Source organism: Hyperolius riggenbachi, chromosome 4 (assembly GCF_040937935.1).
Source record: "Hyperolius riggenbachi isolate aHypRig1 chromosome 4, aHypRig1.pri, whole genome shotgun sequence".
Taxonomy (NCBI): domain Eukaryota; kingdom Metazoa; phylum Chordata; class Amphibia; order Anura; family Hyperoliidae; genus Hyperolius; species Hyperolius riggenbachi.
In genome coordinates this window covers 197,963,611-198,035,699 of record NC_090649.1, presented here as the reverse complement: position 1 = coordinate 198,035,699, position 72,089 = coordinate 197,963,611, and the positions used below count along the sequence as shown (strand labels likewise).

The following is a 72,089-nucleotide window of genomic DNA, read 5'->3' as shown; positions in this document are numbered from 1 at the left end:
ATTCAATGCTGGAGGGGAACGCAGAGGGGAGAGCTCAAGGCAAGGGAGGGGGCCCCCCTCCCCACCGACATGCTACCAAGCTCTTCCCTCATGCTGCGACCCCTCCAGCCCCCCAAAACAGCCCTGAGGGGGCCAGGGGGGTGGAGGGGAAGGGGGGCTTGCTCAGAATTTCTGCAGGGGGCGATTCCTAGTTACGCCCCTGAATCTAGGGCTTCTGTGTTCAATTACAGGGACACTGTAGTGAGAGGGATGTGAATGCTGCCTTTTTCCTTTTAAAATATGCAAATTGCTTGGCTGTCCTGCTGATCCTATGTCTCTAATACTTTGTGCTACAGACCCAGAATGAGTATGAACATCAGGTTCTGTCAGTGACTCCACCAACTACATACTTTTTGAGATGTGTGATTCAAACACTAATGAAACCAAGGAGATTATCAGGGACTGCCAGGCAATTTGCATAGTTTAAAAGGAAATAAATATGTCAGCCTCCATATCCCTCTCTATACAGGGTATCTTTAAATACATTTTGCTGTGACCTGTATCCCACATGTGTTACAGCCTTTGTTTAACATTATCAAATATAAGTTGCAGATCTGTGTATGTATGGGTTCCTCATCGCTGATTCACAGAGTGGTAACCTAATTGAAACCAGGGCCTGTGGCATGTTATCCTAATTGGAAGCAGGGCCCAAGGGCAGTAAAAAAGACTACACGATGAACCTTCACACCACCCCCTTACCCCATATTTGGCTCACGTCTTTCAGTGAAAGTAATATGGAAAATTACATTATGGCAAATTTTGTTACTTGCCTAACTTTTTTTTTTAATCAGTGACCAGGGAGTCGTGACTCCTGCTCTGCCTTTGTGTAATGTTGAATAAATATTTGTTATGTGGGGTTTCTGATTGAATTTATGACCACAGAAGTGAAATTACATTTATAATGCACAGCATCAAAGTGTACCAATGATGAAACCAGGCTTAGAACAATTTATTTTTTTCCTAGCAGCAATTCCAGCTAAGTTCCCAAGTACGCAGGCATTAAAAACCTTCATTATTACATAGCTTTGAAAACATTTCTCGTATCATTAGGCAAGTATTCCCCACAGTCACCATGTGTGCAATAGTCATACACATGGGAGTCAATAGTACACTCCCTTCCTTCCATCAATTTGATAATTTATTAATACAAATATGTTAACTACCCACGCTGCCAGCATCTGTCCTCCTCCTACCGTCCCCTGCTTCCACTGCCCTTTTCTTCTCCATCTACCTCCCCTTTCCCCAACACTCTACACTCCCATTATAACCCCCACCCTGGAGCCCATCCTGGTTGATATTCTTCGCCCATCAGCTGTCTAGTGGAACTTAAACCTTCTACACATGTTAGATTGTTCTCAGCCAAGGTGGGATATCAGGGCCGACTATGACAAGAATCTAGCTTGTGCACAGCGGTCACCGAGCCTCAGTCAAGCCCTGCCCAAGGGCATTGTTTTCTCCCTTACCCTGTCCACTGTTGAGTGCTGCACCATGGGCCCTCCTACACCCTGCATAGCAATAGAATGCATCGTTAGCCTGCGGGCTAGCAATCCGTCGCCTGTACAGCCCCAGTCCCACATTGTCCCTAAGGGCAAAGGTATACATTTCCGCTATCTGAATCGGATATCCGAACGCATTATTCAGGCTATCCAGGCAGATTCGGACATCTGAATAGAAAAAATGGAAGTGGCCAATAAATAGCTTCCAAAATGTTTTTTTTTTAGGTAAATGATGCATGTAGCATCATGTTTTTTTAAAGGGAAACACTAATTTATTATGTGGGGAGGTAAAAATACAAAAAAATGGCTGTAAATTAACATCAGGACTAGGTTCCAGACAGCGGTCGTGCAGCCCACAGTGTCCAAAGTCCAACCGCACATCTGGGACATCACAGTTTTCAGCTCAGACACCACCAAAAAAATTACACAGCAATTGTGTTTAGATAGTTCACAATGGCACCTAGTGTTGGTACAACGGCACAGTTAAAACATTAGGAGAGGTTTCAGGAAGCGGTCGTAGTGCCACAGTTGGGGCCTCCCCACAACTCCGACAGCACAGACACCTCCAAAAAAATTACACAGCAATTGTGTTTACATAGTTCACCATGGCACCTAGTGTTGGTACCACGGCACAGTTAAAACATTAGGAGAGGTTCCAGGAAGCGGTCGTAGTGCCTAGTGTGTTGGTACTACAGCTGTAAAAAAAATTTGAACCAGGCTTATGACTCAAGACAGAGCCTGGAGGTTGCGGTGGTAAAGGGTGGTAAGGCAGGCATAGTGATTTCCATCCACTTCATTTCCCCCTCTTGCCAACAACAGGGGCCAGGTATTCACCAACCACCCAAGCCTGGTTTATTTTGAGAAACGTCAGTCTGTCCACAGACTGGGTGGACAGACGAGAGCGCTTCTCGGTGACCACGCCACCGGCCGCACTGAAGCACCTTTCAGACAGCACGCTGGAAGGGGGGCAAGCAAGGACTTCCAGGGCGTACTGCGCCAGCTCACTCCAAATATCCAGGTGCTTGACCCAGTAATCCAAAGAGTCCACAGGGGTGTTGCTCTCAAGCCTGCTGTAGGACCCCATGTAGTCTGCCACCATCCGGGTCAGGCGCTGGTTCAGGCTTGGATAGCTACATGCTGCTCCTTAGTCAGCAGCTCTACCAGTGTGGCGTTCAGCGCCTTTGTGAGAGACAGCAGGTTTGATGGGCACCTGCTGCTGATGGATGCAGGCACCTGCTGTTGTGCTGGCTGGACTGTGAAAGCAGGGGGGGGGGGAAGTCTGGGGGAAGGCTTCCTCCAAGTGCCAAACCAGGGACGACTGCAAGTCCCTCATTCGGCGCACAGGGTCACCTCCTGCGGGCAGGAACTAATGCAGCTTGCCCTTCAGCCGTGGGTCCAGCATCAGGGTGATCCATATGTCCTCACGAGCATGCATCGGCTTGACCCTTTGGTCACTGCGCAGGCACTGCAGCATGTGCACTGCCATGGGGTAGAGGGCTGCCATCTCTGCTGACACATACTCTTCATCACCCCCAGTGCTGTCCTCCTCCTCTGATTCCTAAGCCTCTCCCTGCTCTCCCCACCCCCGAACCACTGCAGCTGCACTCGACTGTGCCCCCTCATCTTCAAGGTCAGGGACCTCCAACTCCTCCAAGTCCTCCCAACTCCAAGTCCTCAACCTCCTCCTCCTGACTCACAGAGGTGGACTGTGAAAGTTGCTGCTGCTGCTCCTGCTGGATCAAGGCTGCCTCTCCCACTTCCAGCAGAGCATCGAGGGCCTTGTCCAGCATGCACACCATGGTCACCCACTCACACAGCGACACACGGTCCCGGCTGACCATGTTGGTGGCCTCCAAGAAGGGTGCCAGTAGTACCAAGCACACCAGCTGCATTTTTTCCCACTCTGCATTCTGGATGATGTCTGGGAGGTGGGTGGTGCCGGTACTGAACATGGTGGCAGCCACGGTGGCTCTGGCCAGGTATCGGTTGATAGCCTGCCTCTGTTCAACCAGATGCTCCAACATGGCCAGGGTGGAGTTCCATCGTGTTGCAACATCAATAATGAGCCGGTGCTGTGGGAGGTTCAGCTCCACCTGCACGGCTTCCAGGGCCCCTGAGACACCGCCCAAGCGGTGGAAATAACCCACCGTTTTCCGAGCCACTTTCAAAAGTGGCTCCATCTTCTGGTAGGTGCTCAGAAATTTCTGCACCACCAGGTTCAGGACGTGGGCCAGACAGGGGATGTGGGTGAGGTCTCCCCGGTGGATGCTAGCAACCAGGTTGGCCCCATTGTCGGACACCACCTCTCCGACTCTGAGGCCTCTGGGGGGTCAGCCAACTCCTTTCCTGGTCTCAGAGTTTGACCAGGACGTGGTCTGCTGTCAGTCTCTGCTTCCCCAGGCTGACCATCTCCAGCAGCGCTTGGCAGTGGCAGGCCTTCACTAGTGTTGGGCGAACAGTGTTCGCCACTGTTCGGGTTCTGCAGAACATCACCCTGTTCGGGTGATGTTCGAGTTCGGCCGAACACCTGATGGTGTTCAGCCTTTTTAGTTCGGGTTCGCCCGAACTATTCAATGCCCGCCGAACAGGGCCGAACAACAACAACAACAACAAATAACATTTGTAAAGCGCTTTTCTCCCGTGGGACTCAAAGCGCATAAGCATGGCTCAGACCATCGTGGTACAGAGGAAGAAATTTTATAAATCTGGAAATGCCAGGCTAAACAGGTGGCTTTTCAGTCTGGATTTGAATAGCTCCAGGGATGGTGCTGTCTTTACTGGGTGTGGTAGGGAGTTCCAGAGAGTAGGGGCAGCATGGCAGAAGGCTCTATCTCCAGATTTTTTGAGGTGCACTCTGGGAGTGACCAAGTTTATAGAACTTGCTGATCTGAGGTTGTGAGAGGTGTGGTGCAGCTTCAGCAAGTCCTTCATGTATCCAGGGCCTAGACTGTGCAGGGATTTGAATGTCAGCAGTCCAATCTTGAAGAGTATTCTCCATTCTACTGGTAGCCAGTGCAGTGAGCGAAGGATCGGTGTAATATGACAGTGGCGAGGCTGGTTTGTTAGCAATCTGGCAGCAGAATTCTGCACTAATTGCAGGCGGCGCAGGTCCTTTTTGGGGAGGCCAACATAAAGGGCATTGCAGTAGTCCAGACGTGATGTGATGAAGGCGTGGACTAGGGTTGGAAGATCCTCTGGGGGAATCAGATGTTTAATCTTTGCAATGTTCTTCAGATGAAAGAAGGAGGATTTAACTACAGATGAAATTTGGTTTCTGAAACTCAATTCCCCATCGATTAGTACGCCAAGGCTGCGCACAAAGTTGGAGCTGTTTATGTCTGAATTCCCAATCCTGATTGGTGTTGCTTTAGGATAGAGCTGTTTTGATGGCGGGCACTGGCTTTGGACAAACAGGACCTCAGTTTTGTCAGCATTCAGTTTCAACCAGTTATCATTCATCCATGCCTGTAGCTCAGCTAAGCAAGAGTTTATTTTTGGGGTAGGGTCTGTTCCACCAGGTTTGAAGGACAGGTATAGCTGTGTGTCATCGGCGTAGCAGTGGTACGTCAGGCCATGTCGTTGGATAAGTGTGCCGAGTGGCAACATGTAGATTGCAAACAGCAGAGGGGATAGGATTGATCCTTGTGGCACTCCGAATTGTAGAGGTGCAGGTTTGGACATTATGGGTCCTAGGGATACTCTCTGTGTTCTGTCAGTCAGGAATGATCTGAACCACTGGAGGACTGATCCACTGATGCCACAGTACTCCTGCAGTCTGTTAAGCAGGATTTCATGGTCAACTGTATCAAAAGCCGCTGAGAGATCCAACAGGATTAGGATGGAGCATTCCCCTCTGTCCCTTGCCATGAGCAGATCGTTGCAGACTTGGATGAGGGCTGTTTCACAGCTGTGGTGTTTCTTAAAGCCAGATTGTAGAGGGTCCAGGATGTTGTTTACTGACAGCCAGGTTTCAAGTTGCAGATAGACAGCCTTTTCAATAACTTTACCCAAGAAGGGGAGGTTGGAGACAGGTCTGTAGCTGCTCATAGCATCTGGATCCATGGAAGGTTTTTTAAGAAGGGGCTTGATGATTCCTTCTTTTAGAGAGGTAGGAAACCTCCCTGCTTGTAGAGAGCAATTTACTATTTTGTGAAATGCTGGACCAAGCAGGTCAGGGCATTTCAGCATATGTTTAGTTGGTCCAGGGTCCAGGTCGCAGGTTGTCTGGCGGAGGCGACGGAGGATGTCTGAGATCTCTTCCACACTAATACTTTTGAAGTCAGTCCAGGGTGTTAGGTTGTTTTTGCAGCTATTTCCAGGAGTTGCATGAGTCTTGGGTGCTGTGGATTGAATGAGAGACCGAATGGAGGATACTTTGTCAGCAAAGTAGCACGCAAATTTCTCACATAGCTCCTTTGAGGGAGTTATAGTAGGTTTTAGACAGGATGGGTTACATAGTCTATCAACTGTGCGGAATAGTTGGGCTGGTCTGTTGGCGGCCTTTGCGATCTCCTGTGATAGGTAGAAGGATTTTTTCTTGGTGATCGCATTTTGGTAGTTTTCCAGGTGAGAGACAAGGGTGTGTTTATCTTTTGAATTCTGGGATTTTCGCCACTTCCTTTCTAGTCTGCGCACTTCTTTCTTCATGTCCTTTAGTGAGCTGTCAAACCACCGTGCATGGTGAAGTGGTGTAGACTGTTTAATGCGAACTGGAGCAAGGGCGTCATAGGCAGATGACACTGCATGGTTGTACATCAGGACCATGGAGTCTGGGTCTGCGCAATGATTGGTTAATGCGTCAAAGTTGAGGGTATTCTGAACGTGCTGGGGTGAGACATCTTTCAGTGGACGGTATTTTATGAGTTCTTTCCCTCTGTGTTTTATCGCTGGTGCTGTCAGAGAGAAGTGGATGGTGTGGTGGTCTGACCATACCACTGGGTTTATATCTATGTGTGATATTAAAAGTCCGGAATGAAATATAAGATCCAGGGTGTGCCCTTTCGTGTGGGTGGGGAGGTTGACAGCCTGAGAGAGACCCAGTTCATTCATTATGAGAAGTAGTTCACTTCCTAGGTGGGAGTCGTGATCATCCACCCATGCATTGAAGTCTCCCAGGATGATCCATCTAGGGTGTTCCACTGTTAGGCAGGATAAGAGTTCAGATATTTCCTTAAGAAAGACTGGACCATTTTTTTTGGGGGGGCGGTATATGAGCAATATGTTGATGTTTACTTCTGCTGACAGTTGGGCTGCAATACATTCAAAGGTTTCAGTGGGGCCTATGGGCAGGGGCCTTATGTTCAAAGAGGATCTGAAGCATATGGCAACCCCCCCACCCTTGCGGACTTGTCTCTCACAGTGCAAAACTGAATAATTGGTCGGCACGGTTGCTTCAAGAGTTGGGCCTGCATGCATCCCAAGCCAGGTCTCTGTCAAAAAGGTCAAATCAGAGAGCTCTATTAGGTCATGTATAGTTGCAGTCTTATTATTTATCGATCTGGCATTGCAGAGTGTGGCTGTGATTGAGCTTTGCTGGGGATGTTTTTTAGGCTTCACTGTCAAAGTTGTTATCCTTTGCCTGGTGTTGCTTCCCTGGTGTTTATTTTTGGATCCACTACCTCTCCGCCCCCTTCTGCATTTCCTGAGTATCCCAAAGGATTTTAAGAGTAGAGCTAGTGAGGTGTTAATTTGTAATTGATTCTTTAGAGGGCAGGCAGAGAAAAGGTCCTTTGATGAGTATTTGTATGTTGACATTAGAGACAATAGACTTGTTCAGATAGCTTGTACTTCTGGAGTCCTGCTGAGATCAAAGGGGGTCTGTGCAAACTCCTTTCACAGAGTTGGATCGTAGATTTATTTTAAGTAAAGTTCCTTGTTTTAGAGTTAGATGATAAATGATAACATAAATGTGGAAAATAGTCACTTGGTGCATATGCCTTGGATAATGTATAAAGGATTACTCACAGGGTGGAGTGAGGGCAATCACAGGCAATCAAGTCTTCAGAGAGGTTGAAGGTCTTGTTTCAGGTCAGCTGTTAGAAGGCTTGGTGTGTTCAGCAGTGGTAAGCTTCATGGAGGATTTCAATCCAGTTTATATCTCTGCCATCCAAAGTAATCCGATTGTTCTGGTTGGTTGTAGTTGTAGCCTTAGTCGTGGTGGGTGGAATTCCTCTGTATTTTGAGTCCAGTTTCAGCACAAATAGGTTTAAAGGTGTAGAAATCTGAGACAAGGTCTGGAGCAGCTTAAGAGAGCTGCAGCCCGGCTGGGCGCGCTCAAGACTCCCCGAACATGTTCGGGCGAACAGGGCCCTGTTCGCCCGAACATGCCGCAATACGGCCCCCCTATGGGGTCGCAGGCATAAGGGGGGAGCATGCCCCAATCGCGGGGGGGGGGGTCGGAAATTCCCCCCACCCCCTCCGCTAGCGCTCCCCCCTCTGCCCGCTTCCCCATAACAAAAGTTTGTTGAAAGTTAATACTAGTACCGGTGGCTGGCTGCTGGCCTGGCAGTGGAGTGAGTGAGGAGGAGGAGTCCGCCTAGGAGAGTGATGCGTTGAGGCCGGGCAGCGGGCGGTTCAGCGGTAGTACCCCTGTGGTACTTCCGCCATTTCTCTGACCTCACGTCCTCTACGTTATGACGCATACGAGGGTACGCGTCACGCGTACCCTCGTATGCGTCATAACGTAGAGGACGTGAGGTCAGAGAAAGGGCGGAAGTACCACAAGGGTACTACCGCTGAACCGCCCGCTGCCCGGCCTCAACGCGTCACTCTCCTAGGCGGACTCCTCCTCCTCACTCACTCCACTGCCAGCAGCCAGCCACCGGTACTAGTATTAACTTTCAACAAACTTTTGTTATGGGGAAGCGGGCAGAGGGGGAGCGCTAGCGGAGGGGGGAATTTCCGACCCCCCCCGCAATCGGGGCATGCTCCCCCCTTATGCCTGCGACCCCATAGGGGGGCCGTATTGCGGCATGTTCAGGTCTTCATTGACTTTCATTGAGTTCGGGGTTCGGGCCGAACATGCCGAACATCTGGCCCATGTTCGGCCTGTTTGGCCCGAACCCGAACATCCAGGTGTTCGCCCAACACTAGCCTTCACACTGCTGGTAAGACGGGGGCGTTTGGCGGCGGCGGGTTTGCCGGAGGGTGGAACCGGATCTGAGGAACCTGCTGCACTTCCCCTGACCCTGCTGCGGGGTGGCACCACCCACTGGATTGCTGCTGTGCCCAATGCTGCTGTGTGCTGTCCCCTCCTCACCCCCTTCTACCAAACTGACCCAGTGCGTGGTGAATGAAAGGTACCAGCCTGTCCCGAACCGGCTTGACCATGAGTCCATGGTTGCATGGACCCGCTCACCCATCGCATGATCCAGCCCACCCTCCTCATTGGCCATCGCAAATTGGTGCAGTGCTGGGATGGCCGTGCATGAAAAGTAGTGCCAGCTGGGTATTGTCCAATCCGGCGCTGCGCTCTGCACGCATGTCGCTGCCCTCCTGCACAAAGGAGTATGGGAGGAGCTGGGAGGACATGGCCCGTGCAAGCAGGCCGTTCAGCTGGCGGATGCGACGGCTGCTCGGAGGCTGAGCCCTGACCACAAAGGACTCGCTCAAAAGGGTCTGGTGGCGTTTTTTGATTGCACGGGAAGAGGAGGAGGGAGCAGAGGAGACCACTGAGGAGGACTAGCTGCCTGAACAGGCCTCAGTGTCGGCAGGAGTGGCACTGGTAAAGGAGGTTCTGGTGGTGCTTTTGGTCGGAGGAACACTGCCAACGTCAGCTTCCTTCAGCCTCTTGAACTCTTCATGCTCATGATGATGTTTGTTGGCCAGGTGGTTGAAGAAGCTGGAGGTGCCTTAGTTGGAGGGGTTGCAACCTCTACTCAGCTTCACCTGGCACACGTTACAAATCAAACTTGCTTTCCACTGAGGGCAGATAAAAAAAACGCCATATTGGGGATAACATTTTTCCCTTACGCCCTGTTTGGGCTGCTGCTGCTTTTTTTCTCCCTGCGGTGGTTAGCCCTGCAGAGGTTGGGGCCTAGGGTTGAGTGGTGCTGCTGGTGGTAGCGGCATAAGATGAAGCAGCAGGCTGTGGGTCCCTCATTCCATGCCCACTGCTGCTCCTGCCAATGTCAGCGATGCTGATCCTCTGTGCCAGACCCACGGATGCATCCTCCTCCTCAGACTCAGAGCAAACATCCCCCTCCTGTGGTTGGTAGTCACGGCCCTTCATCTCGTCATCATAATTATCACCAGCATCATACTCCCCCTCCTCAAACAATTGCTGGGATGTTGACGACCCCCCAAACTCCTCTTCTGCTGACACCTCAGGCAAGGAATCCCCCCAACAATCACCATCACTATCTTTGACTCCTCTGCAAACCCCAGTGCACCCAGAATGTCCTTCTCAAAGTCAGTGGTAACAGCCCTGATTGCGCTCGCGGTGTCTGGACTACAGAGCGCGCTGACTGAGGGTAGGCTGCCTGCTGGGGTCGACATGATGACCGACGAGTCCCCATGCACTGCTGGGCGGCTGCTGCTGCTCCTGCGAACATGAGTGGTGGTGGAAGTGGAGGTGTCTGTTGTAGAGCTGGTGGTGGCCTGCTCATCCACCATCAGCTGCATCACAGGCTCGGCGTCTTTCTCCTCCAATTTGCTGACCCTGCTGAAAAATGGTGGCTACATGCTGCTGCGCATCTGCAGCGTGACTCCCCTATCAGCTGGGCGCCAAGTGCATCCAAGGACAGTGGCTAGCGGCGGAATGGACACTGGTGCGGCAGAACTGCTGGCGGTGACGGTGCCAGCAATGTTCTCTTCTTGCCCTTGATGCCCTTCCCCCGGGTGCTAGTGCCAGCAGACATACTGCAAGTTTGTGCGATGATGATGTCACCAGATGGATGTGGGGTAATTGCACTTTATTGAAATCGGTGTTGGACTTTGATGAATCAAAGTGACAGACAACTGAGTAGAAGAAAAAAAAAAGTAGTAGAAGACAGACAACTGAGTAGAAGAAGAAGACAGTGTGCGCACTAATGGACGGTCTATCTGTCACACACACTGACAATCAGCAGCGCAGGAGAAATGCAGTGATCTGTAGTAGTAAGCTAACACAGGCAGTACTAGTCTCTAACAACTAAGCACTGCAGTACTAAAAAACTACACAATTACACAGTAATCCCTATGCCCTAAACTATACTGTAGCTAAGGCAATATAGCACAAGCCTGGCCTGTGTGCACAAACAGCACACACACAGACACAGACAGGACCTAGAGAGCTGCTGCAGCACCAGAGACTGTCACACAAACTAACTAAAATCACAATACAACAAGCTAGCTAAACAAAAATAAAAGAGCGGTATAGTACATGTGTTTATGTGCAAAAACGCTGGGTTTAACACAGTAGAAAGCACTTGCTTTAGCCAAACAGCACTGGAATGTCTCTCAGTGAGCAGTCACAAAGCAAGAAAGAGTTCCCTCAAAATGGCCGCTGCTTTATATACAGGGGGGGGGGGGAGGGAGGGGTGGCCAGAGTTCCCCTATTGCTAGGGCTTCTGCTGGGAGCCCTCTAATTGGCTCAATGACGTCATGGACGTCATCTCCATAGTTACAGTACCCGGATTCGGATATCCGGGTTTGCGACCAATTATCCGCATAGTGCAATGCGGATTTCGGCCCAGGTATCTGGAATCCAAATCCAGTCGGATAGCGTTAAAAAGTTTGGATATCCGGTTTACCCGGATATCCAGAATCCGGATGAGCACCACTGCTATCAAACTCGAGCTTGCCATGTATGATAGTAATCAATCAGTTAAGGATCGATTGGATATGCATATAGGATCATAATCAACCTGTGTATGGCTAGCTTAAAGAGGAACTCCAGTGAAAATAACGTAATTAAAAAAAGTTCTTAATTTTGTAGAATTATGTAGAAATTATTTAGTCATTGTTTGCCCATTGTAAAATCTTTTCTCTCCCTTATTTACATTCTGACATTTATCACATGGCGACATTTTTACTGCTGGCAGGTGATGTCAGTGGAAGAAGATGCTGCTTGCTTTTTTGGCAGTTGGAATTTGGAAACAGCTGTTATTTCCCACAAGGCAACAAGGCTCCCACGATGTTATGCCAGCACCCTGGTGCTGACATCCCACTGTGGGAGGGGTTTCACCACAATATCAGCCATACAGAGCCCCCTGATGATCCGTTTGAGAAAAGGAAAACATTTCTCGTGGGAAAGGGGGAATCAGCTACTGATTGGGATAAAGTTCAATCCTTGGTTATGGTTTCTCATTAAAGAGACTCTGAAGCGAGAATAAATCTCGCTTCAGAGCTCATACTTAGCAGGGGCATGTGTGCCCCTGCTAAAACGCCGCTATCCCGCGGCTTAACGGGGGTCCCTTCACCCCCAAACCCACCCCCGCAATAGTTGGTCGCAAGTTGGTCGTGAAATTTTTTCTTCCTGGAGGCAGGGCTAACTGCTGCAGCCCTGCCTCCAGTCGCGTCTATCAGACGCGCATCGCCGCCTCTCCCCCGCCCCTCTCAGTGAAGGAAGACTGAGAGGGGCGGGGGAGAGGGGGAGATACGCGTCTGACAGACGCGCGTGGGGCAGGGCTGCAGCGGTTAGCCCTGCCCCAACCAGGAAGCGCTCCCCCGCTGCACCGAGGGGATTTGGGAGATCAGGGACCCCCGTTAAGCCGCAGGATAGCGGCGTTTTAGCAGGGGCACACATGCCCCTGCTAACTATGAGGTCTGAAGTGAGATTTATTCTCGCTTCAGACTCTCTTTAAGTCCGATAGGGAGTAGAGTTTTCAAACCCAACAAAATGAAGAAAACATCAGTAATTAATTAACTAAAAAAATAGTGGTTAAAAAATGCAGGATCACTTTAATAAAGTTCATGTGTTTATTTCCTTCCCCCAAAAATTCCTAAAATAAAGCATGGCATGGCTGTGTTTATTCATCAATATCTAGTAAAACGTGTATTGTTTTTACCTCCACCCTCTTCCCCTGTGGCTAGTCTCCCAGTAGGATGGAGTTGTGTCATACTGACTAAGGGTTATAACAAGAAAGCAATCTAAAGAGAAAATTGGAGCAGTTCTGGGATAAGGAAACTATCTCTCCTGTTTTCTTTCTTCATACCATCATATATTTCCACAGCAACATCAAAGTCTCTCTTGAGAATCATAGAGGGGGCCATTTCATTGTGCTAATGTTTTGGTTTTTAGGGTAGGGTTAGGGTCTCGCCTCGCAGTTTGCTGACAATGTATTTTCACATTACAGAGTAAAATTTAAGGAGTGTTCATAGCAGACTTAATATCTGGATTTAGCATTTGTTTATTCTGACCTGACTGTAACCCTTCAGATAGATGCAGGCTGATGTTAAGAAACAATGCCGTGCCTGGAAGTTTCTCTGCATTCAATTACTCTCTTGTGATAGATCTCAGCTACATTTTAAGACAGGTGGTTAAATGGCAAGGAACGGAAGCAGACCACCCATCTGCAGGTCACACAATCAGTCAGCACAGGGAACACTGTGTTCTTAAGAGAGAATACAGCCTTCAAAATACAAACTCCTAAGAAGTACATCTTCAAGAGAAGCGCAGAGCGCTCGCAGTGCCTCAGCCACGAGACAAGGGGAATATAAAATGCCAGAGTGCAAACCATAAAAACAATTAAAACAGCGGTAAACAGCAAAGGAAGAAAAAAAGCCTTTAGGAGAATTTATATTACATAAAAAACATACACAAGTGCATAGAAGCAAGTCCTGAGAGTCAGCAGCCTTTGTAGTTCACCAATCTTTATTTGTCCAGTCTATTTACAATGCATACATGAAATAGACACAAAACAAAAACCTTGCCACTAGATGGGCTATAAACTAAAATTAAGCGCCTTCCACGTATAGCACGGGCTTGGCAGATCAATCAAGAGACAGATCTCTCTCTGATCAAATCAGAGAGGGATCTATTGGCTGTCCATACACCGCAGGTCGCTTCCTGGCCAATTTCAATGTGAAATCTTTTGGGAATTGGCCTTGTGACTCCGTATCTGCAACGCAAAAAAAAAAAATGGGTATGGCACCAACACCAAAGAAAGGGTTGAGCGAATCACGTGCCGCGGTGAAGAAGTGGGCATGGCCAAGATGTGCTGTGGGTTAAGACAAATACTAACAAAATACAGGTAGTCCCTGGTTAACATACAAGATAACGTACAGGTGGTGCCCTCAGTTAAGGTAGCAAACTATAGGTGCTGCAGTATAGGTAGCCAGGTACAGGTGCTGCTGTATATGTAGCCAGGTACATGTGGTGGCCTCAGTATAGTGAGTGAGCTATAGATGCCTCAGTATAGGTAGCCAGGTACATGTGGTTCCCTAATATAGGTAGTGAGCTATAGGTGCTGCAGTATAGGTAGCCAAGTACAGATAGTGCCCCAATATAGGTAGCGAGCTATAGGTGCTGCAGTATAGACAGTATAGGTAGCCAGGTACAGGTGGTGCCTCAGTATAGGTAGTGAGCTATAGGTGCTGCAGTATATAGGTAACCAGGTACAGGTGGTGCATCAGTATAGGTAGTGAGCTATAGCTGCAGCAGTATATAGGTAGCCAGGTACAGATGGTGCCATCAGAATAGGTAGTGAGCTATAGGTGCAACAGTATATAGGTAGCCAGGTACAGATGGTGCCTTCAGTATAGGTAGCAAGCTATAGGTGCAGCAGTTTAGGTAGCCAGATACAGGTGGTGCCCAGGCAGTGACTTACCGCGTTCCAACGCAGACTCCTCTCGCTGTGCTCTTCTCCTCTCGCCGGGCTCTCCCACTCTCCTGCACTCGCCACCTCACCACATCCATGTTACTTCTGGTGGCACCTCTGACATCATTAGAGGCGCTGTCGGGTAAACATGGAAACAGGATGCCTGCGGTGGCAAAAGGAGTAGAAAGCGGCCCGGAGACAGGAGGAAGGAGAGCGCGGTGAGGAGTCTGCGCAGGAATGGGGTTGCGTAAGTTTTAAGGGGGACCACCCGGGGCTGCACAGAGCCGCCAGCAACAGAGCGAGGCCCCCCTGTACAGTGAGTCCCAAAGCAGGGGCGTGCCTTGCTTGTACGCAGGTGGTGCCCCTGCCCCCGGTGCTTGTGCATTAAAATATCTCACCTGTCTACCTAACCTCCCACCCGCCACTACTGTCCAGCTGCTTCTGCAATCTGCATTCATTCTCACATGCTGTTGGCATATAGCAAGAATGGAGGAGGAGATTTTAGCACTCCTTGGTGTCAATTTTCTTTTGTGTGGTAGGTGGGTCCATGCATGGACATTGTCTTTGGTGAATCCCCAAAATAACGGATGTAAAACCTGGTCCTCCTTGTCAAAAAGTGTTCCTGGTCCAATCGGCTCCCCCCCCCTCCTCCCCCCCAAATACTTGAAAGAATGACTATAAATTATTTTCCATGAAGCCTGTATGAATACTGTATTGCTGCAAGTTTGGGTCAGACAAAGATAACCACATAATACAGAAGAGTTTATTGAGCTGATAGGTATGGTATAACCTGCTTTGTACTGTGTGATGGAATATGTACAGAATCCTTGTGTGCCACATCATATGCAGATGTAATTTAGGGAATTGCTCATAAACAACAACTTGCCTTGCTTGTGTATTTAGCAGTGCACAGCTCCATTTGTTCAGTTCATTTTTTGCTGCATGTTATGGGGGCGATTATTGGCTACTGTGGACATTTATGTGGGACTATATTACATATCGTTTGCATCTTTATATCTGCAGAGGGATAATTTCTCTCTCTTTTAAAGATGCTTTTTACATTCTGTGCACTTTAGAGTGCAGTTAATCTGTGATTGTTTTATTGTTTTTATCTCTGCTTCATGAATAAGCCCCATACACTTTACACCCTTTATTAATAGAAGGTTAGACCATAAAAAAATGAGTCACCTGTCTGCAAGTGGTGGAACTTGAGGAATTGGGATCCATACAGCATATTTACAGCACCATTTTATTTGTGTTGCTTGTGTAGGGAGGGATCGAGAAGTAACTGCTCATAATACGGGTTCACGGATTCTAGTTTGTAATATGAGTACCATATTTTGTATTTTCAGCAGACAGCTTCTAAGCTAAAATCCAAACATACAGCCCGCAGCACATAACATTAGCTCTGCTGTGTCCTGACATGCGGAAATTTTTGTGCCAGACATTGCAATCTTAACAAATCTGTACAGCCCACAATTACAGTGTGCTTACAATCACCAACTGTGAATCAGGACAACAATCTCTGAGTTTGTGCGATAATAATCAGCTAGGTGTGTCTCGGTGTGAAAACCACTGTACTACTTAAGGTGGCAATTTTAGAATTTGGTAAACAGTTATTTTCAAAGAACAAAATACAAACATCTATGGATTTTTATAGTTGGCCATCGACTTTATAATAAATATAAATTCTGCTAAAACCTCTATATACACACAGAAAGACACACAGAAAGACACATAGCTAGTAAGAAATTTCATCTCACTTCTTCAATCTCGAATTTCTGCAACCCACAACATTAGCAGTCATTTCAGTAAATGATTGATGCTAACAGGGTTGGCGCTTCCATAGGGGCAAAGGGGGCACTTGCCCCAGGACCCCAGAGCCTGTAGGGGCCCACCTAGGTGTCTTCCCCCTCCTCTCCAGCTATGGTGACTCTTTACATGCCACAGGGAATGAGGAAGAAAAGAAGTCCAGAGCAGGGTCGGACTGGGACACTGGGGGCCCACCAAAGAAATGTCAACCTGGGGCCCACACATCCCATGATTGCGATGGAAAAAGTGTGTGACCATGCATCGGAAGGTGGGCGTGGTCATGATGTATTATTGTACATGATCTTAGCAGCATTCTAATTCAAAGACACTGCTGCCCAGCAAAACTTTGCCTAGAGTCCCCTCCTTCAATATAAAGTAATGTCCTACTTTGCAGAGGTTGCGACCGCAGAGGTTGCGACCGCATCGGGGCCCTTGGGCCAAAAGGGCCCCGAAGGGCCCTCCCTCAACTACAGTATTACCTCTCTATTGGTCCTGTGCTCATAATAATCACTTCTATAGATACTTTGAACAGTGGTAATCATTAACAAGCTATTTTCCATTCCCTTCTTGCACCTCTGACACTGTAGTTGCCATTGGCAGGTTTCGGTGCATCGTATCAATTGTTATGTATAGAGTGCTTGGGGGGCCCCATTGTAAAATTTGCATCGAGGCCTACAGCTCCTTAGCTACGCCACTGCTCTCAGCATGAGTGATTACAGCACTGAGAAGAGAATTTTTGTGCTGCAGGCAGCAATTGGAGCTCTGTCAGACAAGGAGGGGGGGGGGGGGCACCAGAGACCTGGAGGTGGGGGCCCACCGAGGGAAAAAACTGTACTACTGTGGCCCAGTCCGACCCTGGTCCAGAGCATAGAGCATGGTGCTACCTCCTGTGTCCTGCTTGGTTTAGATACATCTCGTTTATGTGTACATTCTGCATTTGTAGGTTAAAAGAGAAGGAGAATAAAGGGGGCCCCAACAATGCTTTTGGGGACATATGATGGATACCTAATGCTATTGTGTGATTGGGGGGTGGGATGGCCTGGCAGCCAGCTTGGGGGCCCAGGGTGGTGAATATGCTGTGGGGGTCTGGGGCTGTGCTACGTGGCCCCAAGTTACTTTTGCCCCGGGGCCCTATTGTAGCAAGAACCAGCTTTGGATGCTAATATTACTAAGTAATAAATCTTACATGAAGTTGTGACATACATACATGAAGTTACATACATGTTTTCAAGTATTATTAGTAGATGGAAAAGGAAAGATGTTTATAGCTTAGAATAGACTCTGTTTCTTAACATCTGGGGTGCTCTGACAAGTAGCACCAAAAAGTATTGTTATCATAAAACATTTGACATATTTTAAAGGGACTCCGAGCAGTGCAGAAACTATGGAAAGAAGCATTTGAAGCTCTCTTTCTCCTCTTTCCAACGATATATAAACCGCCACCCTACGCCTTTTAGTTTTCGCTATTTTCGCGATCGAAATCGCGGCAACCGCAATTTCGATCGCGAAAATATAGAAAACTAAAAGACGTAGGGTGGCGGTTTATGTGTCGTTGGAAAGAGGAGAAAGAGAGCTTCAAAATGGTATGTATCTTTCCATAGTTGCTTGTATTACACAGGACGACTTTTCCCCAAAGTCGGCAGCTGAATGGAGCTGCTGACTTTGGGGAAAAGTCGTCCTGTGTAATACAAGAAATTATGGAAAGATGCATACCATTTTGAAGCTCTCTTTCTCCTCTTTCCAACGACACATAAACGCCCTACGCCTTTTAGTTTTCTATATTTTCGAGATCGAATTCGCGTTTGCGTTGATTTCGATCGCGAAAATAGCGAAAACTAAAAGGCGTAGGGCGGCGGTTTATATATCATTGGAAAGAGGAGAAAGAGAGCTTCAAAATGGTATGCATCTTTCCATAGTTTCTGCACTGCTCGGAGTCCCTTTAAGCCCATAACGGTTTTAGAATAGAGCCCTCCTATGCATACAGTTCCGAGACGTATGTTGGCACCCATGCCAATACACCTATTCCTACTGTATACTGTGTAGTACAGGAGAGTTCTTTTTTGCTCTTTAATTTGTTAGAAAACAATAAAAATGTTTAGTAAAATAAGCTACATTTCTAATGTGTGTATGATAATGAAAAATAACACATATTTAAAAACTATATTTTCTAAGATCTCCCTTTGCCTCCATCACAGCCTCCAGTGCACCTTGCCCCGATGTCACTTTTTCTTTTGGTGTGACTTTATCAAGCTCAGATCTCAGAAAACTGCCTTAGGTGGTTAATATAAAAGGAATAAACTGTACAAAATAATTACATTTTAAATACTGGAAGATTAAGGTTGCTCTTAATAGATCAGCTGAACATCTGGAAGTGCTGGCTGAGTTTCCTTGGCCTCGTCTTAATATTTCTGCATGCTACTGTTTATTGATGCTGAAGTTTAGCAGTAGTCCTGTTCTTTTTAGCTGCATAGGGCAAATTTCCTGAAAAGGTTGTGCAATGTTATATATTGGCTAGGCTGCTGGTATTCAGATTGTGGCACGAATCAACAAGCACTTCTTAGGCGTGTGACTCTCATTAAAGTGGCACTATAGCAACAAATTGTAAAATTTAAAATATGTGCAAACAGACAAATAAGAAGTACATTTTTTCCACAGTAAAATGAGCCAGAAATTACTTTTCTCCTACGTTGCTGTCACTTACAGTAGGTAGTAGAAAGTGGACTAGTCCATCTCTTCTTAGGGGATTCTCAGCAAGACTTTAATTCTTTATAAAGATATTCCCTAAAAAGGATTTAAACAATGATGCTGGCCAGCTTCCCTGCTCGCTACACATTGTTTTGGCAGTTGGACAGAGCAACTGCCATTCACTAAGTGCTTTTGAAAATAAATAAATCCCTGAGAATCCTCTCATGAAGAGATGGACTAGTCCAAAACCTGTCGCTTTTGTCAGATTTCAACTACCTACTGTAAGTGACAGCAACATAGGAGAAAAGTACTTTATGGCTCATTTTACTCTGGAAAAATGTACTTCTTATTTGTCTAGGTTTGCACATATTTTAAATTTTACGATTTTTGCCATAGTGCCCCTTTAATATCATGCTTTAAAGGCTAAAATGAGTTTGCCCGCATTCACTGGGGAGGTGCCATTTGCAATCTGAAGTACTGTAATTCCTATGGTGGTGTGTCTTGCCTAATCCTTTGGTTTGTCATTTGAGAGTTGTAAACTGTGAACTAGCACAGTTACTAACTAAGCAGTACAGGGTTGCATACACACAGCTAATGACAGTAAATAAATTCAGCAAGGAAGCCCGCAACACACCAAGATGAAGTAAAATCCATCAGAAAGAAAGGCAGCTGACACATTTCAGACACACAGGTCCTTAGTCATAGATCGCCTCATACAAATGGGAAGTGACATATATACAAAAGACTTCACCCATTTTGGGCTGCGCCACACATCTGACTGGTAAAAAAAATAGGGCAACATCTGAAGATCTATAGAAGACATGGACTTGAGTCATCACTAGACATATAATATCAATGCAGTGTTACATTAATACAAAAGATTAAGATCCCAGCTTGCGTTTAAGCCATCCAGTAAACTAGTACCCAAATTAAAGATCCAAACTGGTGGATCATCTTGTTTACATTTATTAACATTGTTTGCTATACGGTGGCAAACATTTGAAACCCTTACCTAGGCCATAACAGAGCAGACCATAGTGAAGATTGCTAAAAAAAATTATGAAATAGCAGTTGTGCAATTGGAGTCACTAGCACTAACCAGTTTTGCCAACCGCCCGTAAATTTACAGGCATTCCGTAAATATTGATACAAATTTAGCTGCCCGTGAATTCAGCCCTGTGAGAAGGAGGGGAGCAGCGCAGAGAAGAGGGAGAGTGGTGGGCACAGCGGGCTCTCCCTCCCTCGCTCTCCCCTCAGTGTTGTGCGGCGTTTGGAAGTGGGCGGAACTTACCTCCGTCTCGCTTCAAGCGCCGGAAGTTCTAGTGCCGCTGCTCTGGTCTGCCAGCCACCTGCACAAGACTTAGTTCTGGAGGGGAGAGCATGGGAGGGAGAGCCCTAAAGTGAGGAAATGGGGGGGGGGGGTGTCCCCCCTTCCCCGCTGTCCCCACAGATCTCTCTCTTCTCTGCGCTGCTCCCCTCCTGCTGGGGGGGGGGCACCTGGATACCTATTCTGGGGACATTTACACCTGCCTACATATACTGGGCACATATACACCTCACTACATATACTGGGGACATATACCTCTGGTTACATATACTGGGGACATATGCCCCTGGCTACATATACTGGGCACATACAGTACTGACCAAAAGTTTGGACACACCTTCTCATTCAAAGAGTTTTCTTTTTTTTCATGACTATGAACATTGTAGATTCACACTGAAGGCATCCAAACTATGAATTAACACATGTGGAAGTATAGTACATAACCAAAAAGTGTGAAACAACTGAACATATGTCATATTCTAGGTTCTTCAAAGTAGACACCTTTTGCTTTGATTACTGCTTTGCACACTCTTGGCATTCTCTTGATGAGCTTCAAGAGGTAGTCACCTGAAATGGTCTTCCAACAGTCTTGAAGGAGTTCCCAGAGATGCTTAGCACTTGTTGGCCCTTTTGCCTTTACTCTGCGGTCCAGCTCACCCCAAACCATCTTGATTGGGTTCAGGTCATCTGGTGCAGCACCCCATCACTCTCCTTCCTGGTCAAAATAGCCCTTACACAGCCTGCAGGTGTGTTTGGGGACATTGTCCTGCTGAAAAATAAATGATGGTCCAACTAAACGCCAACCGGATGGAATAGCATGCCGCTGCAAGATGCTGAGGTAGCCATGCCGGTTCAGTATGCCTTCAATTTTGAATAAATCCCCAACCGTGTCACCAGCAAAGCACCCCCACACCATCACACCTCCTCCTCCATACTTCACGGTGGGAACCAGGCATGTAGAGTCCATCCGTTCACCTTTTCTGCGCCACACAAAGACACGGTGGTTGGAACCAAAGATCTCAAATTTGGACTCATAAGACCAAAGCACAGATTTCCACTGGTCTAATGTCCATTCCTTGTGTTCTTTAGCCCAAACAAGTCTCTTCTGCTTGTTGCCTGTCCTTAGCAGTGGTTTCCTAGCAGAAATTCTACCATGAAGGCCTGATTCACAGTCTTCTCTTAACAGTTGTTCTAGAGATGTGTCTGCTGCTAGAACTCTGTGTGGCATTGACCTGGTCTCTAATCTGAGCTGCTGTTAACCTGCGATTTCTGAGGCTGGTGACTTGGATGAACTTATCCTCCGCAGCAGAGGTGACTCTTGGTCTTACTTTCCTGGCATGTGAGCCAGTTTCTTTGTAGCATTTGATGGTTTTTGAGACTGCACTTGGGGACACTTTCAAAGTTCTCCCAATTTTTCGGAATGACTGACCTTCATTTCTTAAATTAATGATGGCCACTCGTTTTTTTTCTTTACTTAGCTGCTTTTTTCTTGCCATAATACAAATTCTAACAGTCTATTCAGTAGAACAATCAGCTGTGTATCCACCTGATTTCTCCACAACACAACTGATGGTCCCAACCCCATTTATAAGGCAAGAAATCCCACTTATTAAACCTGACAGGGCACACCTGTGAAGTGAAAACCATTTCAGGTGACTACCTCTTGAAGTTCATCAAGAGAATGCCAAGAGTGTGCAAAGCAGTAATCAAAGCGAAAGGTGGCTACTTTGAAGAACCTAGAACATGACATATTTTCGTTTCACACTTTTTGGTTATGTACTATACTTCCACATGTGTTAATTCATAGCTTGGATGCCATCAGTGTGAATCTACAGTGTTCATAGTCATGAAAATAAAGAAAACTTTTTGAATGAGAAGGTGTGTCCAAACTTTTGGTCTGTACTGTATACCCCTGGCTACATATACTGGGCACATATACCCCTGAGTACAAATAGCAAAAATCTATTAACCCTTCGCACACTCACATGCAAATGTTCACACAATTGCATTCACAGATTCACTCATCCAGGCACAACTGTTATCCCTACAGCTAAATTAAAAGCCAGGGTTTTAGTTCACAGAAGAATGCATTCTTATGCTTAATCACCTATACTGCGCAGAAGTACCCAGGTAAACATAGGTGTCCTAACTCTGGCCCTGTAACATGCATAGTGCAGACATGCAAACACATTCATTGCATCAAACCTATCAATGGATTAGGAGCACACATCCTAACTTCCTCTCCTGGGAAAGACAGTGCATCTTACCAATCGCACAAGGGAGCTAATGTTATGTGTCCATGTGCACAATGCGCATACACCAGCATAAGCTGTCTGCATGCTGACAAACATACAGGGGAAGGGGGAGTGCACCGAATTGGACCCTAGCCACAGGGGTCAATGATAAGAATAAACATACATATATCCAGGCACATCGCCTCTAGTTAGGACATTAAATAAATTATTAGGGAAAGGGAGGTGCTGAAGGGGGTGTGGCTAGAAAACAGCAAAAATCTATTAACCCTTTGCACACTCACATGCAAATGTTCACACAATTGCATTCACAGATTCACTCATCCAGGCACAACTGTTATCCCTACAGCTAAATTAAAAGCCAGGGTTTTAGTTCACAGAAGAATGCATTCTTATGCTTAATCACCTATACTGCGCAGAAGTACCCAGGTAAACATAGGTGTCCTAACTCTGGCCCTGTAACATGCATAGTGCAGACATGCAAACACATTCATTGCATCAAACCTATCAATGGATTAGGAGCACACATCCTAACTTCCTCTCCTGGGAAAGACAGTGCATCTTACCAATCGCACAAGGGAGCTAATGTTATGTGTCCATGTGCACAATGCGCATACACCAGCATAAGCTGTCTGCATGCTGACAAACATACAGGGGAAGGGGGAGTGCACCGAATTGGACCCTAGCCACAGGGGTCAATGATAAGAATAAACATACATATATCCAGGCACATCGCCTCTAGTTAGGACATTAAATAAATTATTAGGGAAAGGGAGGTGCTGAAGGGGGTGTGGCTAGAAAACAGCAAAAATCTATTAACCCTTCGCACACTCACATGCAAATGTTCACACAATTGCATTCACAGATTCACTCATCCAGGCACAACTGTTATCCCTACAGCTAAATTAAAAGCCAGGGTTTTAGTTCACAGAAGAATGCATTCTTATGCTTAATCACCTATACTGCGCAGAAGTACCCAGGTAAACATAGGTGTCCTAACTCTGGCCCTGTAACATGCATAGTGCAGACATGCAAACACATTCATTGCATCAAACCTATCAATGGATTAGGAGCACACATCCTAACTTCCTCTCCTGGGAAAGACAGTGCATCTTACCAATCGCACAAGGGAGCTAATGTTATGTGTCCATGTGCACAATGCGCATACACCAGCATAAGCTGTCTGCATGCTGACAAACATACAGGGGAAGGGGGAGTGCACCGAATTGGACCCTAGCCACAGGGGTCAATGATAAGAATAAACATACATATATCCAGGCACATCGCCTCTAGTTAGGACATTAAATAAATTATTAGGGAAAGGGAGGTGCTGAAGGGGGTGTGGCTAGAAAACAGCAAAAATCTATTAACCCTTCGCACACTCACATGCAAATGTTCACACAATTGCATTCACAGATTCACTCATCCAGGCACAACTGTTATCCCTACAGCTAAATTAAAAGCCAGGGTTTTAGTTCACAGAAGAATGCATTCTTATGCTTAATCACCTATACTGCGCAGAAGTACCCAGGTAAACATAGGTGTCCTAACTCTGGCCCTGTAACATGCATAGTGCAGACATGCAAACACATTCATTGCATCAAACCTATCAATGGATTAGGAGCACACATCCTAACTTCCTCTCCTGGGAAAGACAGTGCATCTTACCAATCGCACAAGGGAGCTAATGTTATGTGTCCATGTGCACAATGCGCATACACCAGCATAAGCTGTCTGCATGCTGACAAACATACAGGGGAAGGGGGAGTGCACCGAATTGGACCCTAGCCACAGGGGTCAATGATAAGAATAAACATACATATATCCAGGCACATCGCCTCTAGTTAGGACATTAAATAAATTATTAGGGAAAGGGAGGTGCTGAAGGGGGTGTGGCTAGAAAACAGCAAAAATCTATTAACCCTTCGCACACTCACATGCAAATGTTCACACAATTGCATTCACAGATTCACTCATCCAGGCACAACTGTTATCCCTACAGCTAAATTAAAAGCCAGGGTTTTAGTTCACAGAAGAATGCATTCTTATGCTTAATCACCTATACTGCGCAGAAGTACCCAGGTAAACATAGGTGTCCTAACTCTGGCCCTGTAACATGCATAGTGCAGACATGCAAACACATTCATTGCATCAAACCTATCAATGGATTAGGAGCACACATCCTAACTTCCTCTCCTGGGAAAGACAGTGCATCTTACCAATCGCACAAGGGAGCTAATGTTATGTGTCCATGTGCACAATGCGCATACACCAGCATAAGCTGTCTGCATGCTGACAAACATACAGGGGAAGGGGGAGTGCACCGAATTGGACCCTAGCCACAGGGGTCAATGATAAGAATAAACATACATATATCCAGGCACATCGCCTCTAGTTAGGACATTAAATAAATTATTAGGGAAAGGGAGGTGCTGAAGGGGGTGTGGCTAGAAAACAGCAAAAATCTATTAACCCTTCGCACACTCACATGCAAATGTTCACACAATTGCATTCACAGATTCACTCATCCAGGCACAACTGTTATCCCTACAGCTAAATTAAAAGCCAGGGTTTTAGTTCACAGAAGAATGCATTCTTATGCTTAATCACCTATACTGCGCAGAAGTACCCAGGTAAACATAGGTGTCCTAACTCTGGCCCTGTAACATGCATAGTGCAGACATGCAAACACATTCATTGCATCAAACCTATCAATGGATTAGGAGCACACATCCTAACTTCCTCTCCTGGGAAAGACAGTGCATCTTACCAATCGCACAAGGGAGCTAATGTTATGTGTCCATGTGCACAATGCGCATACACCAGCATAAGCTGTCTGCATGCTGACAAACATACAGGGGAAGGGGGAGTGCACCGAATTGGACCCTAGCCACAGGGGTCAATGATAAGAATAAACATACATATATCCAGGCACATCGCCTCTAGTTAGGACATTAAATAAATTATTAGGGAAAGGGAGGTGCTGAAGGGGGTGTGGCTAGAAAACAGCAAAAATCTATTAACCCTTCGCACACTCACATGCAAATGTTCACACAATTGCATTCACAGATTCACTCATCCAGGCACAACTGTTATCCCTACAGCTAAATTAAAAGCCAGGGTTTTAGTTCACAGAAGAATGCATTCTTATGCTTAATCACCTATACTGCGCAGAAGTACCCAGGTAAACATAGGTGTCCTAACTCTGGCCCTGTAACATGCATAGTGCAGACATGCAAACACATTCATTGCATCAAACCTATCAATGGATTAGGAGCACACATCCTAACTTCCTCTCCTGGGAAAGACAGTGCATCTTACCAATCGCACAAGGGAGCTAATGTTATGTGTCCATGTGCACAATGCGCATACACCAGCATAAGCTGTCTGCATGCTGACAAACATACAGGGGAAGGGGGAGTGCACCGAATTGGACCCTAGCCACAGGGGTCAATGATAAGAATAAACATACATATATCCAGGCACATCGCCTCTAGTTAGGACATTAAATAAATTATTAGGGAAAGGGAGGTGCTGAAGGGGGTGTGGCTAGAAAACAGCAAAAATCTATTAACCCTTCGCACACTCACATGCAAATGTTCACACAATTGCATTCACAGATTCACTCATCCAGGCACAACTGTTATCCCTACAGCTAAATTAAAAGCCAGGGTTTTAGTTCACAGAAGAATGCATTCTTATGCTTAATCACCTATACTGCGCAGAAGTACCCAGGTAAACATAGGTGTCCTAATTCTGGCCCTGTAACATGCATAGTGCAGACATGCAAACACATTCATTGCATCAAACCTATCAATGGATTAGGAGCACACATCCTAACTTCCTCTCCTGGGAAAGACAGTGCATCTTACCAATCGCACAAGGGAGCTAATGTTATGTGTCCATGTGCACAATGCGCATACACCAGCATGAACTAAAACCCTGGCTTTTAATTTAGCTGTAGGGATAACAGTTGTGCCTGGATGAGTGAATCTGTGAATGCAATTGTGTGAACATTTGCATGTGAGTGTGCGAAGGGTTAATAGATTTTTGCTGTTTTCTAGCCACACCCCCTTCAGCACCTCCCTTTCCCTAATAATTTATTTAATGTCCTAACTAGAGGCGATGTGCCTGGATATATGTATGTTTATTCTTATCATTGACCCCTGTGGCTAGGGTCCAATTCGGTGCACTCCCCCTTCCCCTGTATGTTTGTCAGCATGCAGACAGCTTATGCTGGTGTATGCGCATTGTGCACATGGACACATAACATTAGCTCCCTTGTGCGATTGGTAAGATGCACTGTCTTTCCCAGGAGAGGAAGTTAGGATGTGTGCTCCTAATCCATTGATAGGTTTGATGCAATGAATGTGTTTGCATGTCTGCACTATGCATGTTACAGGGCCAGAGTTAGGACACCTATGTTTACCTGGGTACTTCTGCGCAGTATAGGTGATTAAGCATAAGAATGCATTCTTCTGTGAACTAAAACCCTGGCTTTTAATTTAGCTGTAGGGATAACAGTTGTGCCTGGATGAGTGAATCTGTGAATGCAATTGTGTGAACATTTGCATGTGAGTGTGCGAAGGGTTAATAGATTTTTGCTGTTTTCTAGCCACACCCCCTTCAGCACCTCCCTTTCCCTAATAATTTATTTAATGTCCTAACTAGAGGCGATGTGCCTGGATATATGTATGTTTATTCTTATCATTGACCCCTGTGGCTAGGGTCCAATTCGGTGCACTCCCCCTTCCCCTGTATGTTTGTCAGCATGCAGACAGCTTATGCTGGTGTATGCGCATTGTGCACATGGACACATAACATTAGCTCCCTTGTGCGATTGGTAAGATGCACTGTCTTTCCCAGGAGAGGAAGTTAGGATGTGTGCTCCTAATCCATTGATAGGTTTGATGCAATGAATGTGTTTGCATGTCTGCACTATGCATGTTACAGGGCCAGAGTTAGGACACCTATGTTTACCTGGGTACTTCTGCGCAGTATAGGTGATTAAGCATAAGAATGCATTCTTCTGTGAACTAAAACCCTGGCTTTTAATTTAGCTGTAGGGATAACAGTTGTGCCTGGATGAGTGAATCTGTGAATGCAATTGTGTGAACATTTGCATGTGAGTGTGCGAAGGGTTAATAGATTTTTGCTGTTTTCTAGCCACACCCCCTTCAGCACCTCCCTTTCCCTAATAATTTATTTAATGTCCTAACTAGAGGCGATGTGCCTGGATATATGTATGTTTATTCTTATCATTGACCCCTGTGGCTAGGGTCCAATTCGGTGCACTCCCCCTTCCCCTGTATGTTTGTCAGCATGCAGACAGCTTATGCTGGTGTATGCGCATTGTGCACATGGACACATAACATTAGCTCCCTTGTGCGATTGGTAAGATGCACTGTCTTTCCCAGGAGAGGAAGTTAGGATGTGTGCTCCTAATCCATTGATAGGTTTGATGCAATGAATGTGTTTGCATGTCTGCACTATGCATGTTACAGGGCCAGAGTTAGGACACCTATGTTTACCTGGGTACTTCTGCGCAGTATAGGTGATTAAGCATAAGAATGCATTCTTCTGTGAACTAAAACCCTGGCTTTTAATTTAGCTGTAGGGATAACAGTTGTGCCTGGATGAGTGAATCTGTGAATGCAATTGTGTGAACATTTGCATGTGAGTGTGCGAAGGGTTAATAGATTTTTGCTGTTTTCTAGCCACACCCCCTTCAGCACCTCCCTTTCCCTAATAATTTATTTAATGTCCTAACTAGAGGCGATGTGCCTGGATATATGTATGTTTATTCTTATCATTGACCCCTGTGGCTAGGGTTCAATTCGGTGCTCTCCCCCTTCCCCTGTATGTTTGTCAGCATGCAGACAGCTTATGCTGGTGTATGCGCATTGTGCACATGGACACATAACATTAGCTCCCTTGTGCGATTGGTAAGATGCACTGTCTTTCCCAGGAGAGGAAGTTAGGATGTGTGCTCCTAATCCATTGATAGGTTTGATGCAATGAATGTGTTTGCATGTCTGCACTATGCATGTTACAGGGCCAGAGTTAGGACACCTATGTTTACCTGGGTACTTCTGCGCAGTATAGGTGATTAAGCATAAGAATGCATTCTTCTGTGAACTAAAACCCTGGCTTTTAATTTAGCTGTAGGGATAACAGTTGTGCCTGGATGAGTGAATCTGTGAATGCAATTGTGTGAACATTTGCATGTGAGTGTGCGAAGGGTTAATAGATTTTTGCTGTTTTCTAGCCACACCCCCTTCAGCACCTCCCTTTCCCTAATAATTTATTTAATGTCCTAACTAGAGGCGATGTGCCTGGATATATGTATGTTTATTCTTATCATTGACCCCTGTGGCTAGGGTCCAATTCGGTGCACTCCCCCTTCCCCTGTATGTTTGTCAGCATGCAGACAGCTTATGCTGGTGTATGCGCATTGTGCACATGGACACATAACATTAGCTCCCTTGTGCGATTGGTAAGATGCACTGTCTTTCCCAGGAGAGGAAGTTAGGATGTGTGCTCCTAATCCATTGATAGGTTTGATGCAATGAATGTGTTTGCATGTCTGCACTATGCATGTTACAGGGCCAGAGTTAGGACACCTATGTTTACCTGGGTACTTCTGCGCAGTATAGGTGATTAAGCATAAGAATGCATTCTTCTGTGAACTAAAACCCTGGCTTTTAATTTAGCTGTAGGGATAACAGTTGTGCCTGGATGAGTGAATCTGTGAATGCAATTGTGTGAACATTTGCATGTGAGTGTGCGAAGGGTTAATAGATTTTTGCTGTTTTCTAGCCACACCCCCTTCAGCACCTCCCTTTCCCTAATAATTTATTTAATGTCCTAACTAGAGGCGATGTGCCTGGATATATGTATGTTTATTCTTATCATTGACCCCTGTGGCTAGGGTCCAATTCGGTGCACTCCCCCTTCCCCTGTATGTTTGTCAGCATGCAGACAGCTTATGCTGGTGTATGCGCATTGTGCACATGGACACATAACATTAGCTCCCTTGTGCGATTGGTAAGATGCACTGTCTTTCCCAGGAGAGGAAGTTAGGATGTGTGCTCCTAATCCATTGATAGGTTTGATGCAATGAATGTGTTTGCATGTCTGCACTATGCATGTTACAGGGCCAGAGTTAGGACACCTATGTTTACCTGGGTACTTCTGCGCAGTATAGGTGATTAAGCATAAGAATGCATTCTTCTGTGAACTAAAACCCTGGCTTTTAATTTAGCTGTAGGGATAACAGTTGTGCCTGGATGAGTGAATCTGTGAATGCAATTGTGTGAACATTTGCATGTGAGTGTGCGAAGGGTTAATAGATTTTTGCTGTTTTCTAGCCACACCCCCTTCAGCACCTCCCTTTCCCTAATAATTTATTTAATGTCCTAACTAGAGGCGATGTGCCTGGATATATGTATGTTTATTCTTATCATTGACCCCTGTGGCTAGGGTCCAATTCGGTGCACTCCCCCTTCCCCTGTATGTTTGTCAGCATGCAGACAGCTTATGCTGGTGTATGCGCATTGTGCACATGGACACATAACATTAGCTCCCTTGTGCGATTGGTAAGATGCACTGTCTTTCCCAGGAGAGGAAGTTAGGATGTGTGCTCCTAATCCATTGATAGGTTTGATGCAATGAATGTGTTTGCATGTCTGCACTATGCATGTTACAGGGCCAGAGTTAGGACACCTATGTTTACCTGGGTACTTCTGCGCAGTATAGGTGATTAAGCATAAGAATGCATTCTTCTGTGAACTAAAACCCTGGCTTTTAATTTAGCTGTAGGGATAACAGTTGTGCCTGGATGAGTGAATCTGTGAATGCAATTGTGTGAACATTTGCATGTGAGTGTGCGAAGGGTTAATAGATTTTTGCTGTTTTCTAGCCACACCCCCTTCAGCACCTCCCTTTCCCTAATAATTTATTTAATGTCCTAACTAGAGGCGATGTGCCTGGATATATGTATGTTTATTCTTATCATTGACCCCTGTGGCTAGGGTCCAATTCGGTGCACTCCCCCTTCCCCTGTATGTTTGTCAGCATGCAGACAGCTTATGCTGGTGTATGCGCATTGTGCACATGGACACATAACATTAGCTCCCTTGTGCGATTGGTAAGATGCACTGTCTTTCCCAGGAGAGGAAGTTAGGATGTGTGCTCCTAATCCATTGATAGGTTTGATGCAATGAATGTGTTTGCATGTCTGCACTATGCATGTTACAGGGCCAGAGTTAGGACACCTATGTTTACCTGGGTACTTCTGCGCAGTATAGGTGATTAAGCATAAGAATGCATTCTTCTGTGAACTAAAACCCTGGCTTTTAATTTAGCTGTAGGGATAACAGTTGTGCCTGGATGAGTGAATCTGTGAATGCAATTGTGTGAACATTTGCATGTGAGTGTGCGAAGGGTTAATAGATTTTTGCTGTTTTCTAGCCACACCCCCTTCAGCACCTCCCTTTCCCTAATAATTTATTTAATGTCCTAACTAGAGGCGATGTGCCTGGATATATGTATGTTTATTCTTATCATTGACCCCTGTGGCTAGGGTCCAATTCGGTGCACTCCCCCTTCCCCTGTATGTTTGTCAGCATGCAGACAGCTTATGCTGGTGTATGCGCATTGTGCACATGGACACATAACATTAGCTCCCTTGTGCGATTGGTAAGATGCACTGTCTTTCCCAGGAGAGGAAGTTAGGATGTGTGCTCCTAATCCATTGATAGGTTTGATGCAATGAATGTGTTTGCATGTCTGCACTATGCATGTTACAGGGCCAGAGTTAGGACACCTATGTTTACCTGGGTACTTCTGCGCAGTATAGGTGATTAAGCATAAGAATGCATTCTTCTGTGAACTAAAACCCTGGCTTTTAATTTAGCTGTAGGGATAACAGTTGTGCCTGGATGAGTGAATCTGTGAATGCAATTGTGTGAACATTTGCATGTGAGTGTGCGAAGGGTTAATAGATTTTTGCTGTTTTCTAGCCACACCCCCTTCAGCACCTCCCTTTCCCTAATAATTTATTTAATGTCCTAACTAGAGGCGATGTGCCTGGATATATGTATGTTTATTCTTATCATTGACCCCTGTGGCTAGGGTCCAATTCGGTGCACTCCCCCTTCCCCTGTATGTTTGTCAGCATGCAGACAGCTTATGCTGGTGTATGCGCATTGTGCACATGGACACATAACATTAGCTCCCTTGTGCGATTGGTAAGATGCACTGTCTTTCCCAGGAGAGGAAGTTAGGATGTGTGCTCCTAATCCATTGATAGGTTTGATGCAATGAATGTGTTTGCATGTCTGCACTATGCATGTTACAGGGCCAGAGTTAGGACACCTATGTTTACCTGGGTACTTCTGCGCAGTATAGGTGATTAAGCATAAGAATGCATTCTTCTGTGAACTAAAACCCTGGCTTTTAATTTAGCTGTAGGGATAACAGTTGTGCCTGGATGAGTGAATCTGTGAATGCAATTGTGTGAACATTTGCATGTGAGTGTGCGAAGGGTTAATAGATTTTTGCTGTTTTCTAGCCACACCCCCTTCAGCACCTCCCTTTCCCTAATAATTTATTTAATGTCCTAACTAGAGGCGATGTGCCTGGATATATGTATGTTTATCCTGAGTACAAATACTGGGCACATATACCCCTGGCTACATATACTGGGCACATATACCCCTGGCTACATATACTGGGCACATATACCCCTGGCTACATATACTGGGCACATATATCCCTGGCTACATATACTGGGCACATATACCCCTGGCTACATATACTGGGCACATTTACCCCTGGCTACATATACTGGAGACATATACCCCTGCCTACATATACTGGGGACATATACCCCGACTACATATAATAATAATAATAATTGCAGTATTTGTATAGCGCCTTTCTCCTGTCGGACTCAAAGCGCTTGTGAGGCAGCCACTAGAGCGCACTCAGTAGGCAGTAGCAGTGTTAAGGAGACTTGCCCAAGAAACTCCTTACTGAAATAGGTGCTGGCTTACTGAACAGGCAGAGCCGAGATTTGAACCCAGGTCTCCTGTGTCAGAGGCAGAGCCCTTAACCATTACACTATCCAGCCACTGCTGGGCACATATACTGGGCACATATACCCCTGGCTACATATACTGGGCACATATACCCATGGCTACATATACTGGGCACATATACCCCTGGCTACATATACTGGGCACATACTGTATACTCCTAGCCACCTGTTCTGGGGACATCTCTACCCCTGGCTACCTGTTCTGGGGACATCTATACCGCTGGCCACCTATTCTGGGGACACCTACAGACCTGGGGCTACCTAATTTTGGGGAACCACTGCAGTCAGATTAAGTGTATTTTGGGGAACTACTGCCAGATTATATGTATGTTGGGGGGATCGCTGCTGCCAGATTACATCAAGCATATGCAGATCAGGTGTTTCCATGGGCGGCAGCAGGGGGTGCTTTGGGGTGTTGAAGCACCCCCAAAAATAGGCAAAGCACCCCTTAGCAACGCTGTGTGACTGCTCGCCGCCCCGCTCTCTGTCCTACTCTTTGTCCTTGCTCTGTCTGTAGTGCCACAAGAAAATGGCTGCCGATGTCCACAAATGCGGACATTGTCGGCCATTTTCTTGTAGCTATCTACAGAGGGAGAGGAGGTGGGGAGAAGCACAGAAGATGCCTGTCACGCTCACGCAGGAGAGGAGGTGGTGGGAACAGGCATAAAGGTAGCAGCCACCAGCTCAAAAGGATACACGGGCGTTACATGGGAGTGGAGGGGGAGCAGGCTGGGGCAGCTACATTACCTACACATGGGGCAGCTATACTACTTACACTGGGGGAGCTACATTACCTACGCTGGGGCAGCTATACTACCTACGCTGGGGCAGCTATACTACCTACGCTGGGGCAACTATACTACCTACGCTGGAGCAACTATACTACCTACGCTGGGGCAGCTATACTACCTACGCTGGGGCAGCTATACTACTTACGCTGGAGCAGCTATACTACCTATGCTGGGGCAGCTATACTACCTATGCTGGAGCAGCTATACTACCTACGCTGGGGCAGCTATACTACCTCCGCTGGGGCAACTATACTACCTACGCTGGGGCAGCTATACTACCTATGCTGGGGCAGCTATACTACCTATGCTGGGGCATCTACACTACTCATGCTGGAGCAGCTATACTACCTACACTGGGGCAGCGATACTACCTATGCTGGGGCAGCTATACTACCAATGTTGGGGCAGCTATACTACCTACGCTGTCACTGGGGCAGCTATACTACCTATGCTGGGGCAGCTATACTACCTACGCTGGGGCACCTATTCTACCTATGCTGGGGCATTTACACTACCCATGCTGGAGCAGCTATACTACCTACACTGGGGCAGCCATACTACCTATGCTGGGGCAGCTATACTACCTATGCTGGGGCAGCTATACTACCCATACTGGGGCAGCTATACTGGGGCAACTATACTACCTATACTGGGGCAGCTATACTACCTATACTGGGGCAACTTTATTACCTATACACGCCCACTTTCCAGTGCATAGACATGGCCCTTTTGGTCACGCCCCTGTTTTGGGACATGCCCCCTGTTTTTTTTTTTCGATCGGCACGCTTCGTGCACTGCAAGTTCAAAGTACCACTACAAAAGATCCAACACCTGCAAAGAACCCCCTAAATAAAAATCCTGGAGCCACCCTTGGTTGTTTCTAAAATTATTGTCTGATCTGACAAGATTAGCTGCATGCTTGTTTTTGGTGTACTTAGACACTATTGCAGCCAAATAGACCAGCAGGGCTGCCAGGCAACTGTTTTGTTTTAAAGGAAATACATATGGCACACTCCATATCCCTCTCATTTCAGTTGTTCTTTAAAACCTTTTGTAATTCACCTAGGATGTCCTAATTCTGGCATTCACTCTGTCTAGAAGACTTTTTCATGAATGCAGGGCAGGTTTACTTGATCACATAAAAGCCATTACCAAAAAGAGCAGCCAGCATGACTTATCAGAAGGGTGAGGAGTTTGTAAACAGAAGAAAGAGTTTACCAGAGAAGATGAGAAGAGTTGTAAATATGATCATGCTTACATTGAATTTCCAAAAAGTTTTCATCTGGGTGGATTAGGAAGCTGAAAATGTTTACAAAATATGGAACAGAAAAAAATACTTCTTTTTCAGGATATAGTAGCGAAATCAGAAACCTGAATCCACTATACAGGATCCTTTTAATATCATTTTGTCAAACTGACTGTTTTAATGCTTACTCTGTTGCTACTGACTATTGTTTTTTTATGTATTCATTTTTTAAAGGTTGAAAGCTTAATCAGTACTAGGGTTGTTCAATGAAATGCCATTTTTTTCCGAGTTGATGCAAATGTATGTACATTTTTACACCCTCGCCGTGGGTGCAATGTGCAGTTTAGCCTAGAAACTGCCCTGGTCATATGTCTGTGTATGTATCGTGTCGTGTAGTCCTAGTCTAGGGCCAATTTTACGTGGGAGCCTATTAACTTATCTGTATGTTTTTGCGATATGGGAGGAAACCAAAAATACCCAGAGGAAACCCACACAGACATGGATCTTGTCTGTGCAGATAATGCCCTGGCTAAGATTCGAACCAAGGATCCAGCACTGCAAGGTGAGAGTGCTAATCACTATGCCACCGTGCTGCCCCACAGTGCTACCTACTCTTGCCTTGCATCCCTGGAGTTCTAGACTTGATCCCTGGCAGGGAGGGACTCTATATGCATATAGTTTGTATGTCCCCCCGTGACCTTAATGGAGGGAAAAGTTAGATAGGTTCCTCGGTAGGGGCTAAGTTCTTCCTACATCCTCCTCCTGTCCACCACGTCTCCACCACGTCTGAAATCCCTGGCCACACTCCCGTATGTAAAGAAGTATGGCTGCACTACGCAGACACAGTAGCATGGAGTTTGGGGAAGTCCCAGCACTGGAACAGCAAGGTGGAGAGGGACGGGGAAATCTCTGGATTATCCAGAGTTTTATCTCTACTGAGGTATCTAATTTGGGGTCTTTTTTCCCTACAGGTACACTTTAATGTAATTATATGTTCGGGCTATTTTAATAGATGAAAAAGATCACAGCACAAAAAATGGACACAGTCATTTTTATTATTGTATAAAAATTATTTATTGAAAAAAGGTTAACATTATAACAATTGTGACATCTGCTATAATGACAAATATCAAATGAAAAACACAGTTTGAAATGAAATATCTTGAAAATGACAGCCTTGTTAATAGGCTGGTATATATCAAGTGTATACCAAAATCCCTAAACTCTATACCGTAAGTCTCCTAAATATACATTCTAACAAACAAAACAGAACTCAAATATATTCATATAGCAATCAGAAAATACAGTATACACTGAAATGATGTGCTGGAGCGGCAATGATATGGTTGAAATGATTCCCTTTTTTAATTAACAAGGCAATGGAACATGCATTTTCTTTCCTTTTTTTGTCTTTTTACTGTAACAATACCCAATTTCAATGCACCAGACATATATTAGAAATGCAGCGATGTACAATATCCCATCATATTTTTAATAACATGACTTTTAAATGGCTACTGCAACTTGGTAAAGGTTTAATGATTAAAATGCAGCTTATTGGCATATGGGGAGCTACTAGTGACATTTTTTTTCATATCTGACATTGTCAGCTCTAATAGCTTGGAATATCATCAAGAACTTTCAAATAATCTCTAAAATCAAATTATAGAGGCCAAACTCTGCTTTGTAAACCTTCAAACACTCCAGACAGCAATGTCAGTCTTATATCTTCCCTACAAAATGCAGGCAAGGACAGGTCTCTTGATGTTATGCTGGGTAAATTATTGGTGTACCAGACACAGATTCAGGATGCCCTTGAATATTAAAAAAAAAAAAAAACTTAGAAAATTATTTTCCCTGCTGCCCAGTAGTGGTTAATTTAGTTTCTTTGTGCTTTATGACATGTCAAAGAGATTTCCTTATGGCTGGTAATTGCTTATTCTACAGCGATGTTGGACAGTCTTGCTTGTCATTCAAAACATTTTTACTCTACAGAACAAACCTTTTGGCATTAAAACCTGTTTTATTATGCGCAGAATGGGTAAGAGATAGGAGCTTGGCTAGATCTTGATGCTGTGTATATCTCTACTTTGGAAAGTTCCCTAAAGTGTACTTAAATTTAAAATAAACCGATGAAATAAAATACGAGTTTTCATAGAACTACCGTAATACAAAAATAAGACATTCATGGAGTCCCATGTGTCTTATTTTGGTTTCAAGGGCTAAAATTCTAGGTTTAAAGATTGAATTGCCTCCCTGGCATAACTTTGTTCTTAATATTTATTCAGCTCCTAGAGTAATGGAGAAAGGTTGAACTTTTTAATTTTTATCCTACTATTGACATGTTTGGACAGTCTAATGTACATTTCATGACTTCTAATTAGTTATTAATGAAAATTATGCTTCACCCAACTGCAGAGTAGCTGAGATTTACAGTCCTGGTTTATTGCCTCTTACAGAAACTGAAATCATGCTTGTCACTTTAAATACACTTTAACATCCTGTTTCCAGTCACACCAGTGACATGGAGAGAAAGTGAAGGAAAATCACCACAGATGGAAACTAGTTAGGTTAAAACTTTACAGACAAGAGTTCTGACTTACCCAACATAGCTGAAAAAAAGTTTTTTTGCAGCAGTTAGCATCCTCATTTGGAATAATTTACCTCCCTGCCTCACTCTTTTTGACTTCACCCCTTACCAGGGAAGGAAGTGATGAGAAGTATTCCCAAACACAGACAGCAATGATAATCTGGCACAGGTTCTAACCTTCAAACCTCTAACTCTAATGGTTTCTAGAACAACAACAAAAAGGTTTAGGCTGTAATCCAGTTATATTTCGCTAATATAGGAGTGCCCAGCAGACAACAGGAAGGCCTCTACTCTCTTTCATACTTTTCTTGTGTGGCATTAATCCATGCCATAGCCTGCTATGTCAGTCCATCTGGGTGAACATTGCTGGAAGAATAGGGGGGGGGGGGGTTAAAGCAAGCCCTGCCCTCTTCATGTGGGGGTTATTTACACATAAACATAAAAGATATTTTGCTGAGTCCATCATATAGAATCTATAGTAGGAGTAGTGGAAGAGTAAGGTCATAACACAGGTCTTGCGAACAGCAGCATTCCAATAATAGTTGTGGACATTTCATAATAAGCTATTTGATTTCACCACAGCTACCATGAAGGCTGTACAGGACCTTTTCTGTTAATCATGGTACTTTTAAAAAATACTAGAAATACTGGTCAGCATCTGCTGGTAGCAGGGAATGTTTGGGGAGAGGCCATATTGAATATAACGCCCTTAATGTGACATCATTATGAAAATTGAGGTGCTTTTCTTGCTTCCATTTCACAAGATCATTCACAATTCATTGAGGGCAGAACATCCTATTGCAATACATCTAAACCTCAGCCTCCAGTCTGAATTCACACAGCTAAAAAAAATTCCTCCTATTGTGGTTCTCTGGCACCATTTCAGGATATTATGCAGGAAATTTACATGGCATTTCATTTAGTGATATAAATAGTGACATAACTGCATTTAGCTCTGAAGAACGATCTGCCCGTCTATTAATTTCTTAATATGCAACAGAGCCTCTGAGATTCCGATATGTAAAAACTGCTTAATACTTATAAATGTGTGTCTTGTGGCAGCAATTATTGCCTATTATTTTTCATGTGATTAATGTAAAAATGTAATTAAAACTTTTAGTTAGATTTACATAATTATTTCATGAATTGTGATTGGAGGGCCTCTTAACGTGTAAGCATCATGAGCACTATATGCTATATACAGTAGTATGTACAGCTGCCTTGCACCTGCAGGAGCATACATTTGGATCGGTTGATTGGTCTGATAAAATACAGCCCTTTGGAGGATTGGGATTATTTTCATAGTGGTGAAGGCATTGTGGAATGACAAGTCCAGGGTGAAGGGCTCAGTATTCTCCGCTCATGAATTACACGTAGTCTTTTCCGGAGGGAGGAGCACTTGCATTCTTGTTGTAGGTTCTGGGAGGTGGATAGGAGGTTTCCCTTCTGGGGCAATTGCAGCACAGCAAGGCCCCTCCCAAGATTGCCAGTGCAGCACCTGCCCAGCCAATAAACAAAGCCGGACCAAACTCATATCTAGAAAGAAGAAAACATATCAATGAAACACGCAATCATGTAGCAAAAGATTCTAAGTACAATGCATGGGTTACCACCCTTTATTATTTACAAGTGATTTGTACTGTTTTCAAGTGAGAGGGATATGGAGGTTGCCATATTTATTATTTCCTTTTACACAGCATCCTGCCGATATTTCACGCATCAGTAGTGTCTGAATCACACAGCTGAAACAAGTATGCGGCTTATCTAGTCAGACTTCAGTCAGAAACATCTGATTTGCATGCTTGTTCAGGGTCCATAGAGAAAAGTATTAGGCAGAGGATCAGCATAACAGCCAGGCACTTTGCATTGTTAAAAGCAAAATAAATAAGGCAGCCTCCATATCCATTTCACTTCAGGTATCCTCTTTAAAATTGTTTCTCATATGCTTTTCCATAGCTGTGTTTCAGTGCCAGGGCATTGTCAACATTGATCATTTAATAAAGATTTTAAGGCTACAGCAAAAACTAAGGCAATATTTCAAGATATTTGCCCACTGAAAACACAGTGTAACATTCTTGTGTTTTCTCAAGGAACCAAGAGAAAAGTCAATGTGGTTTTCCTGACCCTGTACTATTGTTACAGTGTTCCTAAAGTGACATGTGACAGGATGAGATTAACATATGTATGTACAGTCCCGGTCCTACATATAAGACGGCTATGAACCCCTTTCTCATTGTAAGGATTAAAAAATCATAGTTCTACAATGATTGTGTTTGAGATTGAGAAGTGCCCCTTTGTTAGCGTCTGCAACTTAAAGAGGAAATCCAGTGAAAATAATGTAATAAAAAAAGTGCTTAATTTTTACAATAATTATGTATAAATAATTTAGTCAGTGTTTGCTCATTGTAAAATCTTTCCTCTCCCCGATTTACATTCTGACATTTATTACATGGTGACATTTTTACTGTGGGCAGGTTATGTAGCTGCTGCTAGCTGTTTTGGCTGTTAGAGACAGCTGTAAACAGCTAATTCCTGTCTGTGAACCTTGTTACATTGTAACAAACTGCCAAAAGTACCGTGGTCCCAGAGCTTCTTGTGGGAGGGGTTTCAGCACAAAATCAGTCATACAGCGCCCCCTGATGGTCTGTTTGTGAAAAGCAATATATTTCTCATGTAAAAAGGGGTATCAGCTACTGATTGGGATAAAGTTCAATTCTTGGTTGGATATTCTCTTTAAGAATTCAGGGCTTTATATTACATTTTCTATGCAGTCAAACTGTGGTGTAACTCTCATTGATAACTACTAGGGATGTAAAACTCTGTGTGGCTGAGAAAAACACATATGAGTACAGGGAACAGATAACTAGTACAATAGTTAAATTTTTTTTGTCTGTATCTGAGAAAGTCAAAACTTGAAAAGGTAGATGTTAAGCTTTAAATACAAAATAGACTTGACCTGACTTGGAGAAAATACTGTAACTCAGCTCAAACTGCTATACATTTTTTACCAGGAAGTCTACCAGCGCACACCCGGATCCACCAAAGGTGTAGTAATGCAAAGCAGAAAGAAAAGATGACTGGTTCTCCATCTCCACCTGGATTTCAAGCAATAGTAGCTAATATATTTATTGTACCATAGTTCACAAAGACACACAACGTTTCGCCCAACAGGCCTTTATCAACTTGAAGTTATTAAAGGCTAGGGATGCTCATTCCGATTCCGCGGAATGGAAATTCCGCATTTCCGTTCGGAAACCACATTTTCGCATTGGAATGCGGTACACGGAAATTAGCGTGCGGAATTCGTAATGAGTCGAAAATCGTAGAAATTTCGACTATACCGATAATCGGTAATTTTAAGCCAATGAGAAGACTCAGGATAAATCAGCCAAAAAGAGATTGAGGATTTGTTGTGCGATAAGCGGTAGCGGAAATTTCTGCGGAAATCCGCCATACTAGTCGGTAATTTTAAGCCAATCAGAAGACTCGGAATGAATAAGCCGATCAGAGAATGAGGATTTGTAGTGCAGTAAGCGGTAGGTAGAATTTTCCATGAAAAATGGAAATCCACGGAAATCAGAACACTGTAATACTGCTAAATACCGTCGGAATACAGCGGTAGCGGAAATCTGCATTGGTGGAATGCGGAATTTCCGCAGAATCGGAAATCAGCAATTCCGACCATCCCTAATAGAGGCCTGTCGGCCAAAACGTGTGTTTTTGTGAACTATGGTACAATAAATATAGCTACTATTGCTTTAAATCCAGGTGAAGACCCAGTCATCTTTTCTTTCTGCTGACTTAAACTTGGGTCAGCAAGCACCCAGGTTACTTTTCATTAAAGCACACACAAACACACACACACACAATCACCCCTACACTCTTCCTGTTCATTGCTAACTGAACTGTAAATCAAGATAATACTCCAGGATCCACCAGAAATCTGCTAGTAATGACCTCAAAATTTCCTATAGTAGTAATTTCACTGTGAAATTCAGTGGCGTAGCTAAGAAGCTGTGGGCCCCGATGCAAGTTTTACAATGGGGCCCCCCAGGCACTCTACACATAACAATTGATACGGCGCACCAAAACCTGACAATGGCAACTACAGTGTCAGAGGTGCAAGAAGGGGATGGGGAAGAGCTTGTTAATGTTTACCACTACTCAATGTATATATAGAAGTGATTATTATGAGCACAGGACCAATAGAGAGCTAATACTGTAGTTGAGGAAGGGCCCTTTGGGGCCCCTCTGGCCCAAGGGCCCCGATGCGGTCGCTACCGCTGCACCCCCTATTGCTACGCCCCTGGTGAAATTCTGAACTATGCTGCAAAATCATGATACAGAATTTCAGACTGTTGCAAAATGAATTTTGCATGTAAATTGTGATTTGTAATTTCGTAATGAGGCTTAATTTTGCAAAAATATTTCTCATGCTCTTAGATTTTAATGCATTTATGAGAAAATGTGTTTTCTTACATGCAGAATGTTTTTTTTATCATACCTCATAGATAAAAAAAAAATGCATCATAGACTCGTAGGACATTTTTCAATTCACTTTATCTCCTAAGTTTTCTACTAGGAGATCATTTTTCATCTTTTGTTTAAAATAACTTTTCAGCAGTATTTTTTTTGTGTGCCTTCTGGTGGCTTAAAAGGCATCTTATTGAGAAGGTGTGTGGAATTGAATTGAATAAGGCCCGGTTCACACTTGCGGTTGTCTGCCAAACGGACCGGATGACCTGACCGGATCCGGACCGGATCCGGATCGGAACCGTACGGTTCTGATCCGGATCCGATCCGGATCCGGTCAGGTTGCATCAGGTGTTCATCAGGATGCGATCCGGATCCGTTTGGCAAAAGTTAAGTACAAACCAAATAAAATGTTGGGGTCTGGGAGGTCAGCAGAAGGGGGACCTGTGGAATCAGGCCCTCTGCTGTTTAGCACTCACCTCCACCTCCGACATGCTGCCAACATCTCCAGCTCGTGTAAAGTCACTGCTGCTCCACTCCAAAATGCTTGCCCATGTGTCCCCATCCAAAATCGCCGCAACAATCCGCATAGGAAGTGGGGTAGAACATCCGGATTTTTAGCCAGTGTGTTGTGCGCTCTCCGGTTCTCATTGCTTTGTATTGGCCGGATGGTGCAGTCCGGCTCCGCCCCGGATACGGCTGCCGGAGGAGCCGGACCCAAAAATAGCGCATGTTGGAACGGACGCCGGAGTCCGGATCCGGCCCGGATCCGGTCCGGCTCCGGTCCGGCAGAACGGACGCATGTGAACGGACGCATAGGCTTTCATTGCCATGCCGTGCGTCCGTTCCGTCCGTTCTGCAAGCGGTCCGGCTCCGGCACGGCGATTCCGGACGGCCACCGCTAATGTGAACCGGGCCTAAGGGCCATAGACTTAATTGCATTTACCTCCCAAAAGTCAAAATTCCAACACTAAAATCTGTTTCAATTTCACATCTGGAACAAACATGCTGCCAGTGGAGACAGAATGGAGTTTCTAACACCTGATTTATATACAAGCTACAGTATGGAGATAAGTAGCAGTGTTAAAAGACACCTATCAATGGCTCCGTCTATATTTCTCTGAGTTCAAGTTTCCTTAATGGCACAATCATGTATGTTCTAGTTACATATGGACCAGTGTATAAGTGGCAGGAAGTAAACATATCATTTAGTAAAAAAAAAAAAAAAAAAAAAAAAAATCAGCTAGTTTTAGTCTTGGAGTATAGCACGAAGTCTTAATTTATCATTGATTTCAGTCCCAAACCAGCAGTGTTTATCAACTAGATTTTGTTTTGATACGTTGAATACACTATTTGTGCATATAAATTAAAAAGTAATTGAAACCAAACGTAATGTACTTACTTAGAGTTGCTTGGGGTAAATACATTGTAGAAATCCTTGGCAATTTGGTTTCCATACCAGGCTGTTGCAATAAGAACACATAGACCTAGAAAGAAATATTCCATAAAATTATTAGAATAAGTGCATTACATTATATCTGAGACAAGCTACATGTTTCAAATAGCTGCTGTTTTTTTAAGAGGAAACACGAAAAGTATGACATAAATAATGTGGTCCTGTTTGTAAACTGACAAAGCTATAAAATATGGATACAAAATATAGATTACAATGAGGCCCCTTGTTATGTGGGAGATGGTATGTTACTTTATTGTGTTACATTATCCTGTTAGTAGATAAATGCATTCTGTAGATGTACAATATATTAGATTTGTGAGTCTTGACTAGGGATAGTCGGATATGCCGATTTCGTATTCCGCCGAATTTCCGATTTCAGCCAATGGCAATTACCAATTCTACGGATTTTCATTTGCAATTAGTCTTTTTCTTGGTCATTTTTTGCATCCTCTGATACTTCCGACTCTCTGATTGGTCCAATGCTTCCGAGTTCTGTGATTGAGCTACAATTACCACGTTGCGGTAATGCGGTATTTCCGAAGAAATCCGTTTTCCATTTTCCGATCAGAAATGCCCATTTCCGATTGTAAATTCGGAAATATCAGTTCCGCAAAATCTAAATGAGAATCTCTAGTCTTGACAACTCTTCACCAAGTAGCACTGCTAAGTATATATCTTCATGCTTAATTCTTCTTCTGGGATTATAACTATGGTTTCTTATTATGTCATGCTGATTAGTGATGGGCAAACATCCAGATGTTCGGGTTCGGGGGGGTTCGGCCGAACATGCCCCCGATATTCGGCATGTTCGGGCCGAACCCCGAACCCAACCCGTACATGTCCCTTTGGGGCCCCTATAGGGTCCCAGCATAAAGGGAGAGCATGCCCTGAGCGCGGGGGGGGGGGGGGGGGTCGGAAATGCCCCCCAGCCCCTCCCCGCTAAGCTCTCCCTTCTGCTGGACCCTATAAAATTAAATAGAAGTCCCCCAAAGTACCTGTAGCAGGCTGGCAGGAAGAGGACAGGAAGCGGGCAGCCGGAGAGCATAGGCGCTAGTACCATCTGGTACTTCCGCCCTCTCTCTGATGCACTTCCTGTTTACATTTGTAAGTCGCGTCAAGAGAGAGCAGAAGTACCGCGATGACGTGTACGAGGGTACGCGTCATCTACATGATGACACGTACCCTCGTACGCGTCATCGCGGTACTTCTGTTCTCTCTTGACGCGACTTACAAATGTAAACAGGAAGTGCGTCAGAGAGAGGGCGGAAGTACCAGATGGTACTAGCGCCTGTGATCGCCGGCTGCCCGCTTCCTGTCCTCTTCCTGCCAGCCTGCTACAGGTACTTTGGGGGAATTCTATTTAATTTTATAGGGTCCAGCAGAAGGGAGAGCTTAGCGGGGAGGGGTGGGGGGTATTTCCGACCCCCCCCCCCCCCCCCCGCGCTCGGGGCATGCTCTCCCTTTATGCTGGGACTCTATAGGGGGCTTTGTTCGGCCGAACACAGAAGGCCTGATCGGGTTCGGGCAACGTGCCCGAGCACCCTCCCGAACACCATGAGGTGTTCGAGGGGTGCCGAACCGAACCCGAACAGGCCAAAATCCGGGCGAACCCGAACAGTGGCGAACACTGTTCGCCCATCACGAATGCTGATGTGCCACTTCACTGGCATTGCTGTAAATTCTAAAATATAGATTTTGGAAATTCTGACCATAACGACTAACCATGTCTCAAAGTAATTCTGCTTACCGCCAATAATGAAGAGGATTCCACCAACAACTCCAACTTTGGCTTTCTTCACCTCATCATCTTGAAGGCAAGTTAAACATTTCATTCCCACTGCAGAAATGCAAGCTGCGAAGAACCCCACAAGAATGCCAACAATCATCAATGCCCGTGTGGCCTGCATAGTGCCTAGGGAAAGAAAACAATAATGTTCAAATTAAATTGTATTTGTACACATTCTAAAAAGTAAACTTGTCACTGGGTTAAGAGCAGCACTCATCAATAGGAAGGTCAGATAGCGTGCCTTAGCTGACAGCCCTCCACACCACCGGAGCCGTTACTTGCAGCAATCCACTTCAGCAGGCACCACCAATAATAAACGTAATAGCTTTATTGTGTCATTCAGATTAAAAGGCAGTCATCCAACTTTGGATGACTGCCTTTTAATCTGAATGACACAATAAAGCTATTACGTTTATTATTGGTGGTGCCTGCTGAAGTGGATTGCTGCATTCTAAAAAGTAATAATTACTTGTAGTAGGTTTAAAAGGTTGGATGGGCTTTGAAACGTAATGGTTCCTGTGAGTAAAGTCGATTATGGGTGATGTCCCTTAGTGTGGTTAGCTGTTTTATTATCCTGCTTGCAGTAAATCAGGGATTCATAATTCTGCACTCATCTAGCATCATATACTGTACATCTAATATACTTGGCAGGGTAACACCATCTGTATAGAACATAATAAAACACTACCAATATATGTTAATAAAAACATGGCTGTACACCTGTAGCTGTAAGACCCTGAGTTATTAACCTGATGAAAGGCAGAAGGGCACAAAGATGTGACTGGGTGCTCACCATGTACGGTAATTATTACTTGGAGAAATATGAACAAAAAGAGTCCTTATCTTAGCACCTCTTTAAAAATTGTGCTTTTTTAGGTGTCTCTGGCCTCAAAGTTGTGATACTATTTAATGTAAGTAATAAGAGGCATTTTGTGTTGTATTTAAAGGGAATCTATAACGTCACAAGTTTATGTATGTGGTAGTTATCATTCATTGAGGTCTGCAAAAGGGGGTGAAGGGAAGATGGGGGAAGAAGTTAACTGGATTCTACTTTCCCTGGAATCTAGCAGGCAGCCTTAGTAGGTGTAACTTTCTCAAACAGCCTTTCTCAAAAGTTTTACTCTGTGGGAACCCCTTCAAATAATGTTCTCAGGAAACTACTGCATTAAGAGAGGGAGGCAAATTATTTTATATTAGGATTGGTAATTAAAAGTGGGTGAAGTTAAACACTTATTATTGTAATAGCTCCCATTCCTAGTTTCTCCTTTACAAGTAGGGCATCTAGAATTCAGGATGGGCATAAGATCCATCATGCAAATCAGGAATTCCAAAAATAACCTGGGCTGGGAATACACCTGGATGTTAGCAGCAATGGCCTATTATTTAACACGGGTATCATAGACAGTAGGCTCAACGTTTTGGCCAACAGACTTTTACCAACTGCCAGTACATACTATTGCATGGGCAATTGGATGGTAAATCATTGGAGAGACATTGACTTTAAAATTGTAAAATTAATAGCCTTTTGTAAAGAGTGCAGAGCTCCAGGGAATCCCCCAGTGCACAAGGATTCATCAGGAACTTGCAGACACAACAGGTTTTTTTTCCGTTTTTTTATTTTTTTAGCACTTTGATACTGTTATAGTCATATTAAACAAAAATGCCAGCTGTCACTTCACTCCTCAACTGCTCAGGGGTGCAGAGCAGATGAGCCACTGTCCAGGATGCAGCCATCTTATGTACAAAAGCCCAGCACCATGCCACAGCTATTCAATCTGTTTTTCATTGCAGCATCAGACCAGGTGACCTGTATTGGGCCAGGTACTCCCAAACAAATGTCACTTAAAGTCTAAAACTCTAAAATAACATTCAATAAAAACATGTTTTCCTACTTTTTGTTTTACCCAATGAGTTACCGTATTTGCTTTGGTGCAAAAGTAATATTGCCTGTTTACAAAGTACTGTTCCCATAGTACAGTTCATCTGCTCTGAAAGCTGCCATTGCATTTTATTTATAGATTTTAATATATAAATACAGCAACTATCTAGTGAAAATGTCTCATATGTCTTTGCATGTCAGCTCAGTCCAGTTCTGTTTTAGTTCCATGGCTGGCTGTAACTAATTGTAGCAACAGAGGAATGTAAACAAAATATAATGTTATCACTTATTCTGAGTTTTCCACTGCACAACAAAGAACTGTGTTTAACTGTTTGAATGCTGTTCTGCAAAAAAAATGTTTGTGATAGTAGGTTTAAGGCTGTAAATAATCTTTTAGAGCAAAGAAGAAATGCAGAGTTTTAGACCACTTTAAGGAGACCACTAATTATACAATCTTAAAAATCACTTGCTGCGCATACACAGTCCAGTCTTCAGCGAAGATATGAAACCCTATAATGAGAACGAGAGAAGAGCGCACATTGTGCTCAGCACTGTCTATGTACTATATGATCAGCACCTCGTGCTGCACTCCAGAGGGATGTGCCTTCACCAATTGGATCACACAGAACTGCCCCCTCTGTGAATCAACTCACCGACTGGCGCCTTGGTTCTTAGCATGTAGTATATACTGCACAGAAAATTACCATCTTCCGGTTTATAGCCTTCCACAGACTTCTCTATATTAAAAAGTAAAACAAGGCAATCCTCAATGGACCAGACTTCAAAGTCCCTGACCGCGGACACAGTGAGATACGTCCTCACTGGGTATGCCTTCTCTTCTGGATTGTCAGTGTGCTGCCTGGCTCCGCCCTACACGTTTCATCACGATTACTCATTCAGGAGTCATCGTGTTTCGTCACGATGACTCATTCAGGAGCCCCTAAATGAGTCATCGTGATGAAACGTGTAGGGCGGAGCCAGGCAGCACACTGACAATCCAGAAGAGAAGGCATACCCAGTGAGGACGTATCTCACTGTGTCCGTGGCCTGGGACTTTGAAGTCTGTTCCATTGAGGATTGCCTTGTTTTACTTTTTAATACAGAGAAGTCTGTGGAAGGCTATACCGAAAGATGGTCGTTTTCTGTGCAGTATATACTACATGTTAAGAACCAAGGCGCCAGTCGGTGAGTTGATTCACAGAGGGGGACAGTTCTGTGTGATCCCATTGGTGAAGGCACATCCCTCTGGAGTGCAGCACGAGGTGCTAATCATATAATATATAAACAGTGCGCTCTTCTCTCGTTCTCATTATAGGGTGTCATATCTTCGCTGAAGACTGGACTGTGTATGCACAGCAAGTGATTTTTAATTTGTTTTAGTTGGAGAGGGTGACTCTATACAAGCTGCGATCCCCTATTTGCTTTTAAAGTTATCTGTGGAGTGCAGTTATATTCTACAATTTTGGTAAAATTATATAATCTTGATTGTAGAATCTCACCATTTCGGTTTGTAATGTAAGGGGCTACCTAAAGTATCCATTCAAATTATATTCTCTCAACTTACCCTTCTATGACATAGATTTGGTAAAATTGTACAATCAAGATTTTTGAATTGGAGATTTTTGGAGTGTAGATCTTTTGTGCATTATTAATACAGCCATGTTTTTGATGGGATAGATTTGCCATGTGTGGCAACTGTATAGTGTAATAAAACAGACTGACTAACAGAATTCTGTTTGCTTTCTAAATTCACAATGCTATTCTGAGTAAGGAGTAATGGAAAATCTGTTTTCCGTTCTTTTTATGTAAAGCTGAGAGAGATGCACAGAGAGCTGCGGAGAGTGTCTGCACTCCTGAGCCCTTGACAAGGCTCTCCACTGGGAATAATTACTCAGCAGGACTTATTTGCCCGCAGCAGAGCTCCATACCTGGAGACTGGAGATAGCTGAGGCGGCTTCAGGAGTAGATGTCACATTACTCTGTGACATTCATTTGGGCACTCTACGCTCTATGTGAATATATCTTAATTTGCATAGTTAGTGAGCTGCTTCATGTCCAAGTGCTGTTTTGTGGATGACTGATTCCCTTTAAGTTTTTCTGTTAGCTTTATGAGCTAACAAAACCAGCAAGCCTTGAAAATTGCCTTCAGTGCTGGCACACATGACATTGCATGATACATAAACCCTAATTTACATGTCACATTGTATTGCTATAGACTACACATCCCGCTCTAGTTCCTTTTGTATAATGAATATGGCAAAAAAATAAATCTGTAATGTAGCCCTTAACACGTAATAATTTTCCTGCATAATGCAAGTGAAAAAGATTTCCTATTTTCGACTGCAATTCAATTTTCATTACAACTACAAAAGGTGTAAGAAAAATCTCTGCATATTCAATCTGAATACCGAACATTAATTCATATATTCATCATCTTTTTTTTCCATAGGAGAGAAGATGAATACATTAGAATCAGATGCTATAATCAGTCTTGCAAGTTTTCATCCTTGTATTTTATTATGTTTGTGATTATCACTTTATTATGCTTGGCTATGGTACTGTTGTTTTAGTCGCTAACTGTTCTTGCTATGCTTTTACTTATCCCAGATTTGGTGACCAAGTAATAATATTTTTTGAAAATCTTCCTGTTTTTAATAAACCGCAAAATCCGTACTTGAAAAGCAGTAAGTGTTTAACTTCAGGACATGTTTAAACCTGACATTGTTTTCTTTGTAAGTTCATCCAAATGATTCTGCTCCAAAGGGTAACCCTGCATAAGTACGCCTTTCCGCATAGACTAAAACACACATACATATCCGTGGCATGTTTTGAATGTTATTGTTTTTATTGCTGAGAAATACTGAGAACAGAAATATCTCAGCAAGATTCTGATTTGTTCTGATAGTTGAAACTCAAAGCCCTGATGTACCTGGGGTCTGATTTACCATCATATAAAGTGTAAAATGGTGGATTCCACTCTTGCCTTGCATATTTTTGATCCCATGGTTAATGCCTGGTCATCTGCATAAAGTTTTTATGTTCTCTCCATGCTTGCTATGTGTTTCCTCTGGGTGCCCCAGTTTCTTCCAACATCACAAAAGCAAACACCAGTGGTTCTAGATGCGTGCCTGGCTTTCAGGACCATAAAGAGATGATTTGCATATTCGGGAGTGATGCATCATGAGAAGCCACACTTGCTCACCTAAAGCTGAATTAATGCTAATGCAGGGTGGTGCAGAAAAAACTGGCCCGGGTGCCTGCCAAAAGCTTGTGTTTAGAGGCAGATGCTGGCCGGTTCCAGCTGGCCTCTTACTCTATCCTTGCTGCCTGCCCTCCCTTCAATGAAGCCTGTGTTGCTTAAATTTGCTGCAAATCCACACAAAAACATGGAGATCATACAAACTCCATGCAGATAGTGTCCTGACCAAGATTTGAAAGTGGGACTCTAGCTCTGCAAGGCAAGAATGCCATCCACTACACCAGCAGGCCATCAGCTCTGGCTTTATAGTTGCTTATAAATAAAATATGTATGTGTAGTTCTCCTCTCTGTTGGGCATTTCTGGAAGCCTCAGGCTAATGTTGCTGTGTCCACCAATCTTGTAACTTGATGTGATTGATATTTCTGTACAAGCACGACTGAACAAGCCCTAATGGAAAGCACGCCCAAAGATAACACTGACACTTACGATTTTTGAATTTTTACATTAAAGATGTCTTATATGTTTCTGCTGTGTCTCCATGGTAAGCTAGCTAGCTATCTCATGACTTTTACATTAACATGCAATCCCAATCATTCTGTTTTCACATAAACTATCGTACTGTATCCAGAAGCTACAGTCGATGGAAGGGGAAGGGTTCTCACGACCTTCAAATGTTATTTAGAAACTGGCAATAAAAGCAATTGCTGTGTGACATTTTAGTGTAGCCATGAAAAACTGGTGTATGTTTCCTTGTAAGTGTAATAACCTTGTAAGGGGACAAATGTTACGGATAGCCCCAATATTAACATTTAATAAATCACAGACATTCTTGCTTGAAGAATAGCTTTCTCTGGCGAGAACTGACATTGCTGATCTAAACCTCTTTCCATTGGAGCTTTTCTTGCTCTGTTTTTATTTTATAGCTGCCTCACAGCACATAGAATAGTAACAAACGTCAAAGCATCCATTCAAGGGTTCACTGGTGCTGGCTCATTGGCTGTAACATACTCTAAATCCTCTTCAGTCTCTTCTGATGCCTGCTACATTGCTGAATGATAAGTGCTTGCTGAGGAACCCATATTGTCATAACAGATTTCATTTTTACCTTGTTATGGCTTTATTCCCAAGCAAAAGTACCATTAGATAAAGACAATAGTCAAGTGCCATGTGCTTTATCATAGCTCAGAGGACAATTCTACTTTATATGACATTGCAGGGGTCAAATTTGGTAAACGCAGCACTTACAGTACACAGTATGTTCTCTTATAATGTGAAAAGTACAATCGCATAATGCAGGAGAAATCTTTTATGAAAAAACTTTATTGAAACATATAGAAAAAGAGTATATCAAAAATTGTATATAAAAAAGAGGGTTCTTCAATTTCATACAGTCGGTCTTCATATGATTAGTAATACATCAAATGACCAAAGAAGGAGAACTAATACGTAGTCTGGCTTGGCTTGATAAGTGGATGTAGCTTTATCGGTATTTATCTCAAAGGCAACAACACATGTTTGTTTTGGGCTTTGTGTAAATTTGTATGCGCCCTTCATCAGGCCGTGATACCAAACTGTATGGCTCAACCAGGAATGAAATCCAGAAGGAATATAGGAACATATAGTGAAGGGCATCTGAACCCACCAGATGCACATAATGGCTTTCCCAATGGCGATAAACAGGGGACGCTGCTAGATGGGAATCCCGTCCCCTGTTGGAAAGGCCATTGTGTGCATCTGGTGGGTTCAGATGCCCTTCACTATATGTTCCTATATTCCTTCTAGTTTTTATTCCTGGGTATCACGGCCTGATGAAGGGTGCATACAAATTTACACAAAGCCCGAAACGAACATGTGTCGTTGCCTTTGAGATAAATACCCATAAAGCTACAACCACTTATCAAGCCAAGCCAGACTACCTTTAGTCCTCCTTCTTTGGTCATTTGATGTATTACTAATCATATGAAGACCGATTGTATGACATTGAAGAACCATCTTTCTTATATACAATTTTTGATATACTCTTTTTCTATGTGTGTTAATAAAGTTTTTTCATAAAAGATTTCTCCTGCATTATGAGATTGCACTTTTGATATAAAGTCCTTTTCTAAAGTAACAAAAGTTTTGGTGGGCAAGGTGGATTGCCCCCTAAGAGGACTGTGTTTTGATCCTTCACGTTGCAAAGGATTGCACCCGAATATATTTTTTCATAACTCTTATAATGTGATACAGGATGTTTAGTCTTTCTTAACTTCGTTGTTTTGTTAGCCACTTTGCTTGCCTTATCAATAGACTGTTTAGAAGCACATCTTTTCTTACCATGGGCCCAATCCAATTCATTTTTTCTCCTAAGGGATATTTTCACACCTTATCAATAAATTGCCTTTTTCCTCCTACTTTTTTTTTTCATTGGTGTTGGGGTTATGCTGTTGACATTAATAGTATGTTACAACTTCTGATTTGAGAAAATGTATTAAACAACTATATTTATTGTTAATCAGGGCTGGCACCCCAGGGCCCCCAAGCGCTGCTGGGCCCACCAACGTTATTGTGGTCCCCGGACCCCTGCAAAGTTTTTTCCAGCATTTGACACACGCTCCACCATTACTCAGTTTATTCCCGTCTGCATCCTGATTGGCCGTATCTTCTCAGTGACTAGGTGTATATTATTACCGGATGGCATGGACCAGGTCACGGAGGAGAGGCGCCCCTGTGAGGATGAATATGGGAATGCAGGGAGCCACAGACTAATGGAGGAGTGGACCAGCTGAGACAAGTGAGTCACTATGCTGCCAAACTTTGCAAGCGACCACCATAAAATTAGGGGAAGACCTGGGGGGGGGGGGGGTGTTGCAACTGGCTTAGCAGCCTTGGTGGGGGAATTTGGCAGCAACAAAGTGGCCCCTAATGCTGCCCTAGGGGGTCTTTCGGGGGGGGGGGGGGTTTAATTGGTAAATTTTGCTAGAGTGTAACTACAACCTGCCCTGCTGTTAATCCATGTTTGTATGCACACACGCACCGTACGCACACACACACATACACACACACTAAATAGGACTTTTGTACTGATCTGTACATTTTCAGAAGAATAAGAAAATTGTACAGTGCACATAAAAAAAATAACAAAAGCACACACACACAAGAAGACTACAAAGTGGAACATTTTGCATGTGTCATCTAGTAGTGAAGTGGTTAACATAACATGTTCCAGGAGGAATGTTCTACAGGGATGGCTGACTATTTTGTTAATGCTTGTCTTTTATGTTTGGGAGGAGAGCTGCTTTGTAGAAAATATGCAATTCTCCAGGGTGACTATTTTGACAGGTCTGATCTTGTCTTGGAGTCAGTCTGAATGTATGAGAAGAGACGTGTTTAGCATCGCCCAGATCCTTACCTAAATAGACTGGGAAGGATGGGAACCAGCCGTTATTAAACTCTTCCTGGTACCTAGAGTATCACAAACCCAGCAATCCTGACTTAACCTGGCTTTCATGTCCCAGGCCACAAATCGCTTTACTTTATGGAGAAAAGACACCTGACAATTGTTTCCTAACAGAGCACAGTTAAAGTTTAATAACCATTTCAATAAAATCATTATACATGTGAGAGTGGTTCACGCTGACACTTTTATTGCCATGTGCTTTATAATTGTCCCAACGCTCCTGTGCTGGCCGTAATAATTCTTGTTAGTTAGTTGCTTGGTAAAAAGTGGAAAAAAGAGCGAGAATAAAGAAAAGGAAAGAAAAGAGAGATTAACGTCAGCAGAGTGAGAACTCTAAGCAAAGTCTCAGCATGTATCGTCATGTATCGTCATGTCTCGTCATGTCCTTAACTATGCCATATTTATTTTTACCATACGTTACGGGTATCCGCAGAATGGAGGCAAACACTTCAATGCCTTCACTCCAGTCTTCTATTCTGACTGCTTGGTTTATAGGGATAGAAATTTAGTGTGATGTTCTGAGCATTAGAAAATAGCTGCATTACAATTAAATTCTAAGTAAACCTGAAGTCAGGGGAAAAAAAAGTTAGATACTAATCTTAGTGGAGAGAAGCTTCTGGGTTGTCCAGCCTCCCCGATCTTTCCTGCTCCTTCTGCGCTGCGCTGGAACCCAAACAATCGCTTAGATTGCTCGTGGCTGCACTACCCTCCATTTACAAGTGCAGTCGCACTGTGAGGCGCGAACAATGGCCCACAACTTGCAATAGTATGGAGGCTCTTTTGCACAGCTATTTTTTCCATGCATCTGTGTGCCTGCGCAGTGTAGTCACACTTGAACACAGAGGGGAGCGTGGCTGCGAAGATGGGGGTCCCAGCCAACAGTAGAGGGGTGTTGGAGGATTGGGGAATCTTCTGGATCATCCAGAGGCTTCTCCTTACTGTGGTAAGCATTCAACTTTTTGTCTTTCTCAGCTTTCAGGTTTACTTTAAGAAGCAGAGTGAGGTGGTAAAACGAGAAGTTGCTGAAGTTATGATCCACCAACAGATTTCACATACTTTTTCTTGTCAAACACAATTTAGCCTTCTTGAAACAGAAAGTAATTGCATATAATTCCATCCTCTCTGTGAAAGAGACTATCCGTAAAAATGGGCTGCATTTACTTCTCAGGATTTTATACACGTAAAAACTTGTCACCTTACTGTATACTCTGTCCCAGTGCAGATGGCTCCCCCTCAGACACACCACTTTTATGCTGATGTACATCAAACAAAAACTTATGCTGAAGTTACAGTAATGAACTTAAAAAAACTGCACCAGTGGTATATTAAATCATTTTGTCTACAGCCACAGGAGGAAGTAACTATGCACAATGCAGAGTGCCTTCAATGTAAAAATTCTACATTGGGAAGTAAGAGTGCAGACAGACATCAGCAAAGAGTAGAAGGGTGGGTGGGGTGAGTCTTGTCAAAGTCAATGCCCCTTTAGCCTAGCTGCCTGTAGGTACCTGCCTACTGTGCCTACTGCAGAGTCAGGTCCTGTCCATACTGCATTGTTTCAGGATATTAAGTGGAGCCATGCAAATCATTTCTTTTTGCCTCTGTGAGACAAAACTAAGCTACGCTTTGCCTGGTTCTGCACACCGTCTTGATGAAAATCCAGTTACTCTGGCCTTCATTACAAAGCATTGCCACTCATTGCAAAGCACATGCCGCAGTAAGGTAAAATTAAACTTTTTTCCTTTAGTAATATACACCCAACTTTATTACTATGCGGTTCTGATGCCAATATTCATCAGCTAAACATTTTATAGAATCATCCTGGCTATGAAAAATGCTACTTTAACTTCTGTTGTGATTGAGAGGTGCCAGACAGGGGGACTACTGTAACTCAGTCTGCTTGGATCCATTAGGAAATGCATCAGAGAGCAACATGGCAATGCATCTCCAGAGGCAGGAAGAGCTCAGTCAGGTTATGGGCATTTCTGCACTCATATAATACTGCCTGTAGTATTCCACACAGCGGATGAAATCACACTTTCCCTGCTAGTATTCAATTATATGTTGTAAAACCTTTTATAGCTATGTTATAAACTGCCTTTATATCTTATTGTTGGAAATACTTGAAGATTCTTGTTTCTGTTCTGCTTTGGTACTTGTTTCTACGTCTCCAAAATGTTTCATATTTGATCACTTCAAACTTGCAGTTTGCATAAAAACAGATAAAACAGAGTGTCAGCCTGCACATTATGTAGCTTTACAAGCTTGCCCGCAGCATTTGTTCTTCAATCCAAGCTCCAACAAGCTGCCACATGTTCCTATAGAACAGAGGACGTCCGGATATGGAAGTCTTGGCATGTCCTTCATCCCGCGTCATACCTCTGATATTCTTATACAGGAATCAAACAAATAAAATCTATCACTATTACTTTTAATATCCAGTGAAATGCAAATGCATAAGGTGACATCAAAATGCAAGAAACACAGGCTGTGCATGAGAAAGATGTACTTATCCCATCTGGAAGTGGACACTGGGTGTAGGGAGATGGCAGTGGGTGCCTGAGAGGTGCCTGGCCTTATGACCATTTCTCAGGGTGTTGCCTACCTTCTTCCGCCCTGGTCATAAGGCCAGGCACCGCGCTGGCACCCACTGCTATCTCCCTACACCCAATATCCACCTCCAGATGAGATAAGTTCATCTTTGTATGCTAATTACGCACAGCCTGTTTTTCTTACATTTTGATGTCACCTTAGATTGTATGCTGAGCCTTAAAGAGAACCCGAGGTGGGATTTAATTTAATTATGTTACTGGGGCACAGAGGCTGGTTGTGCACACTAAGACCAGCCTCCGTTGCCCCATGGTGTGCCTCCATGTCCCCCCTGCGCGCCGCTATACCCCCCGCAGTGCTGGCGATACGCAGCGTGTCGCCAGCACAATGTTTACCTAAGCGCTATCTGTCAGCGCCACTCCCCCGCCTCCTCCGCATCGGCGCTACTTGCCTGTGTCCCTTCCCTCCCGCTGATAGGAGGGAACTGACGCAGGCGGGTAGCGCCGATGAGGAGGAGGCGGGGGAGCGGCACTGACTGACAGCGCATAGGTAAACATTGTGCTGGCGACACGCTGCGTGTCGCCAGCACTGTGGGGGGTATAGCGGCGCGCAGGGGGGACATGGAGGCACACCATGGGGCAACGGAGGCTGGTCTTAGTGTGCACAACCAGCCTCTGTGCCCCAGTAACATAATTAAATCCCACCTCGGGTTCTCTTTAAGCATGTTGTTGTTCACTGAGCACAGTACTCTCTAGCAACAGGAAAGTGCAATATACCACTTCTCAGTGTGCTAGCCGGTGCTCTTTACATTTCGACATTCCTATACACATGGCCATCTGACAGACCTCAGATTTGTCGCAGCTTGCTGGGGGCACATTTGGAGAATAATGCTGGAAACATGCCTCCGCAGCTTCATGCTATGGATTCTTAGGGCCCTTTCACACTTAAAGCGGAATATAACCCTGCATTTCAAATTTGCTCTAAAACATTATTTACAGCATATTATATGCAAAAAGCATTTTTTTTTACTAGACCAGCATTGGAAGGGTTAAACACAGAGGTTTTAAGTTCGGTCCAGACGTTCAGATAGTTACATTCTATTTAGTTAGATGTATCTATTGATAAACAGTTACACACTCTTTGGCTGTCCTCCAAGCTCCTTCTCAGTGAGAGAGATGAGTCACAATAAACACTTAAAAGATACATATTTGTAAACAAAAAGTTTCTAACTGAAGTTCGGATGCGTCTGCAGAAATCTCTAGGGACTTTAAAGCCCTGTGTAACCCTTCCAATGCTGGTCTAGTAAAAAAAAAAAAATGCTGGTTGCATATAATATACTGTAAATAATGTTTTAGAGCAAAGTTGAAATGCAGGGTTATATTCCGCTTTAATCAGTTGCTCTCAGTTATAACTGAAAGAAAACTGATTTTCAAAGTAATGCCCATGTTTTCCTATGGCGCAGTTCCCACTATATGCGTTTTAACTGAAAGCTTTTCACAATGCACTGCTATGGAAAACACGCGTACCAACGCATTAAGTGTAAAAGGACCCTTACACTCCATTTATTTTAAAATGTTTATTGTGGGCTTTAAAAGGAGTGCTCTGCCTTTGGGCCTGGGCCCTTGGTTGTGCTGTAATACAATCCAGGCCTCCATGCAGTTTACAGAAATGGGACTGTGTGCAGCAGTCTGTTGTCAGAACAGGTTGCAGGCCCGGATGTCTGGAAAGGCCACATAGGCCAGGGCCTTGGTGTGGCTGCAGGCCAAGGGGGCACCTGGACATAAAAGAGAGGTTGCTACATGTGTAGAAGCAGGCTGGAAATGTTTAGAAACATATGAAAAGGTGAAGTTGATGGCCAATGAAATAGATGGGCTGCAATACATGGATAAGACACATAGAAGATTAGGCTGCAGATGAAATGGGAGGATCAGCTCCGGTTCTCTCACGACACAAGGTGAAACATTTGCATCAGGCGCAGGGATTACAGGGGCAGCATGTTTGTACTGTGTTTACACTTACAGCATGCAGTCAGAGTAGGAGGAGAGCAAAGTGAAGAGGTCATCATTGGGGAAAAGCAGCTTGTTGCGCAGTGTGAGGAGTCTGACAGTCAGTGTTGGACTGGGAGGTGGAAAAACTGAGGAAATCCACCTACTGGCCAAGCAGCATTATCCCTGTGTTGTCACTCTCAATAGAAACCTGCAGCAAGTCTTCACAGTGAGCAGCAACACCTGATTACTGCTGCTTGGCCAGCAAGTAGATTTCCTCAGCTTTTCCAGCTCCCAGTCCGACACTGCTGACAGTGAGTAAGTAGGGAGGAGGCAGGAGAGCAGTAGTGTTTCATTTGACTTGCACAGCAGAAGGGAGGAGGTGGCACTGCTGTCCTGACTGAGGAGGAATGGAGGACGGCCAACTGGCTGAGGGTGAGCAGTTTGTCCGTCACAGACTCACAGTGTGCTATTGTGTTGAGCTGTAGCATGTCATGTGAGAACATTAAATGAAGCAGAGTAAATTGTTGGGTGCTGAGCGATCATTCCAAATCGGGGAGGGGGGGCATGCTGCACATGAAAGGAGAGCAACAACATACTTGGTGGCAGAAAAAGTGTAGTGTATAAGTGTGCCCATCACACAGTGCTGTCTATACATTATATCATTGTATAATTTCTCTGCATATCACGCACTGATACGCATTGCTGGATTCGCTCAGCAATACAAAACTGTACTCAGGCCCTAGTACAAAAAAGTTATACAATGTTGAAGGTCAGCCTGTCATCCCCAAACACAGTGTGTACTTCACCAGAGATAAATGGTGTACAGCTAAGATGTCTCCTGATACCTCCTATCTAATGCAGCAAAGTAAGAGCAGCATCTTCACAGTCATGTCACAACTTTATCCTCACTTCTAGAGAATACAAAAACTGAACAGTTCCGTCGTCTGTATTCTCCAGATGTCACGGGAAAGTGACAAGGCAATGAGAACAATGACATTTTCTTTGGTTACAGTTGTGCTGTGTTTCAATTTCCTGTGTATAATAACACAAAACATGAATGCTTGCAACAGATTTTTTTCTAAGAAATCTCTGTTAAACCACAGGCTAAATTGAGTAACTATGAATAACTATGCATGACTATCCTGAACCCACACCTTATGGTCTGATGCAATGCTTGGACTCTGTAAGAGACTCCCTAAACCATAATTGTGATGTGCACGTCTCACTATCATAGGGGCTTATAATTAACAGATGCAGAGTACATAGAAGGCATACTGTATGTAACTGCACAATGATCAGTTATATCCAACCGCTAAGCAACACAGTAGATGTAAGATGATTAGATTTCTCATCACTCAGCTATCATTGGAAGTGAGCCATCTGCCTAACCATGGACAGGCTAAAGCCCAAGTCTCTCCAATAATTATTAATTAGCCTTAAAAAGAGTAGGAAGCAATCATAGTGCAATGGTTAGTTTGTTGCTACTGTCTGTGTCCTTGTTGCAGAGATGTTCTCTAACGTTTTTGCAATATGAATGAGAAGGATGGGAGGTGAGTGAAATTTTTCCAGCAGTGACATGGAATACAGTAAAACGTTCAAAGCCTTTTCCATTCTATAAAAAAATTTAGATTTTTTTTTTGTACTGCTGAGTGCTGATAGGGCCGCCATCAACGTAGTACAAGCAGTACTGCCCTATGGGGCAAGTGAAGTGCCTGGGGCCAGCACAGTGGCAGTGTCACACAGACCCCGGCTAGGCATCATTCTCCCTGATGTGAGCAATTGTATTTGTTTCAAAAATGCTCAAAATGCCATTTTCAGCAATTAACCCTTTCACATTTGTCAATAGGGCTGGTGAGCTGGAATGAAAGGGGCAGCAATAGCCCTCTTCAAGTAGGACCTTTCACCTAATTAAGACTTGGAGCTGAAGTAACTCCCAGGCTGACAACTATGCACTAAGAAGTGATGATGGCTGTTAGAAGTTTTGTTAGGTGGCAGAAACCAGAGAAGAGGGGATTGTCTGTCACCTCTATCACACTCTCTGTAATCTTATTTATTGTCCAGCACTGCATAATATGTTGATGCTATATAAATTCAGTAAATACTAACATTTTGCTTAAAGAGAACCCGAGGTGTGTTTAAAGAATGTTATCTGCATACAGAGGCTGGATCTGCCTATACAGCCCAGCCTCTGTTGCTATCCCAAACCCCACTAAGGTCCCCCTGCACTCTGCAATCCCTCATAAATCACAGCCATGCTGTGAGGCTGTGTTTACATCTGTAGTGTCAGTCTCAGCTGCTCCCCCGCCTCCTGCATAGCTCCGGTCCCTGCCCCCGTCCCTTCCCTCCAATCAGCAGGGAGGGAAGGGATGCAGGCGGGGACTGGAGTTCTGCAGGAGGCGGGGAGAGCAGCAGACTGACACTATAGAGATAAACACAGCCAGCTCTGACAAGCTGTTTGTCAGCAGCGTGGCTGTGATTTATGAGGGATTGCAGAGTGCAGGGGGATCTTAGGGGGGTTTGGGATAGCAACAGAGGCTGGGCTGTATAGGCAGATCCAGCCTCTGTATGCAGATAATATTCTTCAAACCCACCTCGGGTTCTCTTTAAAGGGAAGGTTCAAGCAAAATAAAAAAATGAGTTTCACTTACCTGGGGCTTCTACCAGCCGCATGCAGCCATCCTGTGCCCTCGTAGTCACTCACTGCTGCTCCAGTCCCCCGCTGGCAGCTCGCCGACCTCGGAGGTCGGCGGGTCGCATTGCGTACATTTTTACGCATTCCCGCCAGTGCAGGAACATTAACAAATACATTTTTACGCGTTACTGGTTCAATGCGTACATTTTTACGCATTGAACCAGTAATGCGTAAAAATGTATTTGTTAATGTTCCTGCACTAGCGGGAATGCGTAAAAATTTACGCAATGCGGCCCGCCGACCTCCCAGGTCGGCAAGCTGCCAGAGGGGGACTGGAGCAGCAGTGAGTGACTACGAGGGCACAGGATGGCTGCATGGGGCTGGTAGAAGCCTCAGGTAAGTGAAACTCATTTTTTTATTTTGCTTGGACATTCCCTTTAAGATTTCAATCAGCAGCATCCTCATTTTAATACACTTTTGTTAGGTTTGGTGTTTTTATTTGAATCTAACCTAAATGTATTAAGAGATAGGCTCAGTGTATACATTGCATGTCTGAGACTGGATAGCAGTGTCCACCTATGGGGGAGCTGCTTTATAGGACATCTGTAGCAAGAGGGCTATGGAGGCTGCCATACGTATTTCCTTTTAAACAGTACCAGTTACCTGGCTATACTGCGGATCCTCTGCCTTTAATACTTTTAGCCATAGACCCTGAACAAGCATGCAGCAGAACAGGTGTTTCTAACATTATTGTCAGATCTGACAAGATTAGCTGCATGCCTGTTTCTGGTGTGATTCAGACACTACAGCAGTCAAATAGATCAGCAGGGCTGCCAGGCAATTAGGACTGTTTAAAAGGAAATAAATATAGCTGCCTCCATGTTCTTCTCACTTCAGTTGTCCTTTAATTCTGATATTGCGGAGACACTGAAAGAGAACAGCAGAGACACAGGGCGCTGAGATTCTTCCATACTATCACAAGGTACCCACTTGCTCATCAAAGTGATGAATCTATTTAATTTCTTTTCCAAAGCCATCTCTGACCTGATAAATGCCTGCAGATGGGGTTACAAACGTGTAGGATATAGAATCAAAATATTTGATGCAATAAATTGAAATAGATGAGGATATATATGACATATACGATACCAAATGGGAAAAATGATAAAGCCAATATTCAATTGTGGCAATTTGTATGCACCCTTAAATGATGTCAAATGAAATCAGATGAGCTGGTATTTTTCATTCAACTTTCATCCGTGGTGAATTACTGTCGCAAAGATTGATATGATACTTCTTGGAATTGTACCAAATGTTGAAGACTCTGTGAACTTCCAGTTAACTGTCACCGAATAATAACAGGCATTTGTAACAACTTTGCTTCAAAATGTTCTCTCAATCATCGAGTCATCCAAACAGCACAATCCCCTAGGAAATATATGTTTACCTTTCTCAGAGAACAACACGCAGCCTGGCTTCTCAGTAAATATTGCTCTGCCATCCAGAACTGCTAAGGTTATTTTCATTAGGAATTTAGGTCATTTCATTACATGTTAAATGCTGCATAGCTAATGTAATTAAAATGAGTGTAATGCAGAAAAAAAGTCAGATACTTACCTATGGACAGGGAAGTCTCTGGATCTTAGAGAGCCTTCCCTGTCTTCTCTAGCTCCCCTCATTCCAGCAGGGTATACTGAACCAATTGGTCAAATACATGCCTGCAAGCCCTCAGGAGGTTTGGAAGCATCCTCATCCCTGTGTGCTTCTGAAGATGTGCAGTTCCGTATTGCGCATGTGCGAGTGCATGCGCAGTATGGAGCCGCCCATCTTCGGAAGCACTTGGATATATGAGTGCTTTTGAAGTCGCCCAAGGCAGCAAATTGAGCTAGGTTTAGGGCACTGGAATGAGGGGTACAACAGTAGACAGGGAAGGCTCTAGATCCTATAGAGCCTTTCCTGTCTGCTTTTTTTTTTTGGGGGGGGGGGGGTGCTTTAGGTCGCATTCACAGTGGGACGCTGTGGTGTAATGCGACGTGTCTGCGTTAAGCGGTAATGCACTACAAGTAGTGAGTTACCGCAACACAACATTTTTTAACCCGACTTTAACATCACACTGTGAACGGCTCATAGGATTAGCATTGCAGTGCGGTAAACTGCATTATAAGACTTTATAACGCAACTCCACAACGTGGCACTGTGAATGCGACCTTAAACTCACTTTAAAGTGTACACAAGGCAATTTTTTTTAAAAAAATTAGATACTCCCCTAAGAATAAGGAAGCCTCTGGATCACACAGAGGATTCTCACGTCCTCCTGCCCCCACCATTGCAGTGCGAGGACCCACATGTCCAACAAGAGCTTGTTGGGTATTTTACGTGGCCACACTCCACTTCATGCACAAGCATGGCCATACAGTGGCAATTATGACCATGCCTGTGCAGTAAGCTGGAGCTGCCCATGCATTAAGAGAATCACAGATGCAGTCTTCAAAAGGGTTCTAGGCAGCAGTGGTGGTGGAGTTTTCAGAGGTTTCCCTTTTCTTAGGTAAATATCTGGGTTTTTTTTTTGGATTATTGCTGCCTTGGGTTCACTTGAAGAAGGAACTCTGGCCTCCTAGAAAATATATCATTCGCATTCCTGGCTTTTCTCTGGTTACATTACTTAAAAACAAAAACAAAAAAACAATTATTAAATTAATGTTGCATATTATACTGTAGAATAGCTTGGTTTTCCCTTACAGGATCATCCTTCAAGTCCTATCCAACTATCCTACCAGCAGATCAATGTGGAGGTATTGAATCTGCCTGTTTCAGCAACGGCCTGTCAGAGGATTACATTTCCCATGATACCCAGCGCAGACTGTTAACTGCTGTTACCAATCTGTCACTGATGATTCCTCATGCCAATTTATGGTCTCATGACCTGAATTTAACTTAATGATATAACCTTAATTTAAAAGCCTGGCTCAACTGACATCAGTGCTTATGGGTTTATAGGTGGGGCACTAACTTGACTTAGAATAATCAGGGTGTTCCAAATAAAAGGGGGTGGGGTACACGTTGAGCTATCTGGTGGAGAGGCTTGTGATCAGTTATTTCTAAGGTGATTTATATGACATCAGTTTTTGAAGGCGCTTATCCAGAGATATAAAGAAGTCTTGTTACTGAGTTTTAGGAGAACAGGACTAAGGAAAAAACAACAACATTTATTTATGGGGTGGTGCTTTAATAAGTTAGATACGCTTCTTTAGTTGGGCAGCAAGGGCAGCAGTGATTTCAGCTAACTGGTTCTTTTTCTACAGAGAAAAAATGGTAATTGCTAATCAATAGCTAATTATCTGTCCCAGTGCCTGCAAGTAAAGGAGGAGCACCAAACGCAGACAATTTCATAGCGAGTATAACCTTCATTTACTGTGATAAACTGAACACCACAAGATCATACATAATACAAGATTATGGCTGTCCATTGTTGTTTATCTTCCTACATGGGCTGTCATTGGCCAGTTAAGCTTGTTGCTTGATGTTCCACCTACTAAGATTACCTAACCTAACATTTCCCATGCAATAAGCTAATAAAGCCCACCTAAACAAGGCAAATTCTAACAGAAATCAGGACAATAACTGAATATAAAGTAAGTATAGAAGCAAAGTGTTGCATCAGATGTGCATGCCATTACAGTACATCTTTCTTTCTCTCCTAGTCCTTACTGGATTTAGTTTGGTCAACCAGGTGTGAGCATATGACACCCAAAGTAGAAGGCACAATTGAAGCTACACTCACTCCATTTAGTAAAAATGACGCGTCTAAGTGAGCAGGCAGAACTTCTAGGTCACATGAAATAGGTGGAGAGCTATTGTAACACCTCACTATTTGAAAAGTAAACTAATAAGATAGGAAAGGTTTATCTGTATGGATAGATATACAACTGCAAACAAGCAGAACTACAGAATGGATTTTTCAATTTGAAAAATTTAGTTAATGGGATTATACTTATAATTTAACGTAAATGATTGCTTTTCAGGTTTGATTTAATACATTTTGGATTTTGTTGGGCTTATACAAATTATAAATATAGCCAGCTGCAACGAGGACTGACTCTTTTCTAGACTTCTGGAAGTTAGGGCTTTGACATCCAAATGAGCACACCCCTGCCTTTACTACTCTTGTCCTGTGGTGGGAGATTGCATAAACCAATAGGATCGCTCAAATTAAATTACTAACATCATGAAGTACAGGGGTGACAACCATGTGCTGTTATTCATAATTATGTCACTCAACCAATAACAAATCTTGTGACTATGATCCTACCAAATAGATTACATATTTACAACACTGCAGGCAACTCAGCTTTAATTTACTTGGCATAAGCAAATTTATTTCAGCAACTGGAAGCATTTACTTTAAATCACATGGTTAAAGCCAAATTCCAGGAATAAATAACCCTTCCCAACCAACGTAACAGGGTACTCCCCGAAGCTCACCTATGAAGATCACTATCGTGTGATTCAACCATGTTTCCACCAGGGGGAGGGATGCAAACCTTGGAGCCACCTTGTCTCTGATCACTGCTGTCCCAACCACACCTACTCTCACAATCCAACCATAACGCATCCAGAAACACCTTCATCGACCTGAAATTGCCATGCCTCAGCCATACCAACCCTTCAATCACTGTATCATTTCTCCAGACTGGCCTCCATTGCTCAGTACACTGAGGAGGGCTATGGATGTGTCAATGGAGGTGGTAGGGGTGAGTGGTGCAAGTGCTATGATTCCTCCAGAAGTGACAACAGAAAAGTTAAACACTTTGCTGTGATGACAGCCTCCCCTTAAGAATCTAACAAAGACTCCAAAAATAGCCCCAAGTTGATGTTATCACTGATCTATATGAACATAGAGTGGTGGATGTGATGGAGGAGGCCATGTACAGTATAAGAGCCATAAAAAATAAAGACTAGACTGTGATTCCTTAAGCAATAGAACAAAGCCAATTTATCTGGCATACTTTGTTCTGTGTTGAACTCTATAGGGGTTTTGTTTCACAGCATGGTTAAAAGTAGACTGATGGGTATGAAACCAGTGAAATCAAACATATTTTATTTTACCAATGAAGTATTGAAGCTAAATGAAGATGAGGAATCAAATGGTTGATTTGGGATACCGTTCACTGCTTTCCCTCAATGACTAATGCAAACAATGTCAAAATTATCAGCCTGTAGGTAAAAGGGTGGGGCCTCACATGCATGCATTATGATCAGTTAGTAGGCTTCAACCTCTTACTGCACATCACACATAAGAACAATTATTTTTATTGAGCCAATATTTATATTGATAGACACACACATACAATATTTACTGCAGAAGTAAGGTTAGGAGCGGCACACCTTTCCGCTTATATTAGGGTGCTGAACCTTACATGTAAAGCAACATCCAGTACAGTTCCAAACAGTCCAAGGATAGGTTCACACACCGGCTTCTCAAATGAGCAAAAAGTGTATTATTTCATCATAATGCGTCAAACATAGTGTTTGCCACATTATGATAAAATAAAACTACACTTTTTGCTCATTTGAGAAGACGGTGTGCGAACCTATCCTTGGACTGTTTCATACAATATTTACAACCTTTAAAATTACCTTAAATTAGGTTATCAGAAGTATACCGTATATAAAAGAAAAGAGACATACTTACTATCTAATTTCAGCAGGGAGTCATAGGTTTTGCACTGCATTTGCCCTGTGCTCTGCATGACACAGGACATCCACAAGCCTTCATAGGTCACCTGGGCTGTGATGATAGCATCTCCGGCAAAAGAGGACATCTTCCATTGAGGTATAGCTACCGCCACTATGAAGCCAATCCATCCTACACAAGCCAAGGCAAATCCTAAAATCTGTAAGCCTGTATTGGCCATCTTCTATAAATGGGATGAAGAGATACTGCTTCAAAAGAGTTCTTCTCTGTTATATTATTAATAAATATCTAAAGGTAAACCCAATACAGCAGCAAGCAGCTAGCTTGTAAGGTATGTGTAAGAGAAGATGATGAGTAGCTAGGAAGCCTAAAACCTAAATGAACTGTGATGTGTATCAGCCTTATTTAAACTCCCATCAGAAGTCCTCCTAGTGGTATTCCTTAGAACAACATAGGATTAGTAAGATAATAACTCCCCTTACAAAAATCCTTTTCCCTCCCACCTCCCTCCAGAGCTCCTGACACAACATGTTTGTTTCTGGTCTGCTTTAGGTTAGTGGCTAAGTTCATTTCAGCCCTGAAGTCATTGTTTTGGTTCTCATCCATAATAGATATTTGCAAAGCCAGGTGTTCTCCACACAGAAACAGGAATATTATAGAAATGTATAAATAGATACAAGGACAATAACATGGAAACATAGATGAATCAGACAGTTAATACTTCTGTTCCTTTTAAATTAATATCAGTTGGTTGAGCAAAATCATTCTGTTGTTTTGTAAAACAGCCACATTTAATAACCTAGCTCACCATACCAGAAAAAGAGTATTCAAAAATAAATAAATCCTCTTGTATACACTTTCTCAATTTCTTTCTCTTGAGATGATAGAGAAGTAATGGACGAATAACCTTCATTGCTGGCAGTGTCCTGGACTATGTGGCAAACTAGGTAGTTTTTTACAGACTGTACTGTTTAAGTACAGATGCTTGTCACAGTCTGTTCATCATAATAGTGCGTGCAGAAGCAAAATGTATAGTAAGAAGAGTACATTTTTCTTCCTATTAGCTTATACAATTCTGACACCAGTAATTAACCCTCCTGGCGGTCTAATTAATTTCGCCAGGAGGGAGCGTAGCAGTTTTTTTTGTTTTTTTTAAATCATGTAGCTACATGATAGCCGCTGCTCAGCGGCATCCTCCCGCCCGCTTCGATCGCCTTTGGCGATCTCCGATCAGAAAATTCCGTTCAATGAACGGGATTTCCTGGAGGGCTTCCCCCGTCGCCATGGCGACTGGGCGGGATGACGTCAGCGGCGTCGTGACGTCATTGGGAGTCCCGATCCACCCCTCAGCGCTGCCTGGCACTGATTGGCCAGGCAGCGCATGGGGTCTGGGGGGGGGGGGGGGGGGGCGGCGCGACGGATAGCGGCGATCGAGCACGGGGCTGTGGTGATCGGTGTGCTAACCCAGCTAGCAAAAGTGGCGGGGTTACCGCCAGGAAGGTTAATGTATGGAAAATTGACCACTGTGGTTTCAGATGTTCAGTTGTTACAATGCAAAACATGATGGGAACTAAGAATGTAACTAGAGACCCAGAATCATTCCTTATTAGCCAGAGCTGAACTAAATTCCCCCTGGTGCTAAATCTCCCCCCTTGCTTCCAAGAGTTTTTCCCCTTAAAAAACAGAGCAATTTTCACCTGTCAGCGTTCCTTCCATTCATTCACCTATAACTTTATTACTACTTATCAGGCATTGTTTGGGCTATGCTGTGTGCTAAGAATTATTTTATTCTAACTGCATTTTAACAGGAAAAATAAGATTTTTTTTTTGAAAAAATACATTATTTCTCAGTCTTCAGTCATTATAGTTTTAAAATAATACATGCTACCATAATTAAAACCCACACATTTTATTTGCCCATTTGTCCTGGTTACGTTGCAACGTTTACAATATTTTCCTAGTACAATGTATGTCGCTAATATTTTTTGGGGAAATAAAGGTGCATTTACAAGCCCATAGTTTAAAATTAACAGTAATATAATTTCTTGACATACATATTAAAAAAGTTCAGTCCTTACGGTAACAATTTATATATTTTTTTATTTGTTTTTTTTTTTTATTTTTTTATTGGATAATGTGGAAGGTATAGTGTTATGTATTTGTGGGACTTTAAAAAAAAAAATAATTGTGTTTAGGTGTAATTTTTCTACTCGGCCACAAGATGTCCACAAGATGTCCTCACGCATAACTTCCTATTGCGAACCTATATTATGCTAAATTGGAAGTAATGTATGTATGGGTTCAGTTGGAAGTAAACAATTGATTGTGGCATCTCTTTGATGCCTGCGTTCATTCACACGGGGAAAGAGTGTCGATAACGAACGCGGGAGCACGGGGGAGCACGGGGGGGGGGGGTGAGTGGGAGAGCACGGGGGGGGTGAGTGGGAGACCACGGAGGGGGGGGTGAGTGGGAGTGTGCAACGGCAAACGATGTATTAGCCCCTGCAAAGGGAATTTGCAGGGACATAGTTACTTGTCCCGGGGAGGGGAAATGGTTAATTTCCACTTGCCACGCTTACATGACAAAAAGGCACCTGGAAACTTGTGTGCCGGAAATAGTCGCTAGCTTAATATCGATAAAATTACTAATATCCTATTATAATGCAAAGCTAATAACGATAGTAAAATATCTGTAAATGTTACTTATATTTTACTGCAGATAGACCTAACCCTAATCTCACACAGAGCCAAACCTAACCCTATTCTTACACAGAGCCCTCTCTCTACTGATGCCTAACCATAATCACCCGTCCTGCGATGCTAAACTCTAACAACCCCACTCCGGTGCCTAGCCCTAAACGATCCCCCAGGGATGCTTAACTCTAAAAGTCCCTTACCGACTCCTAACCTTAGCCATCCAGACTTCACCACAAACCCGCCTGGTTTGTACCATTATCTAGCAGTATTGGTCCTTGGTCGCCACTTTACAAATTGCCAAATAGTGTTCTCCACTTTCTAAATTTCAAACAACATGACCTACAATGGAGAAGAGTGGTGTTTGTTTCTATCACCTTGCTCACCAGCATGCTGCAAATCACTACCATTACTGTACAGATGAAAAATACATCTATATAGTAAATTGTCCAATCAAACCTAAGCTCTCTCGGCTTAGGTAATTTATGAAGGAAGCAGGAAATTTGTGCGTCTGCGGCTATTGGATATCTGGGCGCTCCATAGGCTCTAACGCAAAATATTGGCTATTGGGTCCCAAAAGCAAAAATGTGGGTGCCTGATAAATAGTGGGTGCCGGACCCGTCCAACTGGAATTTTGTATTTTGAGAATTATCTTTCTGAAAATTATTGTTTTGAAATTTGTTTTGAGAATTATCATTTTGTAAATTATCGTTTTTAAATTTATTTTCTAAGAAATTTATTTTTTTAAGTTATTTACGGAGAAGGGAGGGGGGTTTAACCACTTGAGGACTGTAGGCTTACACCCCTCTAGTGACCAGGCTATTTTTTACTGATTGGTGCTCTGCAGCTTAAATGGTTTTCTGCAGAGCCATATGATTGAGCACACAAATGAATCTTGTCCCTTTTTCTGCCCACCAACAGAGCTTTCTGTTGGTGGGCTATGATCGCTGCTGCAGGCTTTTGGTTTTTATTTTATTATTTTAATTTTAATTTTTTAAAATAAATGTTACTATTTTTTTGTTACTATCCCCCCTCTGTCCCTCCCCCCACCAGCCAATGACAGCGATCGACTGTCATAGGCATCAGCCTATAAGAGCTGATCGCTCTTGAGCCTCTCTAGGGGACAGCTGAGTGTCACGGCTACAGTGCTGCTAGAGATCACAGCGCTGTACAATGTAAATAGATGGCGGTTTCGCCGTCTAACAGTCTCATTCAAGTGGAGATGCGCGCTCAATTTCCTGCAAAACCCCACCCCAGGACTTCACGCCTTTCAGCGTTAGGCGGTCCTAGGGCTGCCACCCTCCTGATGCCAATTGACGTTAGGCGGTCGGAAAGGGGTTAAGGTTAGGCATCAGGAAGCAGGGCTTTAGGATTAGGTGTCAGGAAGGGGGGTTTTAGGGTTAGACACCACCAGAAGGGTCTTAACCACTTGAGGACCCACCCTTTACCCCCCCTTAAGGACCAGCGCTGGTTTGAGTGATCTGTGCTGGGTGGGCTCTGCAGCCCCCAGCACAGATCAGGGTGCAGGCAGGGAGATCAGATTGCCCCCCTTTTTTCCCCCTATGGGGATGATGTGCTGGGGGGGTCTGATCTCTCCTGCCTGCTGTGGGTGGCGGGGGGGGCTCCTCAAAGCCCCCCTCTGCGGCGAAATCCTCCCCCTCCCTCTCCTACCTGGCCCCCTCCTGGAGATCCGGCTGCACAGGACGCTATCCGTCCTGTGCAGCCAGTGACCGGCTGTCTCCTGTCACATGGCGGCGATCCCCGGCCGCTGATTGGCCGGGGATCGCCGATCTGCCTTACGGCGCTGCTGCGCAGCAGCGCCGTACAAATGTAAACAAAGCGGATTATTTCCGCTTGTGTTTACATCTAGCCTGCGAGCCGCCATCGGCGGCCCGCAGGCTATTCACGGAGCCCCCCGCCGTGATTTGACAGGAAGCAGCCGCTCGTACGAGCGGCTGCTTCCTGATTAATTAGGCTGCAGCTGGCGACGCAGTACTGCGTCGCTGGTCCTGCAGCTGCCACTTTGCCGACGCACGTTATGAGTGTGCGGTCGACAAGTGGTTAAGGTGAGGCACCACCAGGGGGGTCTTAGGGTTAGGCACCACCAGGGGGCATTGGGGATTGGTAGAGGGATGATTTTGTGTGAGAGTAGGGTTAGCTTTAGTTTAAGTAAAATATCAGTAATATTTACCAATGTTATTACTATTACTATCCTCATTACAATTGTAAATATTTTTTAGTTTTCATTGCCATAGAAGATATTTAGCATTTTTTTCTTCACCCTGCACCCCACTTAATACTGTTATTTTAACATATTTAATATTCTAACCCAGGTAAAGATGAAGAAACAATAAAAAAAACATTGCTTTCCTGGCCCCCTTATTTAATGTATGCATTTATGAATACTTAGGGGTGTGCTACCTGCCCCTCACCAATGTATTTGGTAATCAGAAAACCATCTCTTTGGAACCAGGAGTTTATCAAAACATGTGGGCTTTGCGGTAGAGCCAGTTGTTATGGCTTTGATTGACTTGCAACTCCATGACACCATATATAATTAAAAGGTTGTTTAGTTTCCTGGGGTATAATTCTTAAAAAATATTCAATCATAACAGTAAAGTCTGAAGTACTGCCAGCTATTAGCATTACCAATTAGATAGCTTTTCCATAGTGTTATCTGCAAATCATGTGCCTGGAAATTGTAATGCATGAAGGAATGGTAAGAGTTTTCTGTTAGATGCATACTTTCTACCTGATAACAGTATCGTGCTGTCATGAAACCAGCTGAAAGGAAGACAGGCAAGCCTAAACAGGAGTGATACGTCAGCATACTTTTCTGTATGACAAGAAATAAGGTTCCTGTCTGCTCCTGTATTGTGGATTCTGTGCTGCAGCAATTCTGAGGTTTACATGAAACCAGGGGCGTAACTATAAATCCTGTGCCCCCCCCCCCAGCAAAACCTTGATGAGCTCCCACAATGTTCACACCCTTTCCCTTACCTACCCCTTGTGACACTCATAACTTCTTGCCCATCTTGCAAGGGTCATAAAACACGTGCCGACATTGTAATATTCACACCCACAACAAGTGTAGCCACAAAAACCCCTGATCTGGAGGCTGGACCCCTTTATCAGAGGGAGGGAAGTAGTTGTTGGGGCCCCCTTACAGCTCTGCCCTCCCCCCTGCAGTCACAGAGTTTGCACCCCTGTAGTTATGCCC

At 44.0% G+C, this 72,089-nt stretch overlaps 1 protein-coding gene across 1 annotated transcript; it reads right to left on the bottom strand.

The window, feature by feature from the left end:
- Positions 1–35,539: 35,539 nt before the first annotated feature.
- Positions 35,540–66,559, bottom strand: CLDN1 (claudin 1). Its single transcript, XM_068281206.1, has 4 exons — positions 66,173–66,559; positions 44,757–44,921; positions 42,956–43,040; positions 35,540–38,616 (listed from the first exon to the last, which is right to left on the bottom strand). The coding sequence occupies exons 1-4, from the start codon at positions 66,393–66,395 to the stop codon at positions 38,448–38,450; spliced, it is 642 nt and encodes a 213-aa protein (XP_068137307.1). The 5' UTR covers positions 66,396–66,559; the 3' UTR covers positions 35,540–38,447.
- Between the last annotated feature and the right edge of the window lie 5,530 nt (positions 66,560–72,089).

What these genes read in the sequence shown, in the direction of transcription:
- CLDN1 (XM_068281206.1), bottom strand. Translation starts at nt 66,395, where the DNA reads ATGGCCAATACAGGCTTACAGATTTTAGGATTTGCCTTGGCTTGTGTA. An exon ending in CTCCCTGCTGAAATTAGATA is followed by an intron (nt 44,922 to 66,172) that starts GTAAGTATGTCT and finishes TTCTTTCCCTAG; the next exon opens with GCACTATGCAGGCCACACGG. An exon ending in AATCCTCTTCATTATTGGCG is followed by an intron (nt 43,041 to 44,756) that starts GTAAGCAGAATT and finishes ATTTCTTTCTAG; the next exon opens with GTCTATGTGTTCTTATTGCA.